Consider the following 72,089-nt stretch of genomic DNA (forward strand, 5'->3'; position numbering starts at 1 on the left):
GTCGAACCAGTGTAAATTGGGGATCCTCTGTATCTATCATGTATGAACCGAATTGTGATGTTGAAATGCTAACCCCAGTGTGGAGATATTGGAGACGAGGTCTTTGGGACATAATCAAGGTTAGAGAAGGTCATGAGAGTTGAACCTTCATGCTGGGATTAGTGGCTTTATAAGAAAAGGAAGAGAGAGAGGAAAAGGCTAAGTGGAGACAGCAAGAAGGTGGATATCAGGCAGCATGACGTCCAGGAGAACGCTCTCCCCAGAAATGCAATCAGCTCCGCCTTGATCTTGGACTTCCCAGCCTCCAGGACTGGAAGTAAAGCTCTGCTGTTGACGGAACCCAGTCTGTGCTATTTTGTTTTGGGATCTCGAGCAGACTAAGACGTACATACATACGGACAGATATTCATAAAATTATGTACATTGATGCTCATCTCTAAACACACTTAATAATCTGTATTACGATTCGATCATTTAAAGCAGGCAGAGAAAGTAACATTATCCATATTATTTTTTACAGCTGCAAAAACCAAAGATCTGAGAAAGCAGGTGACAAAACTTAGTCTAAGGCAGGCTCAAAATCCTAATTGAATTGAACCCTAATTGAGAAAAACCACATCTAATCAAATTCCCATGCTTTCTAAAATGCAACCATCTAATTACTAATGATATTGCATCTGAAAGCAGTGTGAACTATGTATTACAAATTATAAACTAGGCAGCATAATTAGGAGTAGAAGTGGTCATTTCAATAGAAAATTTATATCCATCCTAAGACTGAGTAAAACATGCAAAAATGCTCACCTACTGAATTTTTAATTAAAAGGAAAACCCTACTTTTTTTTTTCTAACCTTCTCTTAGCCCCGTATTAATTCAGTCACATCCCAGTTGTTGAACCGGATTGGGCAACGACTGAGGAGTCAGCCCCGTGCTCGTTAGGGCATCTCGAGTGACAGTTGTGTGGCCACAGATGCCTCCACACCTGCCACGTTGACCAGGAAGGATGCAGGGGGCAGGCATAAAAGCACCTCGTTTCTATCTCCCCCGGTCCCATCACGCTTCTGCAGTGGAGCCGGAAACTTTCCTGTCTCTTGGAAGAAATCGAGAGCAAGTTCCGACTTTTCCTGCCACTCTGTCCATCACAGTAATGCCCTACTCCCTGTAATAGTGAAAATCTCCAAACTCGTTTGAAGAAAAAGTCTCCTTCCGTAACTCTGCTCATTTTCGACCTGGCCGTCGGTGTGGACAGCGACGGTGCCACCTGCCCGCAGGCTCCCTGATGAGCTCCTCCTCCCCCTGGTCTGCACCAGCCCCTCCAGCTGCAGGAGCAGAGCGGGGCACGGGAGGTGGGCAGCGGGCCCCACCCAGGCGGTCTGGATGCCCTCTGAGACTAAGCGCTCAGAAGGGCTTTGCTGGCCCACAGTCTTTGACTTTGAACTTCCATGCTACCCCCATCACAAGGGTAAGTGCAAGTCCCGGGCTGCCATGTCAGACTCCTTTCACCCCTGGAATTTCAGGAGTCCACCTGCAACTCCTTTTGTCCGTCTAAGCAGAAGTCAGGGAGAAGGATATGAAGCAATATGCCCTGATTTGTTTTTCTTTCTTGGGAATGACTGAAACTTTGTCCTAGTGGTTTGGTTACACTTGCCGACCCTTTGGAAGCATAAAAACAGCAAGGTATCATTGCAAATACAGTAAGAAACCACTAATGAATTTGTGGGTATCTGAATACACCAGCTCAGGTTGTCAAATTCAGACAAGGTGTGCTAAGGCTTTTTTTCAGCTCAGTCGCTCAGTCATGTCCGACTCTTTGTGACCCCATGAATCGCAACACACCAGGCCTCCCTGTTCATCACTAACTCCCGGAGTCTACCCAAAGCCATGTCCATTGAGTCAGTGATGCCATCCAGCCATCTCATCCTCTGTCGTCCCCTTCTCCTCCTGCCTCCAATCCCTCCCAGCATGAGAGTCTGTACCAAAGAGTCAACTCTTCGCATGAGGTGGCCAAAGTATTGGAGTTTCAGCCTCAGCATCAGTCCTTCCAATGAACACCCAGGACCGATCTCCTTTAGTATGGACTGGTTGGATCTCCTTGCAGTCCAAGGGACTCTCAAGAGTCTTCTCCAACACCACGGTTCAAAAGCATCAATTCTTCGGCACTCAGCTTTCTTCACAGTCCAACTCTCACATCCGTACATGACCACTGGAAAAACCATAGCCTTGATCAGACGGACCTTTGTTGGCAAAGTAATGTCTCTTCTTTTTAATATGCTATCTAGGTTGGTCTTAACTTTCCTTCCAAAGAGTAAGCGTCTTTTAATTTCATGGCTGCAGTCACCATCTGCAGTGATTTTGGAGCCCCAAAAATCAAGTCTGTCACTGTTTCCACTGTCTCCCCATCTATTTCCCATGAGGTGATGGGACCAGATGCCATGATCTTAGTTTTCTGAATGTTGAGCTTTAAACCAACTTTTTCACTCTCCTCTTTCACTTTCATTAAGAGGTTTTTTAGTTCCTCTTCACTTTCTGCCATATATTCAGTACATTAGCTTGTTAACAGCAAAGCCTGTTCACCTTACACCTTCAAGGATTGGCACTGTACTCCTTTAGCCATTAAAATTTTACATGCAAAGTTTATTCTAAAAGGACTTATAAGGACAAAAACTGGAAAGGTCAAAGGGCATGCTGTATGGTTGACAAATTTCCTGCTCCTTGGGTTTAATTATCTCCTCGGCAAGAGAAGATGGTAAGAAATAACAAACTTACAGTTTTATTATAAAATAATCACTCCTAGATGAGAAAAAGTCTTAGTTAAAATAACTGGGAGAAAGCAAAAGTATACAAGCTTTGTATTGACCTTTCTGAACGCGTTTCTCCCAGACATTGAATTGGGTAAAATACAGTATTTAGAAGAGTCCTGCCTAAGAACTAAGCTTGAGAATGGGGAAGGGGTCAAGAGGAAGCAGAGTGACCCTCCCCCAGGGTGACCGCTGTAAGCGCCTTTCTTTGTGAATCTGGCCTGAAAAGTGAGTTCTGAAGCCTCCTCTGTTTGCCATTCGCCCCTATCACTTGAAACAGTTAGCATTAGGATAAAGCAAATGCACGGACGTTTACATTGACAGAAAGTCAAGAAAGCAGAGGCGAGAACAAGATGACACAGGGTAACGATGCAGGACAATTTGCATCACGAGCATCACTGACTCCCCGCGCTCCCTTCCCAACCCACAGCTCACAGGCGCAGTGAGGCCCCGTCGGGGACCTCAGGGGACAGCGGGCGCGTTTTAGCCCCGATGCGCCCCACTGCGTCCTTTCCGGGAGCCTTCGTCCGCAGGCGGGGAACCATCCAGCGCGTGGCCGCCACAGGCGTCTCAGTGATCCGTTAGGGGGACGGATGTTTTATAATGGCAAAAGGAGCTAGTTTTTATAATAAATGCATATAATTTGTCATTGAAGTGGCCTATAAGCCTTATAAAATCGTCAAATAATATTTTAAAAATGTTACCAAACATGAATGAAAGTATTTTTCAATTTTGTGAAGTGTCTATAATGTGTAACTTTTATGAAGACTAATATTCTAATACTATTTTATCTCAATTTAAGGTCAAATTTTCATGAATTTCTTTTGCAATATTCTTAAGAATGTTAAATATTTTAGAAATAAATTTCCTGCTACTCTAATGACCTATGTCATTTTAAGTACTTTATATTTAAATTTATGTGCTTCACTGAAATATATAGTTTCCAAAAATAATGACAACTTTTTGATTAAAGGTGGCAAGTCATCAAAAACAGACACAATAATCTAAATGAAAAAAATTATAGTCACTAAATAAGCAACATAATAAAGATAAGATGAAATTTGGATTTATGTGCCTGGTGAATATTCTCTTCCTCAGATGAAATATCTTATTTTTTCTTATTTGCATAGGAAAGTTATAAAAAAAAAAAAAAGTAATGGGGCCAAGAAAACTATAACCATATTACACAGAAAATTATGACAAGATTTTTTGAAAGTTCAAAATGCAAAATAAGAGACAAAGTTATTTTCAGAGCGTAGTTATTTATAACAACACTATTGGAACAAGCTCAAGAAGCGAAGTGCAAGGTCATTCTATCCATATCTGAAGTCAAAATGCCTCAGTTACAGAATTGCTTATTTTACAAGCCTGCTAAGAAACTGTCAACACTCTAATATGGGACTAATAAAAATGAAAGAAATAAGAGGCACCGCCTGGTTAACCACACAGTAAGTTCAGGTTACCCCATTTAAATTTTTAAAACTGTTTTAGTTGTATCTGCTACATAAATTCAATATTAAGTATATTCCCTAATGTTGGGAACTTTATTTCCCTTTATAAAAATTATTGTTTAAAGAAAATATAACAATTTGCCCATACATATGTTCCAAACCTACTACAATTTATCCCCCCTGTACTGTGGACGTATTGCTACTTTTCTATACGGTATGATATGGAAAGAAGCTCGTGAATCATTGGACAAGTGTTTACCAACAGTAGGAATGTAGCTTATTAATTAATCCATGCCAGAAACACCTATAACTCCTGAAACATAGTGGATAATCAATAAGTGTTAAATACATGCAATGAACGAACAAATGAATAAAGGAACACACCCTCTTATCTTCACATAAAAGGTTTTTTCAATGATAATCAGCTTTGGGTATGGTTCTTTAACTTCATTTTTAGTATTTATTGATTTTATTTATTTACTTGGCTGCCTCAGGTCTTAGCTGCAGCATGTGGGATCTAGTTCTCTCACCAAAGATTGAACCTGTGGCCCCTGCACTGGGGGTGTGGACCCTTAGCCATCCGGCCACCAGGGAAGCCCTGATTCTTTAACTTTTTGCTATGAAAATTTCCGTATATACAATAAAGTAGGAAAGTAAAATGGGCTTCCCAGACAGCTCAGTGGTAAAGAACCTGCCTGCAATGCAGGAGACACAGGAGATGTGAGTCCAGTCCCTGGGTGGGGAGGATCCCCTGGAGGAGGGCATGGCAGCCCACTCCAGGATTCTTGCCTGGAGAATCCCACGGACAGAGGAGCCTGGCGGCTACAGTCCGTGGGGTCACAGAGAGCTGGACACGGCTGAAGCGACTGAGCACGCATGCAGAAGAGTAAAATAAACACCCACGTGCTCACCACCCAGATTCAACATTTGAGAATAATTTGCCACGTTTTTCTTACGTGTATGTATATTCAATGAACTACTGACAGAAAATTGCATGAAACTCTGACACAGTTTTCCCTGCCCACCAAACACCAAATATGCCCCATAAGACAGACATACATGAAATGAACACAGGACTAAAGAAAGTTTTGTCCTCTTCGTTTCTACCATATGTCATCATTATCTCTCAGTCTGGTTATTTGAGCTTTTCTCGGGGCAAACATCTGTACATTTGTTTTATTCTGATTTTACACATTTCAAATGGCAGGAAAATATGGCTAACTTAGACTGAGCTTCAGAATCTCATGCATATATCTCCAGAAAATAAGAGCTTTCTCCTCTATTGTGACAAAATCATCTTCAAACTTGACAAATTAGCAGTTCCTGGAATTATTTAATATGCAATCCATGTTGAAATACACTAGTTATCCCCAGACTTTAATTTTACAGTTATTCACATCAGGATCCAATCAATGACCACAAATTATATTTGATTATGCTCCTTCATTTTTACCTCTAATTTCAGCTTTATTAGGTAGAATTGACAGAAAAATTATACAATATCATATTCATCTTTCCCTTTTTTTTGGTGAAAATATTTAAGGTCTATACTTTTAGCAAATTTCAGTTATACAGGACACAATTATCAACAATAGCCACCATGTTTTACATTAGATCTTTAGATCATGTTCATTTTATGGATGTAAGTTTGCACATTTTAACCAACCTCTCCCTAATTTCACACCCTTAGCCCTGGGCAATCACATTTTTAGTCTGTTTTGATAAGTATGACTTATAGATTCCACACATAAGCGATGTGTGTGTGTGCGTGTGTGCTAAGTCACTTCTGTCGTGTCCGCCTCTTTGTGACCCCGTGGACTGTAGCCCGCCAGACTCCTCTGTTCATGGGATTCTCCAGGCAAGAATATGGGAATGGGTTGCCATGCCCTCCTCCAGGGGATCTTCTCTACCCAGGGATCAAACCCGTGTCTCTTACCGTCTCCTGCACTGGCAGATGGGTTCTGTACCACTAGTGACACCCAGGAAGCCACCCCATAATTGATTTTTAAGTTATGTATTCACCACCATTACAATATAATTAAGCTTTACTGATGAGATTTATACTTTTATATTATTTCTTGCTACTAATTGGCATTCTTTGTTCAGCTTGAAGAAATCCCATTAACATTTCTTGTAAGACTAGCCTGTTGGTGATGAATCCTTTCAGCTTTTTCCTATGTAGAAAACTATTTATCTCACTTTCAATTCTGAAGAAAAACTTTTCCAGGTAGAGTATCTTTCATTGGCAGTTTTTTTTTCTTTCAACACTTTGGATATAGTAAGCTCTTTTTGCTTGCAAAGTATCTGCTGAAAACTCTTTTAGTCTCATACGGGTTATTTTGTAAGTAACAAGTTGTTTTTCTCTATCTACTCTTAAGCCCTTTAACTTTTGACAATTTAACTATATTGTATTTTGATGTGAGTCTCTTTCAGTTTATCTTCATCAGAACTCTACGGGCTTCCTGGATATGGCATCTGTTTCTTAGAACGCAGGTTAGACAAATATTTAGCCATAGTTTCTTTGCATAAACTTGTCGCCACTTTCTCTTTACTCCCTTTGAGGCCCCCACCACGTGTCCATTGGTCTATTGACGGTGTCCTAAGCGTCCCTCTGAGTGAGTGTGCTCCGCGGTTTCCGGCGTGTCCGACTCTTTGCGACCCCATGGACTGCAGCCCGCCAGGCTCCTCTGTCCATGGGATTCTCCAGGCAAGAATACTGGAGTGGGCTGCCAGGATCTTCCCGACCCAGGGATTGAACCCGCGTCTCCTGCATTGCTGGTGGATTCTCTACCATTGGGCCACTAGGGAAGCCCCATGAGTCCCTCCAGTCTCTTTTTCTTTTTGATGTTACTATTCTTGTTTTTCTTTTTGCTGCTCTGACTTGATGCATTCCATTTCCCTGTCTTTGTGTTAATTCATTCTTCTCCTTGGTCCACTCTTCTGTTGACTATATTACACTGTATATTTCGGTTCACTTCTTATACTTTTACGCTCTGTGATTTCCGTTTGGCACTTTCTTGTATCTTCCATTTCTTTGCTGAAATTCTCACTTGGTTCATGCATTGTTCTCCTGACTTCAGTGAGCATGTTCATGCCTGTTGATCTCCTTATCAGGCATCTCAATTACCTCTGTTTCATTAAGATCCATTCCGGGAGTCTTACCTTGTTCTTTTGAAACATATTCCTTTGCTTCTCTATTTTCCCGACTCTCTGTGTTGGCTTCCGGGCATTAGGTGAGACAGTTGCTTCTCCCACTCTTGACTGAGTGGGCTTGTGCAGCAGGTGAGAATCATCTTTCAGCCTGGCTTAGACGTTCGGCCCAAATCCTCTGCTTCTCCGGGAGAAGTTAGGGGTTCCTGTACGTCACTGTGCCGGGAGCGGGGTTTAAGGTAGAGTGCATCTCTAAGCCTTTCCTACCTGTTTTGACGTAAGTATTTTTTCATTTGCTCAGTGAGGACTCACTCAGATAGTTCCTGGATTTATTGCCAAGAGAATTGTTCCATGTGTAGCTGTAGATGTGGTGTAACCACTGGAGGAGGTATGCTCAGGAGCTCCTATGCTCCATCTTATACCAGATCTGAAGTCTTTAATGTGGTGAGATTTTAAGGGTATGTGCTCTGTATTAAAATAATAACATCTGAAGCATTGTTGTTGTTGTTTAGTTGGTAAGTTGTATCCAACTCTTTGCAACCCCAAGGACTGTAGCCCGCCAGAGTCCTCTGTCCACGGGGTTTCCCAGGCAAGAATACTGGAGTGGGTTGTCATTTCCTCCTCCAGGGGATCTTCCGCACCCAGAGATCAAACCTGCATCTCCTGCCTGGCAGGCAGATTCTTCACCACTGTGCCACCTGGGAAGCCCTATTTAAAACATAAAACATATTTAATTTAAAAATCCTATTAGTTTTCTTATGCTTGTCACTCTTAAAAATCATTAATAGTTATTACACTAAATCACTTTAAGGTTTTGTTTTCTATTTTCCAACCTAAAAAAGAAATAAACCTGAAAGCTTATCAATATTTTTGCAAGCATAATTCAAAGGACCTTGTAATATGCATGTTGCATGCAAGTGATTCTACTATGAACATACTCAGCCATACCATTTGAAATGTACTCGCCAACAACACACATGATGCTACATAAAAGCATTATATTTGGATAACACATAATATAACCAACATGATAAACTCAGATCCTTCAAATAAATGAATTAAATTCAATTCATAATAAGGGAAAGTGATATTATGAGATGCTAAATAAATAAATAACAATTGATGTGAAAGCAGCAAATACCCAAAATACAGTTTAAATATCTAGACCCAGGATATGGATTTATTTGGTGCTTTCAGCAGGATTTTTAAATGATTTGTTAATAAATGATATTCAACTATGTGCCTTATTCTCTGCAAAGAAGTTTGGAAGGTTAGTAAAACGCAGAATGGTGCCAATAACCATAAATGAAGTACCTGCCATGAAAAAGAGGAAAAACAGGTGCTAAGAGTTTAAGTCAAAAGAAAAGATTAGTGGCTTCCTAGGTAGGTCAATGGTACATAACCCACCTGCCAATGCAGGAGATACAGGTTCGATCCCTGGGTCCGGAAGATCCCCTGGAGGAGGAAAAATGACAACCCACTCCAGTACTCTTGCCTGGGAAATCCCATGGACAGAGGAGCCTGGTGGGCTGCAGTCCACAGGGTCACAAAGAGTCAGACATGACTGAGAGACAGGAGGCATGCATGAACTCCATGTTGCACTGAATTATTTATCAGGTGAGTTTACGCTGTGATCTTTGCAAGTCAGATTTGCAATGTGAGGGTAAGAATAAGTGGACAAGAAAGCAAATTTCCTTTGTCCTGTTTCTAACCCATTCAGGACAAAGTGTGGGGGAGTCGGTTGTGCTTCCTCTTCTTGTTAGTGCTACAGATACTTAAGTCAGGGAAGCTTTTTAAGAATTTTCTGAGTTAATTCCTGATCAATGACTTTTTAAAAATAAAATTTTGCATAGGGACCCAAAATGACAGCCATTTACCAGCTTTCAAAATAAAGCATTCTTAGTGATCTGGTAGAACTCCCCAAAGATGGGAAATTTAAACCTGCATGGAAAATAAGAAAAGGGTATTGTTGACTTGTATAATAGAGTGCACACATTGATATTCAAATGGTAGATTAAACAGATGTCGCTGAACCATGGGTTTTGCAAAATGTCCATCTATTTTGGTGGAAATGAGGTCAGAGTTTCAGAAAAGATTCAGAGTTTCATGAGTATAATCAAGCTCCAGGTTTCTGAGCTTGCATCTGGGATAAACCTTTAGGATAATTCTGCATTCTTATTACATGCTTCATCAATGTGATCTAGCTTAAATTAAGTACATAAATTAAAAGCCAAATGCCCTCTTAAAAAAGCAAAAACAAAGCCAAACAGCTTCACCTGATTCTGGGAAATGACGCTATTGACTGTAATGCAGCCTCACTAAACATGCCTGTTAGGAGCTTAAGATGAATTCAGTCTCTTGTATTTATTTTGAGAATGTGTCTGCTCACTGCTACCCCAGCACCTAGCATAGTTCCTAACACGAGGATGAACTCATGAAATGTGTCTGGAAAAAAGGAGTGAATAAATTAATTAATATTTATATATTTTTCCTAACTGGATCAAGCTCTTCGATGACCAGCCTTCTCTCCTTAACTGTGTACTAAAGTATAATCAAAGTTGATTTAATTGTTTTATCCATATTTTGAAAAGTTGAAAGGCTATCTTTTACTACTATTGTGAGCAAGATTTGCCAAGTATTCAAAATAGACATGCTATAAATTTATAGTCATATGACCAAGTAAAAACATGGAATTCCTAATGGAATTATTTACTTAGGACATACTCAATAACGCAAATTGGCTGTATATTATGAAAATGATATGGACACATAAAATTTTAAGCTTTGCTTTCAGTTTGGTGATATAAATAAATAACTAGTACCTACTTTATCATCTGCTATTATGAGAGAAAAACTCATAGAAAAGATCATATATAGGAAGCCAATGGAGATTATATAAAATAATTATAACCATAAATGTAATATTTATATTTTTCTATTCTGATTCATTATGTACCTTATTTTTCCTAATTCTGTATTTCTATAATAAAGTATTTATCATTTTCTTTAGAATATATCTATTTATATCTACATGTCTATATCTAAGTCTATGTATATATATATATGTAGAATGATAAAAACAAAAGATAAAAGCTCAAAACAACCAAAGTTTAGTAAAATAGGACATGAAAAAAATAAGTTTATAATCAAACTAAACTGCTTCTATATAGTTAGATCTATATGGATAGACAGCTATGGTTAGAAGTACATGGGCATATATTATATATACATGTATCTCACCATGTGCCAAGGTACAGCACACAAAACAACCAATTTCTAAGACCTCAGAGTGGGTCCTCTGGTACTGGGATGACAATACCTAAGTGGATAGAAAGGGATCATTCTTTTAAAATGTTCAGAAATTTAGTAATATTCAGCAGTTCCACAAACACAATAAAATTCTGATTAGTATATTGGCTTAAGTTGGGAATAAGTCTATATAACTTGCAATTAATAGATTGCATAAGGGTGTTAGGACATTCCAAATTTTTTAAAGATTCTAATTTATCCCACTGCAATAGTTGTACCTAAATCTTATAATGGGATTAGAATCTCAGTTCCCCCTTGGATTTTTTTTTTTTTGGTTGATAATCCAGCTGTAAGTAAAATCACAGATACGACCCCTGAGGGCTGAGATACATTTTTAATGGGGATACACATGAGCTAATTGACAAAGAAAGAACCAGATTTGTGGGAGTGGGTCAGAGCCAAAGAATTCTTAGCAGGAGTTATCTGCCTCAGCCACATCCACACAAACTCAGCAGAGACAGGTCTCCATCTAAACACAGAATTTATTCTCTCTGTGTGAGATTATTTTTCAAAAGAATACAGTTTTCAAAAGAATAAGTACAACCTAGAAAAATATGAATTGATTCATCTTTGCCACATTATAGCTATCCATAGAGAATAAAAAATACATATAAGTTAAAAAAAAGAAAGGGCAAAAGCTTAAAACAACCAAACCTCAGTAAAGTAAGACCCGAGAAGAATTGTATCGGAATTGAACTAATCGTCTAAACCTTTCCTGCAACGCCTTTGTCAACACCCCTCCCCAACTCCAGAATATACGGTATAAAATAGTGAAGCCAGAAAAAGAGATATCATAGATTAACACATGTATGTGAAGTCTAGAGAAACGACGCTGATGAACCCATTCCAGGGTAGGAAGGGGGACACAGAGGTAGAGAGCAGACCTGCGGACACCGTGGGGGGAGGAGAGGATGGGACGGATGCGGAGCGCAAGAGTGACATGCACACGCTACCGCGCGTGAGATGGAGCTAGCGGGCGGCCCTGCGGAGCGCCGGGAGCTCGGCTCCGCGCTCCGCGAGGACCTGCAGCGGGGCGGTGGGGTGGGAGGGGGCCCCGGAGGGAGGGGACATGTGCACACAGATAGCTGATGCACGCATTGTAAGCAGAAACGAACACAACACTGTGGAGCAATTATAGGCCGATCAGAAACAGAACAGAGCCAGGACAACGAGAAAAGCCAAGTGGCATTTACTGCATTGGGGGCACGCTGGCAAAACAGTCCCCAAAATCCTCTAAAAGATCTGTTTTTCAGTTTCTAGTGTATTTTCACGGGGGCGCACTTGCTCTATGGTGTGGGGTCGGTCTCTGCTGTGAAATGAACTGCATCAGCTGTGTGTCCGCACGTCCCCTCCCTCGGGAGCCCCCTCCCACGCCTGCACCCAGCCCTCGGGGCCAGCACAGCGCAGGGCTGAGCTTCCCGCTACCGGAGGTCCCCGCTCGCCGTCTCTTTCACACGTGCTGCTGCGCAGAATCCACTTTTTAAAGAGAATCAGACACACTCGAGTGTTTAGGGGATTTCTCATTACTCAAAGGGCTTCCCTGGTGGCTCAGATGGTAAAGAATCCGCCTGCAATGCAGGAGACCCCGGTTTGATTCCTGGGTCGAGAACACCCCCTGGAGAAGGCATAGGCTACCCACTCCAATATTCTTGGGCTTCCCTTGTGGTTTAGCTGGTAAAGAATCTGCCTGCAATGTGGGAGACCTGGGTTCAATCCCTGGGTTGGGACGATCCCCTGGAGAAGGGAAAGGCTACCCACTGCAGTATTCTGGCCTGGAGAATCCCATGGGGTTACAAAGGACTGAGCAGCTTTCATTTTCACTTTCATTACTCAAAATAAGGTCCCAGAGAATGTACAACCAAGATGTGTGCCACCAACGTGGGTTCTACCTCTACCAACTTATCACCTTGGACACATCATGTAACTTCTCCAGGTTCAGAGTCCTTTTCTGCTAAATGGGGGCACTGTTGACCCTTGTAAGGACTAAACGAGATCATTACCATGGTGTGCTCAGTATAGCACCCGGCATAAATATAACCAGCAAAAGGTGTTCTTTCCATTATTTGAAAGCAGAAGAAAAGGTATGGGTTTTGTTGAATGAATGTGTCATAGTCACTTCTCTAGCCAGCTGGGTACCCTGGGGCAAAACTATCATCTTCTTCCCCCTTAGTTTTCACAACTATCAAATAGAAAGATTTTATAGAAAACGAGTGGTTGAAACAATCACATGAGAGGGTGTATTGAAAACAAATTTGTCAAATTTCAAGTGAACTACAAATGCCAGTGACTATCTCACGTCCAGTGTCCTGAGACGGAGATGACCTCTGAGTAAACAAGAAACAGAAGCTGACGGAACAGAAAGTGGTTCTTTATAGGGGAACGTGAGCAAAGACTCCAGGTAAATGCTATTTCACTTCTCAAGAGTCTTTCTTTAATTACACTGAAATGACGCAGTTTGCTTGGAATTAAATTTGATCAGAATGCATAGCCATACCCCCGTTTATTCTGGATCATGCCTTTCTCGCGGTTGCAGAAAATATGTGGATGGCATCTAACAAATAGACTGGTGTTTTCTCTCTCAGATCAATTTATGCAGCTTTCCTGTTTTCTAAGATAATGAGGAACAGAGCATGCATTATTTCACATCTGCAGGTAACATTAAGTTGCTAAATTATTTTTCAATTTTCTTCCCATCAAGCCCCTTACCAGACTTGCGTACAGGTAAAAGATGAGCTTAAATTTAGGCTTGTTCCATTTCATTCTGTTTTTATGTGAGGGTGCAGTGTCAGAACCAAATCAGTGAGTAAAACACTAGTACTCAAATATTTCTGAAACTGAGCAATTAGTCTCCGAATAGTTTAAAATGTACCATCTTTATTTTTATGTATTGTTTTTTATTCTTAGCTTATAAAAGGTTGAAAAATTATAAAAGAGCTAGTCTCAGTACAAAGGGTAGGATATACTCAGATGATCCTTACTGTATTTTTTCAAGTGCTCCAATGTAAAAGCTACTGATGCTTGAAACAACCATATTTTCACATTATGGATATTTATATAGCTTGGTGCTGTGTTCTTTATGAGAAAAAGAATTAAAACTTCAAAAGAAGCTTGATCTGGGAGCTTGTAATTCAAGCTTCTTGGGACAAAAAGTTTGCACTGAGTGACCATTTTTACTTTAAACGAAAATACATATTTTCCCAACACGCCATTTCAGTTCCACAAAGAGGGGCAGTCAGGAGACTTTATGGTGAAATATTTAAAGAGAACCTTGAACATTAGCCAAAAATATGCCTGTAAGCTCTCTTAAAACAACTCAGATCCAGGATTTTATTTGCTCGTTAGGCTTGTAAGGGGCTCAGGCAGGCTTTCATAAAGAAAGAGAAATTCCTTTCTAGGTTATGACTCTAATGGCTTCATGAATTATTTAAAATAAAAACTAGAGTGAGAGGGGCTCGTGGTTTCGAAAAAGACCCTGGCAGGAGAGGTAGCGTACTTTAGAAGAGAGAATTCAGCAAGAGAATGCAAAGAGAACTTAAAACGTGACGTAAATAAAACACACTGGATAAAAGAAATATTTTTACAAACAGCGGTTTAAATGAAATCTCCCAGAATCTCTTTATATGACCAGAGCCACACAAGAGCTGCAAACAGGTCTGGAGGACCAGGGTTGGAACAGGGACAGATGAGTTCTTGTGGCTTCCTTAGTGACTCAGACAGAAAAGAATCTGCCTGCAATGCGGGAGATGCAGGTTCGATTCCTGGACCGGGAAGATCCCCTGGAAATGGGAATGGCAACACCTCAGTATTACTGCCTGGTGAATTCCATGTACGGAGGAACCTGGCAGGCTATAGTCCATGGGGCCGCAAAGAGTCGGAAATGACTGAGTGACTAACGCTTTCACTTTCACTTCAGTTCTCTGCCTTGGTGACCATTAGAGCTGACCGTTACTGTCAGCCTGCTGTTCCTGACCCTGAAAAGAGGGCTTCCTGGTGGCTCTCAGATGGGAGGAGGATCCCATTAACTGAGGATAGTAGATTCAGGGCCTCAGATCGACCCACTCAAATCCCTTCCACCCCAAGGCCAGCTCATATGCCACTTCTCCAAGTGAGTGAAAGTCAAAGTCGCTCAGTCGTGTCCGACTCTTTGCCACCCCATGGGCTATCCAGTCCATGGAATTCTCCAGACAAGAGTGCTGGAGTGAATGGCCTTTCCCTTCTCCACAGGGTCTTCCCAACCCAAGGATCAAACCCAGGTCTCCCTCATTGCAGGCGGACTCTTTACCAGCTGAGCCACAAGGGAAGGCCTCTCCCGTGAAAACGTCACTGTTTTCCTACAGAGCGTGAATCTCTGACCTGTAGATTCCTCTTCCCATTTACCTGCATCTCTACCCAGCGTTTCCATCTCTACCCCATGTTTCCCTGCATCTCTAAGCACTGTTGTGCTTTACTCAATGGTCAGGGCCTTTAGCATCTGAACCTGTGTCTACACATTATCATCATTTTCTCCCCACAGAGAACTCACTGCATTTATGTGCACAGAATAGGTGCTCAACAAGTTTGAGTTTAGTCCCATGAAATGAATTCAACTCAAATTTACATAGAATAGTATGTCCTGTAGTGAAGCATTTAAATATAAGCCCTAGGCCTTGGGTACAATTCTATATTCCCTGCTCTTAAAGATATGTCTGTCCTATGGGAGGGATTCTGTAAGGGTTTGTCAAATGAATGTCATTAAAGGTGTAAGTAAGAGTCACCCATGGAGAAGAGAATGGCAACCCACTCCAGTATTCTTGCCTGGAGGATCCCATGCATAGAGGAGCCTGGTGGGCTACAAAGAGTTGGACATGACTGAATGCCTAACACACACACACACAGAGGATTCACCTAACTTTTGCTGTGTGCAGTCAGACCTTGGTCCTGTAAGGAGATTCTGTAGGAATGAAATACAGTGCTTGTTCTTGAGAAATGCAATGTTTGCGTATGTGTGTGCATGTGTGTAAACTAAGTCACGTGCAACTCTTCGTGACCCCAGGGACTGTAGGCCACCAGACTCCTCTTTCCATAGAACTTTCTGGGCAAGAACACTGGAGTGGCTGCCATTTTTTACTGCAGGGGATCTTTGTACCCCAGGGATCGAACCTGCTTTTCTTGCATCCCCTGCATTGGCAGGCAGATTCTTTATCACTGCAGAATCTGAGAAGCCCAAGAAATGTAATATTTCCTGCCAAATTCATGAAAAAAAAAAAAAAAAAACCTGCTATCTAGCCAGCCTTCAGACTGCAGTCACTCCCCACGATGAGCCCTGAGACAACTCAGGATGTGAAAATACCACATGCTGGCCCCAGGAAGCTGAGGTGCACATCAAAGGAATGATTTCAGTGAGCCCAGACTCTTGCATCTTCCCATACACAGAAAAGTCCTATATTCCTTAACTTGAGATATCTGGTTTTCTTTAATTAATGATAACCTTTTGATGTTCCCTGACCACCCGCCCTTCGTTGTAAAACTCCTGTATTCCTTAGCTTCCCCTTGCCTCCTCGGAGCGGTTTCCCAGAGCTACCTGAAATGCTGTCTTCTGGGCTGCGATCCTCATTTAGCTCCAAGTAAAACTTAACTTGCAACTCTCATTCTGTACATTTTTTTCAACATTCTCAAGGAGTTTAAAAGTCTAAGAGTTGACACACATGAAAATAACAGAAGTAACGTGGTGATGGAAGGTAACAAAAGCTGGGAATTAAGTGCAAGGTAACTGCCGTGAAAAGGAAGAGAATTAGGCACAGATAATAATGCATGCTTTCAGAAAGGAGTCCCAACACTCCAACCCTATACTCCAGAGTTTAAAGAAAGAAAAGATAGAATTCAAGGAAAGAAAAAAGAATGAAATTCAAGAGAAAAGAATATATTCAAACCTGTAGAAGGAGAGGCTAGATTATTATCACACGTAGATGGTTTGAGTAGAGCAGGAAATAAAAGGACAAGTGTGTTTGGGTAATTCTTTGTTTACAATTTGATGGAAAGACAGAAGGATTAAAGTTTGCTGTTGGATAATTGAAAGGCTGGAGAGAAGCTGAAAGCAATATTTATGAATTACTATTTCAGTGATTTTATCTAGATTGACCCAAGAACAATCAAAATGGCCCCTCTGCAGAAGAAATTATAATGAATTCATGACCAGTGGTAATAGTGAATGGAAGAGGATGGCAAACCCACCCAAATGGGAGCATTAAGGGCTCAGATCCCTGAAAAAATAAAGGACTGGGTCATCTCTCCAGATAAAGAAAAGACAACTTGAGGGATTTTTTTTTGGAGGGAAAATGGATCAGGAAACAATCAGTGCAGGAAGAAAGCATAAATAACAGCTATAGACTTTTGACCAATTACAGATACGAAGACTGAAGTGCCTACTCGATATTCTTTCAGTGAATTTATCTCCATTAATAACAATGACAATAATAATAAGCTGAAATCAACTGAAAATATCAAATCAACATAGAAATAGATAAGTTTTTAGATGAAAATTGCTCTCCATGTGATAAGTAGCATTTCATCATGGAATTTTATAAATTAAATTTTAAAAAAAGACCCCCAAACTTTCCAGAGGAAGAGACAGAATTGAGAAAGGTCACCTTAAAAAGAACCCAGGTCACCCTGTCATCAGCCTTCTTATCGGCACCATGAACGCAAAAAACACCGTCACCACCACAATCAACAAAACGGTCTCCAAGGCGCTTAAGGTAAATGAACACAAGTGCAGAGCTCTATGCCTGGGCAATGTAGCAACTAATTGTGAGGGTCATATGAAGACATTTAAAAATAATCAAAGACTCTGTAGAAATCACCTCCTATACATTATTTCTTCGGAAATTACTCAAGAATGTATTCAGAAAACAGTGTTAAAATTTGGAAAAGAAAAATATTTGGAGTACAAGGATAGATGACTCCAGAGGATCTTCCTGAGCTAGGGATCAAACCCATGCGCCTTGGTCTCCTATATTGGCAGGCGGGATTCTTTACCCCGAGAGCCACCTGGGAAGGTCCCTAGAAAAAAGCAAGAGGCAAGAAGTCAGTGAGCTATAAGACGATCTTCAGGATGAATTGAGTGGGAAAATTTTGGAAGGAAGAATTGGATTTTAGAAAATCAAGAGAAAATATTCAAGGTTCTGGATAACTTTGGAGGAACAGTGAAGAAAATAGAATGTCTTATATCAACCCACAGGAAGAAAGCCATAAAAAATCCTGGAGGGAAAAAAAATGTAAAAGCCTATACAAGAAAGTAAAATACGGAATTAACTGGAAGAAGAAAAGAATTCCTGGGTGTTAAACATGAGGGAAAATCTTTGAGTTGGCAGAGGGGTGGTGAATTAGGCAGATAAGGTGGCTAGCACACACGTGACTTGCAGTGAGCAGTACCTACCTAGACCTAACACCACATCCAGACAATACACATCGGGCAGCAGTGTAAATGCTATTTTTATTTTCAGCAAATCAGCACAAACTTCGCAGGTGGAAAACAAGTGTGGATTTAGAACAGAACGAAAATCTTAATTTCCATAAAAGTGTGGGAAAATGTATAGGTGCCTAAAAACAGGAAGTGAAAAGTGGACGCAGACATGGAACCACTGACTGGGTCAAAACCAGGAAAGGAGTACAAGGCTGCATATCGTCACCCTGCTTATTTAACTTCTATGCAGAGTACATCATGCGAAATGCTGGACTACATGAATCAAAAGCTGGAATCAAGATTGTGAGGAGAAATAACAACCACCACAGATATGCAGGTGATACCACTCTAATGGTAGAAAGTGAAGAGGAGCTAAAGAGCCTCTTGATGAGGGTTAAAGAGGAGAGGGAAAAGCTGGCTGGAAACTCAACAGTCAAAAAACTAAGATCATGGCAGCCAGTCCCATCACTTAACAGCAAACAGGACGGGAAAAAGTTGAAACAGTGACAGACTTTATTTTCTTGGGCTCCAAAATCACTGCAGACAGTGACTGCAGCCATGAAATTAAAAGACACTTGCTCTTTGGAAGAAATGCTATACTAAACCAAGACAGTGTATTAAAAAGCAGAGACACTACTTTTCCAACAAAGATCCACATAAGTCAAAGCTATGGTTTTTCCAGTAGTCATGTATAGATGTGAGAGTGGGACCATAAAGAAGGCTGAGAGACAAAGAACTGATGCTTTCCAATTGTGGTGCTGGAAAAGACTCTTGAGAGTCCCTTGCACTACAAGGAGATCAAACCAGTCAATCCTAAATGAAATAAACCCTCAAGATTCATTAGAAGGACTGATGCTAAAACTGAAGCTCCAGTACTTTGGCCACCTAATGCAAAGAGATGACTCACTGGAAAAGACCTTGATCCTGGGAAAGACTGAAGGCAAAAGAAGAGGGTGGCAGAGGATGAGATGGTTAGATAGCATTACCAACTCTATGGACATGAATTTGAGCTAACCCCAAGATACAGTGGAGGATGAAGGAGCCTGAGGTGCTGCAGTCCATGGACTCAGAAAGAGTCAGATGTGACTTAATGACTGAACAACAACAAAAACAGGAGGTCGAATGCAAAGGGGTGCACTGGGCTGAATGTTGGCCTCTAAAATACGGCCATGTCCTAATTCCTGGAACCTCTGAATATCACCTTATCCTGCAGAAAAAAGAAGTGTGATTAAATAAAGGATGTAGGAGGAGAAGCTTATCCTGGATTACCTGGGTACCTAGCTGGACCCTAAATGCAGTCCTTATAAGATAGGCATAAGAATCCTTATAAGAAGGAGGAAAGGAAGTTGAGAGACAGCAGGAGAGGTAGTGTGATTGTGGGAGGCAGAAACTAGATGGATGCAGCCACAGGCAAGGAACATCTGGAGCCATCAGCAGCAGGAAGAGCCAAGGACCAGACTTTGAAGCCAGCACAGCTCTGTTGATACTTTGAGTTTAGACTTCTGGCCTCCAATACTGGAAGATAACTGTCATTAAGATCAGGAATAAGACAAGGGTGCCTACTCAGTCATTTTTAGTCAATGTAGTGTTTGAAGACCTAGAAAGAGCAACTGGGCAAGAAAAGAAAGAAACAGCATCCCAACTGGAAAAGAAGAAGTAACACTGTTGCTATTTGCAGATGACATGACATTGTATGTAGAAAACCCCAAAGTCCCCCTCAAGAAACTGTTACAACCAATAACAGTTTGATAAAGTTGCAGAATACAAAATCACTACAAAAAAACCTATCATATTTCTATAAAATAGTAATAAACTATCATAAAGAGAAATTAGGAAAACAATTCCATTGACAATTTCATCAAAATCGAACCAGGGTCTCCTGCATTGAAGCTGGATTCTTTACCAACTGAGCTATCAGGGAAGCCCATAAAATACCTACAAATAAACTTAAGAAAGTGAAATGCCTGTATACTGAAAACTATAAGACATTAATGAAAAGAATTGAAGCATACACAAATAAATGGAAAGACACATCATGCTTATGGATTAGAAGAACTAACATTGCTAAAATGTCTGTACTACCCAAGGCCATCTACAGAATCAATGCAATTCCCATCAAAATTCCAGTGGCATTTTTCACAGAAATAGAACAAGCAACCCTAAAATTTGTATAGAACTGTAAGAGACCACAAATAGCCAAAGCAAGCTTGAGGAATAAAGGCAAAGCTGGAAGCATCACACCCCCTGATATTAAATTATATTACAAAGCTACAGTAACTGAAACAATATGGCACTGGTATGAAAACAAATTCCTAGATCAAAGGAGGAGAATAAAGGACCCAGAAACAAACCCAGGCATGTATGGTATGGTCAGTTAATTTGCAACGTTGGCGTCAAAGACCTACAATGTGGAAAGGGCAGTCTCTTCAAAAAATGGTGTTGGGACAAGCTGAGCAGCCATACACAAAAGAATGAAAGTGGACCACTGTCTTACACCATGCAGAAAAATTAACTCAGAATGGGTTCAACACTGGAATATAAGACCTGAAAACATGAAATTCCTAGAATAAAACATAGGTGGTAAGCTCCTTGACACAAGGCTTGGTGATGACTTTTTGAGTCTGACACCAAAACCAAAAGCAACAAAAGCAAAAACAAACAAATGGGATGACATCAAACTAAAAAGCTCCCGCATAGCAAAGGCAACCACCAGAAAAAGAAACGGCAGCCTACTTAATGAAAGAACATAATTGCAAATCATCCATCTGGCAAGGGACTCACATCCAAAATATATAAGGAACTCATACAATCGATAGCAAAATGGCCCAGAGAGCAAAACATCTGAACACATGTTTTTCCATAAAAGATACACAGAGGGCCAATAGATACATGAAAAGGTGCTCAACATAAGTAGTTATCAGGGAAATGCAAATCAAAACCACAATGAGATATCACCTCAAATTTGTCAGAATAACTAGTACCAAAAAGACTTGAACTAACAAGCCTTCGTGAGGAGGCAGGGAAAGGGGAACACTTGTGCACTGTTGGCGGGAATATAAATTGGGGTAGCTACTATAGGAAGCAGTATGGAGGCTCTTCAAAAAAATCAAGAATGGAACTATCATATGATCCAGAAATGCCACGTCTGAGTATTCATGCAAAGAAAATAAAAACAATAACTCAAAAAGATATATACACCCCATATTGCTTGCAATCTCATTTACAACAGAAAAGATATGGAAACAACCTGAAGTGTTATCAATGGAGAAATGGATAAAGTAATTGTAGCATGTATACAAACACAATGGAATTTCATTCAGTGGTAAAAACAAATGAAATCTTGCCATTTCTGACAACATAGTTGGACCTTGAGGACATGAGGCTGAGTGTAACGAGTAAAAGACAAATACCAGATGATCTCTCTTATACATGGAACCTAAAAATAAATACATGTTTTTTAACAAGCAAAGCTCATACACACAGAGAACAGATTGGTGGCTGCCAGATGGACAAGAGGGAAAGGTGGATAAACTGTTTTTGTTTTTCTTTAGCTTAAATAAATCAAACTTTTTAAATGGCAAAAGTTAATATACTTAAGTAGGTAGATATATATGACCTAACATAGAGTGTTTAATACACTTAAGAAAGCAAATCCAATTAATACCATTTTATTTATTGTTAAGGGCTTCCCAGGTGATGCTAGTGGTAAAGAATCCTGCCTGCCAATGCAAGAGACATAAGGGATGCAGGTTCAATCCCTGGGTCAGGAAGATCCCTGGAGGAGGAAGATCCCAGGAAGATCCCATGGCAACCTACTCTAGTGTTCTTGCATGGGAAACTCATTGACAGAGGAGCCTGACAGGCTATAGTCCACAGGGCTGCAAAGAGTCACCTACGACTGAGGCAAAAAATTCTGCATTTATTGTTAAACATCAGATTAGAAAGTGTGTATATGTGTGTGGGCTCAGTCATGTCCAACTCTCTACTACCCCATGGACAGCAGCCTGCTAGGTTCCTCTGTCCGTGGAATTTTCCAGGCAAGAATTTTGGAGTGGGTTGAAATACAATAATATATGTGTATATACATACATATATATATGTTCATATATATGTCTTATATGGCCTCCTTGGTGGCTCAGCTGGTAAGGAATCTGCCTGCAATACAGGAGGCTCAGGTTCAATCCCTAGATCAGGAAGATCCCCTGGAGAAAGGAATAGCCAGCTACCCACTCCAGTATTCTTGCCTGAAGAATTCCATGGAGAGAGGAGCCTGGTGGGTTACAGTCCATGGGGTGGCAAAGAGTCAGACACGACTGAGCGACTAACACTTACATATATATATATATATACACACACACACACACATATGTATATGTATAATGTATATATGTGTGTACACAAACATGTATATACACATATAAATAAATAAATATATATATATACACACACACATATATGTTTACAATGTAAATGGAATAGGAAAAATTTCTGCAAACCATACATCCAACTGTCAAGTTTGTGGAGTGAAATTAAGCAGCATGTCAGAGGAGGGGTGAAATAATGTAAAATTTCCAAGATATGTTTCTATTTTAATACTCCTTATATGCTTTATGAAAATGCATTCCTTTGTTATTTGGTAATTAAAAATGAGAAGACCAAGCTAAAGATGGATTAAAAAATACAAGTTAAGGAAGGAGAGATACACTTTGTAGCAAGTCTGATTTGAGCCTCCTGCTGGGAAGCATCCCCTTGATAAGACCATCTCTGAGGTTGTCAGCTGCTGCTTCTCAAGCACTAATTCCAATCTAAGCAAAATAGGCATGGTATCAGTTATTCCCATTACAGAACATTACAGTAATGTAATATCCAGGCAAGAATACTGGAGTGGGTAGCTGGCTATTCCTTTCTCCAGGGGATCTTCCTGATCTAGGGATTGAACCTGAGCCTCCTGTATTGCAGGCAGATTCCTTACCAGCTGAGCCACCAAGGAGGCCATATAAGACATATATATGAACATATATATATGTATGTATATACACATATATTATTGTATTTCAACCCACTCCAAAATTCTTGCCTGGAAAATTCCACGGACAGAGGAACCTAGCAGGCTGCTGTCCATGGGGTAGTAGAGAGTTGGACATGACTGAGCCCACACACATATACACACTTTCTCAATTTATATACATGATTCTCAATTTATATACAAGAAGATGGAGTTTTAGAAAAATAAATTATCCAGAATCTCACTTCCACGGGCCAAGTGTTAAATCCAGATCGCTGGGTTTTAATGAGCGCTTTGCTGGCGCTGTGCTGTGTGGCTGCCCAGAGAAGTATTCACTTAGGGTGACGTGTATGGAAGGTTGACTTCACTTCAGAAAATCTCTTGTCACTACCTTCAAAAACATGGACAGGGACTCATATGTACCAATACCACTGAAACATGAGCCCTAAGAAAATGCAGCCTCAAGGAAAGAAATAAAAATAAGTTAAGAACTTATACTTTGCTAGAAAGCCTAAGTGTGTTCCAACGTTCAAGAAGTGAAACTCAAAACTGCTGCAATTTATATTTTACCATAGATCTATAATCCTGAGAGTATTTTTGTATAGTTCTATTAAAATAATACATAAAAATATATATTTCAAAAATGTTATTGACTATTCTTTTTTATTATTGTCACAGATAAAAAAGTAGCAAATACATTGAGAAATAGTTTCTTTTAAGAGCCTAGAAACATATAGTGATATTGTCAAAAATTCAGAAACAATAAGAAATAAAACCAGAACTGTAAAATAATATTTAGTAAGAGTTTATTGTGCATTTAAGGTCACAAACTGGGAGCTTTTAAACTCAAATACACAGGAAGCTCAAAGGCAAAAGTTACTGGATGGCTGATAATGTGAGAAAGAAAAAGCTGTTTAATCCTTACAATGGCTGGTTATTATAACTGGGTTTTTTTTTTTTTTTTTTTAATTTTATTTTATTAGTTGGAGGCCAATTACTTCACAACATTTCAGTGGGTTTTGTCATACATTGACACGAGGATGGGGAATACGTGTAACTCTATAACTGGGTTTTCAGATAGCAGGGAATGGGTTAAAAGTAATTATCATATCCCACTTTAGGAAAATGACATTTTAATGATTATTAGAGATATATTCTTAAAAAAAAACCTTTTCTTTTATTTATAAAATAAGGTAGATTTAGCTTTTTTTATATGGATTAAATGGTTTTGTCTGTTCAGGGAATTCTCAAACCTGATCTCCATTTTGCATTTAATTTAAAAAATACAATTAGGTACCAGAAATCTCAAAATTATTTTTTCTTTTACTTGATAACTATCCATAGTAAATTAGTCTATTCTTTACAAAACTCTTGGCAATTATCACAATTAATGGGTAATCTGTCTTTAAATTCTTTTTAAAATATAGGCCACATTTGGGAGTATCAATTTGGTTTTCTTTTATACCTATGTGAATCTCAATAATAAACAATTTCCTTCCTCATTCCATTTCTTCTATCTTAATTCCTAAACCCACAGGAGATAAATGAGTTATAAGCCTTAGGTAACTATCTTTTTTATATGATCCAATGGATGTTGGCAATTTGATCTCTGGTTCCTCTGACTTTTCTAAATCCAGCTAAAACACCTGGAAGTTCACAGTTAACATACTGTTGAAGCCTGGCTTGGAGAACTGTGAGCATTACTTTGCTAGCGTGTGAGATGAGTGCAACTGTGCGGTAGTTTGAACATTCTGGGGCATTGTCTTTCTTTGGGATTGGAATGAAACCTGACCTTTTCCAGTCCTGTGGCCACTGCTGAGTTTTCCAAATTTGCTGGCATATTGAGTGAAGCAGTTTCACAGCATCATCTTTTAGGATTAGAAATAGCTCAACTGGAATCCATCACATCTACTAGCTTTGTTCATAGTGATGTTTCCTAAGGCCCACTTGACTTCACATTCCAGGATATCTGGCTCTAGGTGAGTGATCACACCATCATGATTATATGGGTCATGAAGATGTTTTTTGTATAGTTCTTCTGTGTATTCTTGCCACCTCTTCTTAATATCTTCTGTTTCTGTTAGGTCCATACCATACCAAAGCTTTTGACTATGTGGGTCACAACAAACTGTGGAAAATTCTGAAAGATATGGAAATACTAGACCACCTGACGTGCCTCTTGAGAAATTGGTTTGTAGGTCAGGAAGCAACAGTTAGAACTGGACATGGAACAGACTGGTTCCAAATCAGGAAAGGAGTCCATCAAGGCTGTATATTGTCACCCTGCTTATTTTACTTACACCCAGAGTACATCATGCAAAATGCAAGGTTGGATGAAGCACAAGCTGGAATCAAGATTGCTAAGAGAAATATCAATAACTTCAAATATGCAGATGACACCACCCTTATGGCAGAAAGTGAAGAAGAACTAAAGAGCCTCTTGATGAAAGTGAAAGAGGAGACTGAAAAAGTTGGTTAAAACTCAACATTCAGAAAACTAAGACCATGGCATCCGGTCTCATCACTTCATGGCAAATAGATGGGGAAACAATGGAAACAGTGACAGACTTTATTTTCTTGGTCTCCAAAATCACTGCGGATGGTGACTGCAGTCATGAAATTAAAAGATGCTTGCTCCTTGGAAGAAAAGCTATGACCAACCTAGACAGCATATTAAAAACCTAGACAGCGTATTACTTTGCCAACAAAGGTTCATCTAATCAAAGCTATGGTTTTTTCAGTAGTCAAGTATGGATGTGAGAGTTGAACCATAAAGAAAGTTGAGCAATGAAGAACTGATGCTTTTGAACTGTGGTGTTGGAAAAGACTCTTGAGAATATCTTGGACTGAAAGGAGATCAAATCATTCCATCCTAAAGGAAATCAGTCTTGAATATTCACTGGAGAGACTGATGACAAAGCTGAAACTCCAATATTTTGACCACCAGATGCACAGGACTGACTCATTGGCAAAGACCCTGATGCTGGGAAAGATTGAAGGTGGGAGGAGAAGGGGACGACACAAGATGAGATGGTTGTATGGCATCACCAACTTAATGGACAAGAGTTTGAGTAGGCCCCGGGAGTTGGTGACGGACAGGGAAGCCTGGAGTGCTGCAGTCCATGGGGTCGCAAAGAATCGGACATGACTGAACGACTGAACTGAACTGAACTGAACTGAACTGAGGTCAGAATTTCCAATCATCTTGAGTTTTTAGGACATTGTTCTTGAATACCAGAATTCTGTATGATGAGAACATTAACAAAACAGGACAGAAAATTCGGGTAAAACTCCCTGATCATCTATCAAAGTGTAGACAACATAATACACATGCTTAATTTCTCCCAAATCCCTTCTATTACTCAGGGACTGTGCACACTAGGCCAATTATCTCTGTCTGATTTATTTGGCCCATGCTTTACTGAGTGGTAAGTGCAAGGCATTAGGGGACACTGAAGTTATTAAAAACGTAAAAAAATAGGACATCAATAATTACAAATTTCAAAAAGTAACTATAGAATGAGGTGTAACATAGTAGTGTTTAAAAGGTCACAATTGTAATTCCCCAGATGCACCTACATTTCATTTTATTACCAAAAATAGAATAAAGCAAAAAGGATTATATTTAAGGCTTGATTTATTACAGCAGTGGTGACTAAGTGTCTGCCAAAAGTTTAGAACGCACTGAAAATATGGCAGATTTAAATTTTCAGCATAATTAGATCCTTTTGGATCTCTCAGAAATAACTTATACAAGAAGCATTTAGTTTTTTTGGAAGGCCCAGGGACTAAGAACATGTATTAGTAATTAAGAATTATTGGCAGAAGAAAGAGATGGAGTGTGTAGATGAAGCATTTGTGGCTTTGTATTTTACACCAAACCAGGGAAGAAAACCCTCTCGTTTAACTTCACATACAAGTTTGCTTTTTAATTAACATAAATGATGTTACCTAAATTAGCTTCAAACATATTAACACACATAAACTCTGCAAAATTCCCAGGAAGCTGATGACCTTCTCCACTACTTGAAGTGCCTTTTTACCTCTTATCCAAAGAGCTGGGATCTTCCACAGTACACTAATAGCCTAAGCAGATTTCTCAGTAGAGAGCACATTTCCAGGAAATAGTCAAACTTGGGTACGTGTTCCTGGAGTGGATATATATATTTATATACTCAAAGAGTTTCAGAAACACCAGGTTTCAGGCAGCAAAAGATATCTAGTTTGTATTCAGAGAAAGGGAAGGATGTTTAAAATAAAATCGATTTAGGAACTAATGTGATGCAAAATGTTATCATGTGCAAACTTGTTATAATCCAGGTCCCCACTCTATGGTGTGGAAACCATGGTTTATGTACCTATAGACAGTGAGTCTATAAGACCGTGTAAGATCATTGTCTTACAGACTCAATGTCAGGACTTAATTAAAAAGGGTGAACGTCAAAGGTTGAGAAGTTTGAATTCCCTGAAAATAGAAACATTTTTTTACTCCTTGGAAGGAAAGTTATGACCAACCTAGACAGCACATTAAAAAGCAGAGACATTACTTTGTCAACAAAGGTCCGTCTAATCAAGGCTATGGTTTTTCCAGTGGTCATGTATGGATGTGAGAGTTGGACTATTAAGGAAGCTGAGCGCTGAAGAATGGATGCTTTTGAACTATGGTGTTGAAGAAGACTCCTGAGAGTCCCTTAGACTGCAAGGAGATCCAACCAGTCCATCCTAAAGGAGATCAGTCCTGAGTGTTTATTGGAAGGACTGATGCTGAAGCTGAAACTCCAATACTTTGGCCACCTGATGCAAAGAGCTGACTTATTGGAAAAGACCCTGATGCTGGGAGGGATTGAGGGCAGGAGGAGAAGGGGCCGACAGAAGATGAGATGGCTGGATGGCATCACCGACTCGATGGACATGGGTTTGGGTGGACTCCGGGAGTTGGTGATGGACAGGGAAGCCTGGCGTGTGGTGGTTCATGGGGTTGAAGAGTTGGACACGACTGAGTGACTGAACTGAACTGAACTGAACCCACGAATGATTTCACAGAAGAACATTGAACATTTTAAGAAAACGTACGCACTGCATGTGTGCCTGTGTGCTCAATCATGTCTCAGTGACTCCAGGGACTGCAGCCCACCAGGCTCCTCGGTCCACGGGATTTTCCAGGCAAGGATAGTGGAGTGGGTTGCCATTTCCTAGTCCAGGGGACTTTCCCAACCCAGGGATCGAACCTGTGTCTCCTACATTGGCCAGTGGATTCTTTCCCACGAGTGCCACCTGGGAAGCCCAACTTACGCATTACTTGTTTTCGAGAAAGCTTCCAGATTCTAAGTTAACACCATCCCATTCATTTTAAGAAGACTGTATATTAATGCATATGTGTGGAATCTGAAAAAAAAATTGCTATAGACAATCTTATTTGCAAAGCAGAAATTGAGAGACGGATGTAGAGAATGAACAATAAACACATGGACACCAAGGCGGGGCGGGTGGTGAGTGGGATGAACTGGGAGACTGGGGCTGACATATATATACATATATACACTATTGATATTATGAATCAAATAGACAACTGATGAGAGCCTGATGTACAGCCCAGGGATCTCTGCTCAGTGTTCCGTGGTGACCTAAATGGGAAGGAAATCCAAAAGAGAGGGGCACACGTGTATGCGTAGCTGCTTTACTTGGCTGTACGAGCAGAAACTAACACTTCATTGTAAAGCAACTATACTCTAATAAATTTTTTTAAAGAGTATTTAAAAAAATATTAGCCCAAGAGCCAGCATATGGTTAAATTTCAATTGTGGAACGTAGCAAGGAACCCGTTCAGTCTTAGCAAAGGGCTATGTCCCCCACCAGGTGCATCCTCTTCAAGAAGCTGTTCAAGGGAGCTAGAATCCTGGAGAGAAAACTGTTTGGCAAAGTAACAGGAAGCAAAATGTGCAGGAGACCACAGGGCAAATGTGTTTGCTCTCTGAGTCTTGCCAACATCCAGGAAAGTCTGTTCCCCGGGCACAGGCTGTGTCCAGACGCGCTGCCTGCATTAGAAAATGCAACTCCCTGGCACGCGGCGTTCAAGGTAGTTCAGAACCAGCTCCCACAGCTAACTGCGGAGGCTCAGTTCCCCCCTCCTCTCTGTAGAGACACCGACTACCAACCCGGTGGAGGTGTGGTGGGTACACACGTCAGTTCGCACACCTGTGAGGCTGGTCCCAAGCCCCGGCTCTTCCGGAAACATCCTCTGGTGTTCCTGACAACTGCTTGTCACCCTTCCAGGCCCGGATCAAACTTTACCACCTTGATGACACGTCCCCTGAAATTCAGGCAACGCCAGTCACTTAGTTCTTTGGGCATGACGTACAATTCACTCTATTTAGATCTCTTCCTGACCATCTCACCAGACAGTGTAGAGGGCAAGGAAACTATATTATTCATCTGTGAATTCTCCAAATTTAGCACAGTATTTATCAAAGTGCTCTTTAGGGTATCATTAGGTTATATATTAAAACAAACAAACAAAAAAACCCCTCAAAGTATGCTTGAAAAATACTCCATTAAGCAAAATTAAACAGGTTTATTTCCTACAGGACTTCTTACAATTCCCAACATGCTAGTTTACACTAATTTATATCTAGTATTGCTAGGTAGCACATGTGTGTGCTGTTTGTTCAGTCGTGTCTGACTCTTTGCAACCCCATGGACTGTAGCCTACTAGGCTCCTCTGTCCATGGGATTTCCCAGGCAAGAACAATTAACTGGGTTGCCATTTCCTCCTCCAGGCAATCTTCCTGACCCAGGGATCAAACCCCCATCTCCTGAATTGGCAGGCAGATTCTTTACCACTGCGCCTCCTGGGAAAGAGGAGGTTGTCACCACCTGTCTATGATTTCTATTAATAAAAATACATGTAAGTGGGAAGATATAATATTAATTATTACTCTTAGCATAATATCCTAGATTTTAGTCCTTGAGTTACAGAATCCTATTTAGAAGAAATCTTCCCTATAGAATATACTTTGCCAGTTGCTGCCTTCTTGGCATATGTTAGATACTTTGAAAATGTTTGTTAAATAAGTAAGGAAATGGTTATTTTTTACACTATAAACTATTTACTTTATCATAGAGTTTGGATTTCTCTGTGGAAATCCTGCTCAGTGGTTGACCTGCTCACTTGGAAAATGACTATTTCTGCGTTTCCTGGGCAATGGAGTTTACGGCAAATCATACAACTTGTCTGCGTCTCTATTTTCCTAGGTTTGGAGCAGGTAATAATCACCTCCACGGTGCCTGAGCATAGTTTTGAAGTGTTCTATCCTGTTGAAGTGTAACTTGCAGTGAAGACATACGATTATTGACCGAAGCCATTATATATATATATATGTTATATATATATATATAAAATAACTGCTTGCTCTGGTATGGATAAAAAGACCTGGGTCTGTGTCATTTTGCCTGAGATATAATCACTATTTTTGGCCATTGTGAATAAGCCTTTCATTTTGGTTTAGTGGGAGTTCTTATTATAAGCAAACCATTTCCTTGAAAAAAATAAATAAATAAGTAAGTCTCCTTACCCTAAACTGTCTACCATAGCTAATTCTTTCAAAGTCATTGGGAAAAAAAATAGACATATTTTCTGACTTTGGTGTCTGGCTCAAGATCTTTCTAAGTTCCCTGAACATATTTAATTAAAACCCTCATATAAAAATCACATGAAACAGATTTTTGAAGCCCTATAATCTAGGCTATTTGTAGGAGCCATCACCTTACTCTAGACAGACTTGGTGGAAAAATCCTCTTAACCAACTGCCAACGAAGGGTCGCTTGGAAGTGTGTTGGGTTCAGTGTTTGTCCAGGCTTGGGTTTTCATTGCTTCTTATTTCACTGTGGGTATTTCTTAGGCTTTGAAACCAGCCATTAACCCCATAATTAAAAGGTCTTTCAGATAAAGAAAAACAAACCATTTTATTGCACACTTTTGTATTTTTCCCTCTACTACAAATTAAATGCATATTTCTTTCTGTTGTTAGTAAAAAATAAATAAATAATAGTTTAGTTAGTTCTTCAGCGCATATTTCTAAATAGATTGATTAGACCAGGTAGGGCCATTTCACACTAAGGGAGCTTGATGGCAAGAATATCTGGTCCTGGGATATTTCAATTCCCCACCTGGAGGCTAAACTTCTAAACTGTTTATCTGCTGTCATGGTCTTTGCTCTTTGTATTTCCTGGCAAGTGGTATCCATGGAGAGTAATTACTTCAGTAAAACAAACAAATTCCATTGTATTTGGTCAACTTTAAGGGAGGGCTTGTGAAACCAACATAATTTCATTCATACTCGCTAAATGAAAATTATTAAATTTGGATTCCATGACTCATCTGGTAAGTATTAATATTTCCTGCAGACCTACTGTGTGCCAGGCAATGATCGAGGCACTAAAGACACAGCAATGAACTAAACTGACATAAGCTCTTCCCTGATCAAACTTGCTCTTGCTCTGAAGCTCAGCAAAATATGCTTTTTCTTCTGTTTTTCTTGCTCTGGAATGAGAAAAATGGTCATGTTAAGCTCCATAAAACTGAGCAGAGACTCCAGTTAAAATGTATGGGGGGGAAATGAAGTGATTTCACTCCAGTTACAGTGGCTTAAAGTTAATTTGTACATAAAGCAAGCTCATATACCTGGCCATGCTCACTGAGTTAAACAGACTTTACACCCAGTTTCCCAGCCACCCAGGTAGTTCTTCAGTAACAGATGACCCTTTGTGACATTTGTACTCGACACTATTTCTGATCCTTGCTCTGACTTCTCACATATGAATATACACAGTGTATATGTCCCAATCTTCCAGTTTACTGACTTATATATACTACTATGCATAAAATAGAAATTAATAAGAACCTACTGCACAGTACAGGGAACTCTACTCAATACTCTGCAATGGCTGCCCAGGAAAAGAACCTAAAACAGAATGGATATGTGTGTATATACGTGGATGTGGCTATGGATAAACATACAACCACTCTTTTATACATACGTCTATATACGTACATATACATCCATTCCTTTTTAGGTTCTTTTCCCATATAGCCATTGCAGACAACATAGATAGACAGAAAACCGATTTACTTTGCTGAACACCTGAAACTAACACAACATTGTAAATCGACTATACCCTCCAAAAAAACTTTTAAAAATACACAGGAGACTGGAGATTCATAGAGCGTAATTTTGCCTCAAATGATTCCTCTAGTATAAGTCTGGACCTTGCTCCCACATGATACACGCTGTATTAAGGGAGACCTTAAATCTCAAAGACCGACAGTGTGCATCAAACGGATAACTAACGAGAGCGTACTGGATGGCACGGGGAACTCTGCTTAGCGCTCTGTAATGACTTGAGACGGAAGGAAGCCCAGAGGGAGGGGATATGTGGACGTGCATGGCCGATTCATCGTGCCGTGCAGTAGAACCGACACAGCACTGTAAGACAGCTATGCGCCAGTAAAATGTAACTTTAAAAGCCTCTGTATTTAGACCCAGCATCTCAGAGCCGGAGGGGACAGCGGAGGTCTTCTCTCCTGTCTCAGCTCTTTGCCCACATGCCCAAGCTTCACCCTCTTTATTCCCACGAGTCCTTCATCAAGGGGGAGAACACTCAGCAGATACCCACAGCAGACCATCATTATGACAAACCACTAAATCACTTGTGTTTGTAAAACTAGTAGTTTAAATGTATTTTTTGTTTTTAAAAAAGTGAAAGCTTAATTCCACGGAAAGATAAAAAAGCTTCTTTTCCCCACCTTGGCTTCAATCCACTAAATAAGCTATTCAGTTATTTAGAAATACATCTTCAGATGGATCTGAAGCCTCCGCCTTTTCCTTCTCCTTTAGTAACCTCTCTCTGTTCCTCCATGCTCTTCGCCTGCTCAACTGGAAGGTCTAATTTGCCTTCTTTCAAAGTCTATTTCCCTATACTCTTCTCCTGCCCCAGAGAGTTGTCTAAGCAATTACGCCACTTCTCAGCTACTTGACAGTTATAAATAAATGCTTTAATCTATCTGCCTTTGTGTTTGCTAGGAAATGGATCACACTTCCTTCAGAAAGTATAATTAAAGTCTTGTTCTAGTCAAAATAAAATATTCCATAACAGTCCGGGAAAGGAATGTACTGAGCTTCCACAAGTGGTGGCCAGTAACAGAAGAGTGTGTGTGTGTGTGTGTGTGTGTGTGTGTGTGTGTGACTTTTAACACCCTGAGAGTCACCTGAACATTCTATTAGGATTGGCTGGAAAGGCAAATGGGTTTTGGAAATCTTTAAATGGGCCACTTACTTCTACTGATGACACTGCAAGTTATCTAAAGCTCATTACTAAGTAAACAAAAGTAGCTGTGACAGAAGTTCCTAAACGTTGTGTTTTTAAACTTTTCATTAAATTAAAACATAGTTGATTCACAATGCTGTGTTTGTTTCAGCTGTATATATGTATGTATGTGCTCAGTCACTCAGTCGTGTCCAACTCTTTGTGACCCCATGGACTGCAGCCCACCAGGCTCCTCTGTCCATGGGATTCTCCAGGCAAGAATACTGGACTGGGTTGCCATGACCTCCTCCAGGGGATCTTCCCAAACCAGGGATCGAACCCAGGTCTCCCGCATTGCAGCAGGCAGATTGTTTCCTGACTGAGCCAGCAGGGAAGCCCATTGGAAAGTGATTTAGACACATATGCATGTGTGTATGTGTGTATACACATATATATATATATTCTTTTTTTAGATTCTCCTCCATTGTGGATTATGACAAGATGCTGAGTATAGCTCTCTCCGCTATACCTTAGGTCCTTGTTGGCTATCTATTTTATATAGAGTAGTGTGTGTATGTTAATCCCAAACCCCTAATTTGTCCCTTCCCTTCTTTCCTCTTTAGGAACCATAAGTTCGTTTTCTAAGTATGTGACTTCATTTCTGTTTTGTAAATAGGTTCATTTGTATCATTTTTTTTTTTTTTAGATTCCATGTATAGGTGATATCATGTGATACTGTCTTCAACTCACTTCACTTAGAATGAGAATTTCTAGGTCCATCCATGGTGCTGCAAATGGCATTATTTCATTCCTTTTATGGCTGAGTAGTAACCTTAACTTGTGTTTCACGATTATGCTTCGGAATCCTCACTCACATCTTGCGGATGAGTGAATCTGATATTTGTTTGTCTCCACCAGCAAATCACCCAAAAAGGGGTCGTTAGGAGTTTGGGTTGTTGCATGCCCTGAGTACTCAGCTCATAGGCACATGGCTTTCCTTGTCATATAAAGGATCAAATATTTTTATCTATTTTTAGGCTTTCTATTTTATATTGGGGTATTACCTGGTGGCTCAGCAGGCTAAGAATTCGTCTGCAATGTGGGAGACCACGGTTCAATCCCTGGGTTGGGAAGATCCCCTGGAGAAAGGAAAGGCTACCCACTCCAACATTCTGGCCTGGAGAATTCCATGGGCTGTAGAGTCTGTGGCCTTGCAAAGAGTCAGAGCGACTGAGCGACTTTCACTCTAGTGGATTAACAATGTTGTGATAGCTGCAGGTGGACTGCAGAGCAACCGACCACACACCGACCTGTATCCATCCTCCCTCAGACGCCCCTCCATCCAGGCCGCCACACACCGACATGTATCCATCCTCCCTCAGGCGCCCCTCCGTCTAGGCCGCCACACACCGACATGTATCCATCCTCCCTCAGACGCCCCTCCATCAAGGCCGCCACACGCCGACATGTATCCATCCTCCCTCAGGCGCCCCTCCGTCTAGGCCGCCACACACCGACCTGTATCCATCCTCCCTCAGGCGCCCCTCCGTCTAGGCCGCCACACACCGACATGTATCCATCCTCCCTCAGACGCCCCTCCGTCCAGGACGCCACACACCGACATGTATCCATCCTCCCTCAGGCGCCCCTCCATCCAGGCCGCCACACACCGACATGTATCCATCCTCCCTCAGGCGCCCCTCCGTCTAGGCCGTCACACACCGACATGTATCCATCCTCCCTCAGGCGCCCCTCCGTCCAGGACGCCACACACCGACATGTATCCATCCTCCCTCAGGCGCCCCTCCGTCCAGGCCGCCACACACCGACATGTATCCATCCTCCCTCAGGCGCCCCTCCGTCCAGGCCGCCACACACCGACATGTATCCATCCTCCCTCAGGCGCCCCTCCGTCCAGGACGCCACACACCGACATGTATCCATCCTCCCTCAGGCGCCCCTCCGTCCAGGCCGCCACACACCGACATGTATCCATCCTCCCTCAGGCGCCCCTCCATCCAGGCCGCCACACACCGACATGTATCCATCCTCCCTCAGGCGCCCCTCCGTCCAGGCCGCCACACACCACATGTATCCATCCTCCCTCAGGCGCCCCTCCGTCCAGGCCGCCACACACCGACCTGTATCCACCCTCCCTCAGGCGCCCCTCCGTCCAGGCCGCCACACACCGACATGTATCCACCCTCCCTCAGGCGCCCCTCCGTCCAGGCCGCCACACACCGACATGTATCCGTCCTCCCTCAGGCGCCCCTCCGTCCAGGCCGCCACACACCGACCTGTATCCACCCTCCCTCAGGCGCCCCTCCGTCCAGGCCGCCACACACCGACATGTATCCGTCCTCCCTCAGACGCCCCTCCGTCCAGGCCGCCACACACCGACATGTATCCGTCCTCCCTCAGACGCCCCTCCGTCCAGGCCGCCACACACCGACATGTATCCGTCCTCCCTCAGACGCCCCTCCGTCCAGGCCGCCACACACCGACATGTATCCGTCCTCCCTCAGACTCCCCTCCGTCCAGGCCGCCACACACCGACATGTATCCGTCCTCCCTCAGACGCCCCTCCGTCCAGGCCGCCACACACCGACATGTATCCACCCTCCCTCAGGCGCCCCTCCGTCCAGGCCGCCACACACCGACCTGTATCCATCCTCCCTCAGGCGCCCCTCCGTCCAGGCCGCCACACACCGACATGTATCCATCCTCCCTCAGGCGCCCCTCCGTCCAGGCCGCCACACACCGACATGTATCCATCCTCCCTCAGGCTCCCCTCCGTCCAGGCCGCCACACACCGACATGTATCCACCCTCCCTCAGGCGCCCCTCCGTCCAGGCCGCCACACACCGACCTGTATCCACCCTCCCTCAGGCGCCCCTCCGTCCAGGCCGCCACACACCGACCTGTATCCACCCTCCCTCAGGCTCCCCTCCGTCCAGGCCGCCACACACCTACATGTATCCATTCTCCCTCAGACTCCCCTCCATCCAGGCTGTCACATAACTCAAGCACAGTCCCCTGTGCCATACACTAGCTCTTTGTTGGTGATCCATTTTAAATATAGTAGTGTGTACATGTCCATCCCAAACCCCCCAACTATCCCTTCACCCGACCTTTCCTCCTGGCAACCATGAGTTCATTCTCTAAGTGTGTGATCAAATATATTCTAAATAACAATAAATCAACTTGGGAACATAGGGCTTGTAAGGCTAGTGTCCCTCCATGATCTTTATTTTAAATAAAAAGCCTTGCATTAACTTATCTGTTTATTAGAATCAAATATATCCTGATTCCAGCTTCATACCTGTACAGTGGATTAACTTCTATTGATTGTGTTTTCAGGAACTCAAAGATTAAAATCTCATTTGTACCAATAATGAGACAAGGATGTAAACAGGTGAAAATTTCACTAAATAAACAGCAATAAAAATAGCAATAAAGGACCTAGAACATTCACTGTGTCCAGATATGGGTTAGATCAACATAGAGGTGGACAGAGAGAGAGTAAGATGGAGGGAGAGAGTAAGAAAGAGATAAATCATTGGAATAAACTGATCAGAACACTTTAAGGATTTAAAGGTGCAGATAAAATTTTCATAGGTAAAGAGGGACAGCTAAAAAGGTGGACTGAGGTCAAAATTTGGAGGCTCTTCAATATGAGGTTAAGAACTTTGGATTTTATTCGGTAACTAGGAGACACTAAATTTGTCTAAGTAGGACTGCAATTATCAAAGTGATATAGTAGGAATGTTAATTTGGTGACCATATGGAGGATTACTGAAAATGAGAGAAACAAGGAATTTAAGGTGGAGTGGAAGTGCCAGCCCAAGAGTAACAAGTGGTGGGTGGGCAGCTCCCTAAGGTGAAAACGGCGAAAGATACAGGCTTGCGAGTCTCACAGGTACACCAGCTTCTCTAAACGTTAATCTTGTAAAATTTGAATTGCCGTTGCCTTAGATAAGCAAGGACAACTGGCAACATCCGGAGAGTCTGGGGCTATAGTTTCATCCGGGGCCAGTACAGGCACCTAGTGGGCAGAAACCAGGGATGCTGCTAAACTCCCTACAATGCACAGTACAGCATCTCCCAACCCCCAACAGAGAACGCTTTGTCCAAAATGTCAATAATGCAGAAGTGAAGACACTGCCTTAGAGTGAGACGGTCTACATTGCTATTCTTTTGCGCTTTCTATATTTACTATGTACATTTGTTTTGTTTTGTTTTTTCTCAAGATGCTCATATTTCAATAGAAGCATAAATCATCTTGCTAAATTGGTGGGTAAATATTTCATAATAAATTCTGAAAGAAGGAGAGTGCCTTTAAAAACCTACTTAGAATTACTGGAGAGATGTAAGAAAATGATTTTTCTAGTCCTCATTCTTGGAATGGTCACTATATCAAAATATCTCAATGACACTTCTGCTAAGTAGCTCCAGTCGTGTCCGACTCTGTGCGACCCCATAGACGGCTGCCCACCAGGCTCCACCGCCCCTGGGATTCTCCAGGCAAGAACACTGGAGTGGCTTGCCATGGCCTTCTTCACTCAATGACACTACATGAGAAAAATGTATAAAAAGAATAAATCTTGACTATGTCTGCTCTATAGGAACTGATCCATCTTTTTTTTTTTTTTTTTTTTAAATAGCAAATCAGATGTCCTTCACAGCTCCACCCTCGAGATAACCCAAAAGTCATGATAGACAAGGAGAGGATAAGTGAGTGGCATCGCAGATTCTCTGGTCCTCCTGAGGCAAAATAATATCCTGACTAAAGATTTGTTTCTTTTTTCCAGGTCAACCCACATCATGGATGTCTCTTTTATCTGCCCCTCCCATCCTCCTATAAAGATTACCCTGATAAAGTATGGAAAAGAAATTGAGGAAGATCTGGGGTAGTAAAGGTGATGTTTCTCATATTTCAAGAAGATCCCAGGCCATTTCCATCTTCTGAAATCTCAGTTTCACTAATAAAACAAAAAAAATAAAACAGACACTATTACCAAAAGAAACTGTGTTTTAATGTAACAATTCAGAACATTACCACTTTTGTCCAAATAATACAAATACTATTGTTCAAAGAGATATTAGATTTATAAAACTATCAATTTATAGTCTATCTCAGAGAGTATGCTTTCTTTTTTTTTTTTTTTTTTTTTCCGTTTTTTTTTTTTTTTTTTAAATATTATTTTATTAGTTGGAGGCCAATCACTTCACAACATTTCAGTGGGTTTTGTCATACATTGACGTGAATCAGCCATATAGTTACACGTATTCCCCATCCCGATCCCCCCTCCCACCTCCCTCTCCACCCGACTCCTCAGGGTCCTCCCAGTGCACCAGGCCCGAGCACTTGACTCATGCATCCCACCTGGGCTGGTGGTCTGTTTCACCATAGATAATATACATGCTGTTCTTTCAAAACATCCCACCCTCACGTTCTCCCCCAGAGTTCAAAAGTCTGTTCTGTATTTCTGTGTCTCTTTTTCTGTTTTGCATATAGGGTTATCGCTACCATCTATCTAAATTCCGTATATATGTGTTAGTATACTGTAATGTTCTTTATCTTTCTGGCTTACTTCACTCTGTATAATGGGCTCCAGTTTCATCCATCTCATTAGAACTGATTCAAATGAATTCTTTTTAATGGCTGAGTAATATTCCATGGTGTATATGTACCACAGCTTCCTTATCCATTCATCTGCTGATGGGCATCTAGGTTGCTTCCATGTCCTGGCTATTATAAACAGTGCTGCAATGAACATTGGGGTGCACGTGTCTCTTTCAGATAAGTCTACAAGCAATAAATGCTGGAGAGGGTGTGGAGAAAAGGGAACCCTCTTACACCGTTGGTGGGAATGCAAACTAGTACAGCCACTATGGAAAACAGTGTGGAGATTTCTTAAAAAACTGGAAATAGAACTGCCATATGACCCAGCAATACCACTTCTGGGCATACACACTGAGGAATCCAGATCTGAAAGAGAGTATGCTTTCAAACTGTGATGTTGGAGAAACTCTGATGCTAAAACTGAAGCTCCAATACTTTGGCCACCAGATGCAAAGAGCCAACTCACTGGGAAAGACCCTGATGCTGGGAAAGATTGAGCACAAAAGGAGAAGGGGGAGACAGAATGAGATGGTTGGATGGCATCACTGACTCAGTGGACATGAGTTTGAGCAAGCTTTGGGAGACGGTGAAGGACAGGGAAGCCTGGCGTGCTGTCATTCATGGGGTCACAAAGAATTGGACACAACTGAAGAACTGAACACCAACAACAGAGTATGATCTGATAATGAGATGATGGGATCAGGTTTAAAGTTGTGTGATAAAAAAAAAAAAAAAAAAAAAAAAGTCTTCTTTCAAACCTGAGAGTTCATCTCCGGAATGCATCTTGAGCATCTCAAGATAGTATCAAAATGTCTGCATTTGTTAACTGAGTTAGTTATTAGTGAAAATGGAGACATTCCCTCCCACCTGAACCATCCTGGGTTCTGAAGGAAGCAGGAAAGATGGAGAAGAGCACTTAGAAATGGCAGGTGGGCAAAGAGAGACCCCATGGTCCTCTGCTAGACTCACAGTGTGCAGTGAACACACAAGGTCATGTTGAAAACGGTGGCTGTCAATCACCACTGAAATCAATGTGGATGGTTTGTGTAAGGGAGGAGCACCTTAAACTGGAACAGAATCCATTTGAAAATTAATATAATGCTTTTATTAACTTAAGCAGTTTAATTTTCTAAATTATTGTTTTAATTTTCTTGATTACTATGAACAGTGACTTTAGTACTATTAGAGGTGTGTGAGCTTTCACAATTTCATTGTATTTGTCTAGTTCTGGGAAGACCAACTCCCCACCCTAGGCCTCAAGACACGAGGTCTTTGATTCTGGGACACCCAAGGCTGATGGAGGCTTCTCTTCAGAACACTCTCTCTTAGAAGCCTGGCTTCCCAGTCCTTCAGGTGTAATCAGTGCTGATGTAAAAGCTCTAGGTCCACCAAGAAGAGCTCCTAACAAAAACCACAGGGCCTCTGCTATTGCTCTCACCCAAGTTTTCAATAATCAATTGATTGATCAATTGATTCATTCACTCACTCACTCCTGAAGCAAGCATTCATCAAGTGCCAAATGTATGTGTCAAGCAATAAACTAATACAACGCACAAAGATAAATAAGTTACAAAAATAACGTATCAAAATATTATCATTTTTGAGTGCTGGCCTGAATTATCATTAGTAATTATCAGGGTCCCAAGTCACCATCGGAGAAGGCAATGGCACCCCACTCCAGTACTCTTGCCTGGAAAATCCCATGGATGGAGGAGCCTAGTAGGCTGCAGTCCATGGGGTCGCTAAGAGTCGGACACGACTGAGCGACTTCACTTTCACTTTTCACTTTCATGCATTGGAGAAGGAAATGGCAACCCACTCCAGTGTTCTTGCCTGTAGAATCCCAGGGATGGGGGAGCCTGGTGGGCTGCCGTCTGTGGGGTCGCACAGAGTCAGACACGACTGAAGTGACTTAGCAGCAGCAGTAGCAAGTCACCATCTTTGATCTAAGTAATTTATAAACTTCCAATGGACACAGTGCAAAGTAGTGAGGTTTTCATAAGGGTTTAAACTTTAAATTTAAAAGATGACTCTTTGTTCTGAGAATATGTCCACTATTTCTCTTTGGGGATATTAAATTTATTTCTTCTTTTAGTAAATAACGGTAACCAGAGAGGGTACTATTTTTTCTTTGATTTCTTTTCTTTTAACAATTGCTTATGGCTGATTCATGTTGAGGTTTGACAGAAAACAACAAAATTCTGTAAAGCAATTATTCCTCAAGAAAAAAAAGAAAAAGAAAAAAAATTTGTTGTTGACAAAATAAAAATTGGCACTTTCTGTTGCACAGTTCTTCTTGCTTTTTAATTGTGTGAATCATGGAATCTCAAAGTAGGAGAATCACTGATTTATACCTGAGGTCAGGCTTTAAGCTCCTGTAAATTCTGGGAAGTTGCCCCTTCGGTCCTGTTCGCACAGACATTTAATATCCCCGGGCACTGCACACCACATCCAGTCAGCAGGCGTGATCAATCCTTTTGATTCTCCTAAGTTTTCAGAATGTAAGCACATATTTTTGTCTTTCCAATTTACATCTTATGGGTTTATGTCCAATTCTTGCAGCCAGGGACTATGGTTAGACTATATTTAGCAAACATCTTAATTAGGAAAATGGCTCATGAGATTTATTATGAGGGAAAGTGTAATACAGGTTTCCCGGATGGCTCACCAGTAAAAGAATGCCTGCCAATGCAGGAGACACAAGAGACACAGGTTTGATCCCTGGGTCAGGAAGATCCCCTGGAGGAGGCAACGGAACCCCACTCCAGGATTCTTGCCTAGAGAATCCCATGGACAGAGGAGCCTGGTGGGCTACAGTCCGTGGGGTCGCAAAGAGTCAGACATGACTGAGCAACTAACACACATAAAGGAATGACCAGCTTCCGTGGGTGGACTGTGTCCATTTAGAAAAGAACAGGAAGCTCCCCTTCAGCCTCTGAAATCCAGCATGTGGCCGGTTGTACAGCTGCGTGACTGGGGCCAGCAGCTCGAGAATTCCATCACTCAGCTGGAGAACCCGCCCACCACACGGGGATCTGGGGTTGCTTCAGTCTGACATCTCGGTACCTGAGCAGGGAGCCTCAAGCATCACAATTTCAATTGCTGGGGGTTCCGAGCTCAGCTTATCTGATTTTTCACTTAACAACTAAAGCCAACAGGATCCAGAGGGGTGAAGGGACCTCCCATTACCCCTCTGTGTGAAGGTCACACAGCTAAGAGGAGCAGACAAGAGAGATCTGGAAGACCAACAAGGTTGACACACGGGGATTTTCTCTGTGAGCATATTTAATAGGACACCTCGCTGAAACAGAAAATAAATGACCACCAGCTTGTCTTGCATTACACAGAACACAAACATCTTTTAAAGTTTTGATTATGATTTTAATATTTAAAAATTTAAAGCAGTAAAAATGTCGATGAAGATCAAAGACTGTAACACTAAAAAAGATTCATTAAATACATTTGGAAAACTTGAGAGTGTCACCTGAACAGGAAGCACAGGATGAGTACAGGACAAGAAGAGGAAGTCTCTGCCTGGTGACAACTGTCTCTCCTCCATCCTCCACGGTGCCAGCATCAGTGAGGACCCTGGTTGATGGCCGAGACCTCACGTGGCCTCTGAGCCCTTCTTAACATTGCCCTTCAGGGCTCCACTAAGAAGTGATGTGACTTGGCATGCAAGATGCAATCTATCTTTATCCTTGAAGTACCATCAAGAGAAAAGACATCCACGTGGGAATACATGGACCGTTCAAGGAGCGTAAGTTGACTAGGGTTCCTGCATCCAGCTCCCAGACAGCAGAGTGTGAATGAGCTCGAGGAAGGCACTGACCCAAAGCTTAGATGAACCCAAAGCTTAGATGAACCTCATTCTTTGTTGCCTTCCAAGTCATGGCTCCAAGAATCTCATAAGACAGTTATGAGAAACATTTGAATTCCTAGACCATTACCCACTTGCCCCTAGGTGAAGACATGGTTTCCTCTTTCCCTCCCATGCTTTGAATGGGGCAGCTTGAAGGATTTGAACATGTGCTGAATGATCAAGGCAGCTCCTGGAATCACTTACAAATTGAGGCGCTCAGATAATCTACATCAATCTATTCTTGTGTCCGCACATGCCCAGATGTCTGAACAAGTAAAGGGTGCTTTTTGTTTTTTTAAGAGCATTTTCACCATCTTCAAATGCCTATACATTATATATTCCTGAAACCCTGATAACTTACAAATTGAAGCACTCTGGAAAATTTGAAGAGCTTGAATAATTTTAAATTGCTCTGTACATGGCTCAGAGCTTATACACTTCACCAGTTGGAGAACCCTCTCGATTTCGAAGCATTTCAATAATTCTGAATCAAAGGATGTGCCCGTAGGCATAATTTCGTATCTGAATTTTGACTTGTCGTCACCTGACACTGGCCAACTGAGGAACAGAGGCAGCCTTCATTCTGAGGCATTTTTCATCATTCACTTTCATCTTCAAGGGTGTTTTTAGTTAGGTTTCGCTCTTCTGTTTGTGATTAAATCGACATGGCCAGATTATCTCAGGCTGAAGAGGTATGTTTGCTCCACAAACAACTTAACCTTGACTGTGTCTGCTACACTTGAACTTGAACATGTCAGTACAGCAACGTGCTTTGCTCAGAAAATTAAAGCCTTGTTCCACTAAGGCTGACATTTGGCTGTTGCACTAAATATCACAACTGTTGAGATTTGACAGCTGCAATAAAACTTTGCCCTGTTCTTAAGCTGAACTAGTGATGATCACGACAGACGGGGAAGAGGGGAATAGAGGCACCAAAGAGTTTTTATTTTAAAAGGTACATGATTGAATTTAGGGTTGAAAGAAGCCCCCGAGGTTGTGTATCAAGTCTACAGAGTTATACCACAAGCCTAAATGAGAGAATAAAAGCTCTGTACATTATAATTTGGGATGCACTGAATAAGCTAAACTCCCCCTCCTCCAATTCCCCTAAAAAGGAAAGATGTGTAAAGCAGAAGAGTCTGCCATCAAGTCTCACAGAGTAACCCCACGGGGATTCTCCCCATGAGCAATCACAGGATATGACCAGGACGATACATCACCCTACACAGTCATAAATTAAATTTACTGTAACAACCATACAAACAGAGAAAAAGGAACCGTGGAGTCACACAATCAAAGCAAGGTTAAAATTAAGGGTATTGATCATTTCCTCCAAAGCAAGAGCACAAAGCCATAAAGTGATTAATAGTAATATTATTAGCTGAGTTCACCCAGCCTCCTATGTGCCCAACAAAAAAATTGACATTGCTTTCAAGGTTCCACCAACTGTAATTTTTTAATAGGCTTTCCAAACATTTTGTCTCATCAGAAATCAATTTTAATTCAATCTAAGGATTTAAAAGTTTAAGTTTCATGTTCAGTGGTGAGAAAGCCCACACTTGATCTAATCCTGGATTTTTTGGGGGAGGGTTGCTTTCTTCTTATATGGAATTCGTAGACAACATAGTGGAGTTTTGTTTTTGTTTTTTCCTAAGTAAACATGAGTAAATCAAACCCAGACTCCATTCCCCAAAGTGAGAAGACTGGAAAATGTCCTTTCCCACCCCAAGTTCTCAGACGAATAGCCATGGGTATGCCTTAGCAGCTGGGACAAGGGGAAAAAAAGATACATGGAAAGTATACCCCTGTTTCTAAATAAAAGTAAAGACTTGATTTTAAGTAGAGGTGAGGGTCAGGCCAGGTCAGACATTTGATTCCGGGGTCAGGCCTCTTCAGCCTGTGACCCACCAGGACAGGCATCATGTTCTCACTCTTCTCGGACTAAAGCAGCAAAGACAAAGCTTTTTAATACAATCTGGACTAATTAGGCTTCCAAGTTAGAATAAAGGGATGCTTGGGGGAGAAAAAAAGGCACAGAGCCTTTCTCATTTTATGGCAGTTAAAAAGTACATTGTGATCAAAGTATGGCCTATGCAAAAAGTGGCATGAAGCAAATTATCCTGTTTTCCAAATTTCAGGAAAATCATTTTCCCAAACTAATAGGATTACCCATCACAAAGAATGCTTGAAACTCTGCTGTTTTATATGCCAACAAATCCAACCAAGGAATAAAGGAAACAGAATGAACAGTCTCAAGAAGACACATAATGGAAGAGGCTCATGGGGGGTTGTATTTGGCCCATTATTTACAAGTGAAAAATTCCTTTGTTAGCTGTGTGTCTTGAGCAGACTTTATGGCAAAACCTGACTGACCGGTCTCTGACCAAACAAAACCCCTGGTATTTGCAGGAATTTGACTGCTGTACACTTGAGAGGTCTTGGTCTCAGGTCCCATTATTCACAGGAAAAGAGTTCTTGTGTATATTATGAATAAAAATTATGCATAATTGATCCCATAATGAACATTCCAGCATTAAATGCATGCCACCTCCTTGTGAAATCTGAGACTTCTCTGCCACAGGATTTCTGTTGTGCCTTTGAGGCATATTTAATACTTTTGAGGTTCAAAAAATGTTTTGTCTCTTTACTCTGAAATTCCTATTATGCTAACTTTAATTTTCTGTAAATGAAGTTAGTCATATTAATCATCCAGTAAAATAATATTGAAGAATAAGCACTTTAGAAAATACTTAAAATAAAAATGCTGAAGGAATAACTTACATCCTATTACCATAGGCAACTTTGTAGATAATGACGTTGTAGATATTTTCGAGAATAGACAGAAAAATTTTTAAGTTTCTTTTTCTGATTTCATTATTTCTTTTCATGTCCAAGCTCTGGGTACATAATTAAAATAAACTGTCTATTTTATTTCTCCATTTGCCTGAGCTGAACAATAATTTTAGTCAAACCTCCCCGAATGATAAAACCTAACTATGTGATTATCTCCAACAAACTAGCTGGGGGCTGAGGGGCATGGGTAGCCATCATGTTCCCTCATCACACGGCTCAGTTAACAATACAGAAAGAATTCACAACTCAATGAGCTAACACAGACTCTAATTTTTTCACGCATTTCAGAGTTGTTTGTAAATACATTTGACACAACATAGAATGTAGCCAGTGGTAGTAATGATTCCCCTTTCTGTAAAACGCACACTGGTTCTTATATTTATGTGCTAGGCACAGATAAGGACAGTGTAAGTGACTGTAAGGAGGGAAAACTAAGGCTAGAGGAATATTTGGAAGGCAAAAAAATAGGTCTTGGTGATGGAGTGAACACCCACAAGAAATAAATGGAGAAATCAACATTTAATCGAAAAACTTCAGGAAAAGAATATATACATAACTGAATCATTTTGCTACATGGCAGACATTAACACAACATTGTAAATCAACTGGATGGAAGGTTGATATTAAAACAAGGAATGAACTACAAGTGTAGCCTGAGGAATAAGCAGTATATGTGAAATGCTCAGGATGTGTGTGCACTTCTATTTCACTTATTTTTCAGGTGGAGAGTCTGAGATACATTTGAAAACCAAGACACAAATCAGTGTACAGACAGAAGGGGCTCTGTAAGACCAACCAGAAAACCAGAGAGCGTTTCTTGGATGTTCACAAATCACAGTGATTACACCACAAGCCCAGAGAAAGAGTTTTTGGACAGGCAGCATGCAGATCTCTACTTCCCTTTTAGTTGCTGAGCCAAAGAGTTTCCAAGAACAGGTGGGATAATGAGCACCTTTTTGGAGATTCTGAGAGAAACTCCTTGGATTGTCCACGGGACCTAAAATTTGTGAGACACAAATTACTCGACTTATGTATTCCTGCTTTGGGAAGTCACATATACATTAGACTCTGGCCTAGGTAAAAAGCAGACATTCTATTAACATGGTACAGATATACTTAGCAGGTCAGATGGGAGACTCATGCTCTATTGCAGAGATGACTATAAGTAATAAAAATTCATGAGTCTCTTCTTGTTGTACTAAGAGAAAAACCACTTCCAATTTAGATAGCTTTGGTTGAGTGGTTTAGTGGAAGTTCACAAGTTATCCTAATTACTTTTGACAATCAGATTACCATTCAGTTCAGTTCAGTTGCTCAGTCATGACCGACTCTTTGCAACCCCATGGGCTGCATCATGCCAGGCTTCCCTGTCCGTCACCAACTCCCAGAGCTTGCTCAAACTCATGTCCATCGAGTTGGTGATGCCATCCAACCATCTCATCTTCTGTCATCCCCTTCTCCTCCCACCTTCAATCTTTCCCAACATCAGGGTCTTTGTCAATGAGTCAGTTCTTCGCTTCAGGTGGTCAAAGTATTGGAGTTTCACCTTCAGCATCAGTCTTTCCAATGAATATTCAGGACTGATTTCCTTTAGGATGGACTGGTTGGATCTCTTTGCAGTCCAAGGGACTCTCAAGAGTCTTCTCCAATACCACAGTCCAAAAGCATCAATTCTTCAGTGCTCAGCTTTCTTTATGGTCCAACTCTCACATCCATACATGACCACTGGAAAAACCATACCTTTAACTATATGGACCTTTGTCAGCAAAGTAATGTCTCTGCTTTTAATATGCTGTCTAAGGTTGGTCATAGCTTTTCTTCCAAGGATCAAGCGTCTGACTACCATGCTCACTTCATTGTGTCTTACGTGTCTGTGGATCAGGAACTTGGAAAGAATTTGAAAGTGTGGTTTTGGCTCAGGGCATCTCATGGGGTTAGTCACCCAGCAGCTGGAACTACAGCTGGGTGGAAGCTGGGGCTGGAGGAGCATTTCTCTCTGCATGTGGTCTCAGAGACTCTCCAAGTGACCCCTCAGGTTCAACTAGTTGAACTTCATAGCCTGGCTACCTTAGGGCAGTCAGATTGCTTATATGTACATGAAGGTCTAAAGGGTCAGCCCTCTAGTAAATAAAATGGAAGTATGAGAACATGCTACAAGACAGCTCTAGAAAGCACAGGCATTGCTTCATCAACAGATGAACGGAAAGGGAAGCTGTGGTACTCACATACAATGGGTATTACTCAGCCATAGAGGTGCAAAACGGTGTCATTGGCAGAGACGTGGATAGGCCTAGAGACTGCGATACAGAGTGAAGTAAGTCAGAAAGAGAAAAACAAATGCCATATATTCAGGCATACATGTGAAACCTAGAAAAATGGCATAGATGGTCTAATTTACAAAGCAGAAGGAGACACCCAGATGTAAGGCATGAACCGCTGGGTCATTCAGGCGGAGAGAGGGTGGGATGAACTGGGACGTCGGAATGGACACATATATACTATGGATGTTATGCATAACACAGGTGACTAATAAGAACCTACTGTAGGCCCAGGGAGCTGGACTCTGCTCTGTGCTCTGTGCTGACCCAGCGGAAAGGAAATCCAGAGAGAGGGGAGACGTGTGCAAACGTGACGCTCACTTTGCTGTGTGGCAGAAACTGGGACAACGCTGTAAAGAAATCATCCTCCAGTTTTGTCTTGTTTTTTAAAAAACATATTTCATAAAATAAGTCACAGAAGTCTCCTCGTTGGAAGGAGAGTCAAAGTCAGGTTGGAGGAGAAGTGCATGAGATAGGAGATGCCATCGCCGCCATCTTGGGCAAACACAGTTGGCCCCAGCTGAGGCCCAGCTCTGGACAGCATCTCCAGCTGGCATCATCCATGCACAGCCATCCTGACAGTCAGCATAACTATGCCTGTGTGTGCCAGCAGATGCAGGTGATTTGCAGCTCACTAAATCTCTAGGAAGGGATACTCACCAAAACCATGCAAGATAGAATAATACCTGTACAATCAGCAAACAAAAGTTCACATTTTTTTGAGAATTCCCCATACATCAAACACTGCTAAATGGTTTCAATACATTAGCTCATTTAATCCCACGTAATAATCTGTAATAAAAATACACATAAGGAATTTGAGATGTGAGAAAAGCATTTTGCTCACATTTCTACAGAGCATGACTAAATTTCTCATGGTCTTTCACAGCTGAAGAGAGAGACCTGGGAACTCTAAATTCATAGTCCTAATGCATCTAATCTCAGGAATAGGGACAAATCATAAATTGACTATTGTCTGAAGCCTTTGTGATCATAACAATGTCTTTTCTCAAATAAAAAGTTACAAGACATGAGATGATTCATAAACAGAGAATACCCAAAGTGAGCACAGAGGAAAAGAGGAGGAAGAGACTGGTGTTAACTATTTGAGGAGACAATGGCTCCAAGTTTTCCTAAAGTAATGAAACTTAATGATCCACAGATTAGAGTCGCTCAGAAAACCCCATAATGAAAACTGGAAAACAAAATACTTAGGCCCCTCAAAACTCAAATGCTGAAAACCAGAACCAAAGACAAAACCTTAAAAGCAGATGGAGATAAACGACACATTACTTTTTTTAAATGTGACTTTTTATCTGATGACTAACTTTTGAGGATAAACAATAAACATAGAAGAAGGGCAATAAAACTACATCTGCTAAGCGCCTAAAGGGTGAAAATTTGCAACTTCATAATTCTAATCCCTCAATACAGATTCTTCAAAAACTGAGGCAATACAAACTCACGTTCAGATACCCCACCCCCCAAAAAAGAGCTAAAAATTATGTGCCAGTTGACTTGCACCATAAGAATTACTCGTGGAGTTCCTTTAGACTGAAATTATATCATAATAGATAGGAAAAGAAAGTTCCAGAAGAAAGGGGGAGCACTAGAAAAGGTAAACTCATGGAGAAATACAAGTAACTGTGACTTCTAAAGCAAGATTGGTAATTCTGCCTTGTGAGCTTATAACATAAGAGGAAACAAAATGTTTGTCAATAATATCAGAAAGTGTCAAGGGGTAAGGGGAGTACCAGTGAAGTGAAGTTGCTCAGTCATGTCTGACTCTCTGTGACCCCATGGACTATAGCCTACCAGGCTCCTCCATCCATGGAATTTTCTAGGCAAGAGAACTGGAATAGGTTGCCATTTCCTTCTCCAGGGGATCTTCCCGACCCAGGGATCGAACCCAGATCTTCCGCATTGCAGGCAGATGGTTTACTGTCTGAGCTACCAGGGAAGCCCCAAGGGGAGTAGAGTAAATCAAATACTTTTAATTTTTTTAAATCACTCAAAAGGTGGTAAATATTCTAATTTAAGGGAGATTATAAGAAGTCAAGGATACACATTTTAAACCACGAAAATAAAATTGTAATTTAAACAACAAAAGAGATAAAACTAGTAAAAGGTCACTAAGAACATAGACTATTTAAACAACCTTATTACACAAGTGGACTTAATTGATATTTATAGAACCTTACAAGAGTTGAAGAGTAGATATTGTTTTATGGTACATCAAGGAACATTCAAAATAAAAGTTCATATTAGCACTAGAACATAAATATGAACACATTTAAAAATACTATATAGATACAGAATAAATAGATACACTGCACTCACTCATCATCAAACTAAAGCAAATAAAGTATGTTATAATAACAGAAGTTAAGTTAGAAATCAACAAAGTCTTTTAAAAAGACATAAAAATTGAATGAAACTATAAGTAGAAAATTCCCACATGACAATATTAAGCAGCACATTTCTAAATAACAATGAGTAATGAAAATATCAAAATAAAAATTAGAAAATGAATGATCAAGAAAACACGCAGATCAGTTTGTGGGATGCAGTTTAAACAGTGCTTAGAAGGGGATTTATAGACACATATGCATATATAGAAAAGGAAGACTGAAATCAATCACCAAGAGTGCATTTCAAAAAACTGGAAAACATACATCAAAGAAAGCTAAAGGAAGGAAATAGCAATGATAAGATTGAAAATTAGTAAAATTTAAAACTATATACACAAGTATACAGCATATACACAAGTATATAGTATATGCACAAGTTTATGTGGCTTCCTAGGTGGTGCTAGTGGTAAAGAATCCACCTGCAAATACAGAATACATACGAGACACAGGTTTGATCCCCGGGTTGGGAAGATTCCCAGAGGAGGAAATGGCAACCCACTCCAGTATTCTTGCCTGGAGAATTCCATGGACAGAGGAGACTGGTGGGCTACAGTCCATGAGGTCTCAAAGAATCAGCCATGACTGAAGTGATTTAGCATGCATGTATATACTTCTTGACTAAATACCAAAAAATATTGCTGAGACAAATGTAAGAATAACTAAATATACAGATACACTATGCTTGTCCATAGTCAAACTTAATCCTGTTGAAATGTCAAGTTTTTCTAAATTGAATACAAATAATATGATTTGGTTAAAGCCCTGTACTCCTTTCTACAGGTGCAGTATCAAAGGTCTGCTGAGTGGGTGACTGGAGACACAAGAGTTGTATATTTCACACACATCTGGGGCTGGAAGCCTGAAACACAGCTGTCATTGTGGTGAGCCTCCCTCCAGAGGCTCGGAGGACACCCTGCTTCTCTTCTCCTCCCGCTCCTGTGACTCCAGCATCTCCTGGCATTCTTTGGCTTGTGGCTGCCTCGCTCCCACCTCTGACTACGTCTTCACACGGCCTTCTCCCCGTGTGTGTCTCCAATCACCCCTGCCCACCTCTCAGAAGGATATTTTTTTAAGCTTTCTCTTTATTTATTTGGCTGCACCGCAGAAGTGCGATCTTAACTCCCCCACCAGGGATCAAATCCTCGCCCCCTTTATTGGAAGATGGAGTCTTAACCAGTGGACCTCCAGAGAAGCCCCCTAGAAGGATATTTACAATTGGATTTGGGCCCACTGCCATAATCCAGGACAATCTTCTCATCTAAGATCCTTAATCACATGTGCAAAGATCCTTTCTCTAAACAACATGTGCGGGTTGCAAGATTTGAAGGTGAACATGTTTTTTTCAGGCCACCACTCATCCCACTACAAACCTCAGTAGGACTTTTTTATTGGAAATTAATAAGCTGATTCTAAAATTATACAGACTTGCCTGGAATAGCCAAGACAATTTTGAAGAAGACGGATGAACCCAGAGTCCTTCCACTATTTGATAGGAAGACTTACTATAAAGCAACCATCATTAAGACAGAATATGTATTAAAAATAGATAAACTCATGAAACACAACAGAGAACTTCAAAATGGTTTATGGTTTATAACAAAAGTTCCACAACAATTAAGTGGGAAAAAATAATATTTCAATTAAATGATGTGGCAGCAAGTAGATACCGATGTGAAAACAAAGAAAGGAAAAAGAAATGGCTTCTTGTCTTAGATCAGGCTGCAATGACAGAATACCACTGACTAGATGGCTTACTAACAACAGAAATGTCTCACTCACGGTTCTGAAGGCTGATGTTCACCGTCAGAGTGGCAGTGGGTCAGGGTCTGCTGAGGGATCACTTCCTGGTCGCAGACAGCCCAACATGCCCTTGTATAATTCAGGTGCTAGGAAGACAGTAAGAGAGGTCACTGAGGTCCTGTTCACAAGTGCACAGATCTAGTTTTTGAGGGGTTTTAAAGCTCTTTTTGTGCAAAAGAGAGCAACACTATGACAAAATGATTATTTTGCATTGGATAGGATAGGAAAAACTGCAGAATCTACCCAATTTTCAGCTTTCCGGGATTACTGCATGCATCATGTTTTTCAAACTGAAAAACTTAGCATTTTTGCTTCATAGGCAAAGCTGGAAATCAGCTGTCTGCTGTAAAGCCTAAAACAGTTGATTTAATCCAAGTTCTCCTAGGGATCCTGCTTTATTCACTGACCTTATGTTGGGCTTCCCTGGTACTGCAGCTGGTAAAGAACCAATCTGCAATGCAGGAGACCCTGGTTTGATTCTTGGATCAAGAAGAGTGCCTGGAGAAGGAATGGGGTAGCCACTCCAGTGTTCTTGAACTTGCCTGGTAGCTCAGATGGTGAAGAATCCACCCGCAATATGGAAGACCCAAGTTCGAGCCCAGGGTTAGGAAGATTCCCTGGAGGAGGGAATGGTAACCTCTCTGGTTTTCTTACGTGGAGAATCCCCATGGACACAGGAGCCTGGGAGGCTACAGTCCATGTGGTCGCAAAGAGTTGAAGATGACTTAGCAACTAAGCAAGCTTATGCTGGCTCTGAATGCAAGGTGACAAATTCACAGGTTATTTTCAATGGCTTAAAGTATACTAAAAATAATCTTCAAAGCAAATGCATGAGAAAACTTGCATTACTTAAGTCAGCACTCAAAACAGACAAGGAAAAAAATGGAGGGACATTTAAACTACACATACCATGCCAGGCACTGTTAACAGGTATGAATTGTATTTACTGTGTTTCATAATGTCATGGATAAACATGGTGACCTGTGAAAAAGGTCAAGACTTAGACGTTAGACTTTCCTCTCCACTAAGCTGTGTTACTCCAAGCTACTCACCGAAATTGCTGTGTAACTTAGTTATTTCTTAGAAAAGGCCACAATGTTACAACTGCATTTCCAAATTGTCCCTGATGTGGGCAACCAACATGCAAACACTCCCTGTGTTGATAGGGATCTACAAGCGGGACTGAGGCAGGGTCAGCCCCCACCCCAGGAACCACACAGAAGGAGACGATTGTATTTATTCTCTGCCATTGAAGGACAGGTTTGTGGGGGAAGGGCTGTAGAGATGAAGAGTCAGGTGGATGTTCTCATGGGACAATGGTGAATTAGGCCTAATAAGTGGCGCTAGTGGTAAAGAACCCACAGGAGACCTGAGACACAGATTCAACCCATGGGTTTGGAAGAGTCCCTAGAGGAGGACATGGCAGCCCACGTCAGTACTCTTGCCTTGAGAATTAATGGATACAGGATCCTGATGGGCTATAGTCTCAGAGCGCTGCACAGAGTCAAACACAACTGAAACAACTTCGCATGCACATGCAAGGCAGCAAGAGTCCAGAGCCCTGCTGATTTCTCGGCTGCCTTGCCTCAGTTATTTCTGATGTGATTTTCTATAATGTGTTCTCTTGCCTTTCCACTGGTGCTGTGAGTGACTCTAAATCTGGTCAATGTTTTCATCTTTACCACTTCCCATAAGAGGCACTGGCTTCTGCCATTTGCAGCCAAAAACCTTGGCCTGGAATACGAAACATTTGTCACATTCAACTCAGAAAAGTGAAAGTGAAGTTGCTCAGTTGAGTCTGACTCTTTGTGACCCCATGAACTGGAACCCACCACACTCCTCCATCTATGAGATTCTCCAGGCAAGAATACCGGAGTGGGTTGCCATTTCCTTCTCCAGGGGATCTTCCCCACCCAGAGATCGAACTCAGGTCTCTTGCATTGCAGGAAGATTCTTTACCATCTGAGCCAGCAGAGAATCAACTCAGAAAAGAAGTTCATTAAGCCATTTAAATAAAAAGTTACAATCTATAAAGAGTTGAATAACTAACAAGTTGAGATAACTTGTAATCATTTGCATTTAATAGCAATATATTATTAAGTGACTATTTTATGAAATATTTCCACATAATCAGTATAAACTTGTGAGCTATGAAGGAAATCTTAGTACTTATGTGAGCTTACTAACTTTTAAAGAAAATTTAAAAACAATAAAACTGTCTATTCAAATACAATGTTCTCATTTCTCAAATAAAAATTCTACCATTTAGAATATTGTGATCTTGGAAAAATGACCTACCATCTCTAAACTTAATTTTCCTCTTCTTCAGAGGGGAAGTACTACAATTTAATATTGGCCATGCTAGTACCTGTTATAAACAGCAAATATATTATGAATTTGAAAATCAAGCAAAGTCTAGAATATAGAAAGTCACTAAAAACAGTGACGAGCTTGCAACGTAGTTGTGACTTAGTCCTCTTTTTATTATACGAACAATGAACTCACAGAACCTGACTTTGAAATTAATAGCTGAGTGAAGAGGGTCAGAAAGAGAAAAACAAATATCATGTATTAACGCATTTATATGGGATCTAGAAATATGGTACTGATGAACCTACTTTCAGGACAGCAGTGGAGACACAGGCATAGAGAAGAGACTGTGGACACAGTGGGGGAAGGAGATGGAGGGACAACGGAGAGAGTAGCATGGAAAGTCATACAGTACCATACGGAAAACAGCCAGCCAGCGGGGATTTGCTCTGTGACTCAGGGAGCTCAATCCTCACTCTCCGTGACAACCTAGAGTGGCGGGGCGGGGTGGGAGGTGGGAGGGAGGTTCAAGAGGGTGGGGACATATATGCACTTATGGCTGATTCATGTAGGCGTATGGCAGAAACACAATATTCTTCCAATCAAAAATAAAAGTCAGGAAAAGAAATAAATTAATACTAAGCATGGCCTCTTTTTAGTTTATCATGACAAAGCTCCCTGACAGATATCCTCTCTGCACCAACCTGCATTTTTCCCCAGAAAATAAAACCAAGTGTTTGCTTGCAACACCCTTAAAAATCAGTCCCGCCTTCCTTTATGGAGAAGCAGACATGAGTTCAATCCCTGAGTCAAGAAGATCCCCTGGAAAAGGAAATGGCAACCCACTCCAGTACTCTTGCCTGTGAAATTCCACGGGCAGAGGAGCCTGGTGGGCCACAGTCCATGTGGTCGAAGAGAGTCAGAGGTGACTGAGTGATTCAGACACAGGTCCTCCCCCAGACCTTCAGTTCAGTTCAGTTCAGTCACTTAGTCATGTCCGAACCTTTGCAACCCCATGAATCACAGCACGCCAGGCCTCCCTGCCCATCACCAACTCCAAGACTTTACTCAAACTCATGTCCATTGAGTCAGTGATGCCATCCAACCATCTCATCCTCTGTCATCCCCTTCTCCTCCTGCATTTAATCTTTCCCAGCATCAGGGTCTTTTCAAATGAGTCAGTTCTTCACATCAGGTGGCCAGAGTATTGGAGCTTCAGCTTTAGCATTAGTCTTTCTAATGAATATTCAAGACTGATCTCCTTTAGGATTGACTGGTTGGATCTCCTTGCAGTCCAAGGGACTCTCAAGAGTCTTCTCCAGCACCACAGTCCAAAAGCATCAATTCTTCAGTGCTCAGCTTTCTTTATAGTCCAACTCTCACATCCATACATAACCACTGGAAAAACCATAGCTTTGACTAGATGGACCTTTGTTGGCAAAGTAATGTCTCTGCTTTTTAATAAGCTGTATAGGTTGGTCATAACTTTTCTTCCAAGGAGCAAGCCTCTTTTAATTCCATGGCTGCAATCACCATCTGCAGTGATTTTGGAGCCAAAGAAAATAAAGTTTGTTACAATTTCCATTGTTTCCCCATCTATTTGCCATGAAGTGATGGGACTGGATGCCATGATCTTCGTTTTCTGAATGTTGAGTTTTAAGCCAACTTGTTCACTCTTCTCTTGCACTTTCATCAAGAGGCTCTTTAGTTCTTCTTCATTTTCTGTCATAAGGGTGGTGTCATCTGCATATCTGAGGTTGTTGATATTTCTCCCAGCAATCTTGATTCCAGCTTGTGCTTCATCCAGTCCAGCATTTCTCATGATGTACTCTGCATATAAGTTAAATAAACAGGGTGACAATATAGACTCTATGTACTCCTTTCTCGATTTGGAACCAGTGTGTTTTTCTGTGTCCAGTTCTAACTGTTGCTTCCTGACCTGCATACAGATTTCTCAGGAGGCAGGTCAGGTGGTCTGTTATTCCCATATCTTTAAGAATTTTCCACAGCTTGTTGTGATTCACACAATGAAAGGCTTTGGCGTAGTCAATAAAGCAGAAGAGATGTTTTTCTGGAACTCTCTTGCTTTTTCAATGATCCAAAGGATGTTTGCAATTTGAACTCTGGTTCCTCTGCCTTTTCTTAATCCAGCTTCAGCATCTGGAAGTTCTTGGTTCACGTACTATTGAAGCCTGGCTTGGAGAATTTTGAGCATTATTTTGCTAGCATGTGAGATATGTGCAATTGTGTGGTAGTTTGAACATTCTTTGGCATTGCCTTTCTTTGGGATTGGAATGAAAACTTACCTTTTCTAATCCTGTGGCCACTGCTGAGTTTTCTAAATTTGCTGGCAAATTGAGTACAGCACTTTCACAGCATCACCTTTTAGGATTTGAAATAGCTCAACTGGCATTCCATCACCTCCACTAGCTTTGTTCGTCATGATGCTTCCTAAGGTCCACTTGACTTCACATTCCAGGATGTCTGGCTCTAGGCGGGTGAACACACCATGGAGATTATCTGGGTTGTGAAGATATTTTTTGTATAGTTCTTCTGTGTATTCTTGCCACCTCTTCTTAATATCTTCTGCTTCTGTTAGGTCCATACCATTTCTGTCCTTTATTGTGCCCATCTTTGCATGAAATTTCTTTTTTCTCCCAGAGTGGGAAGGAACAGCTAGCTCCCAAAGTGGCCACCCTCCACGCTGCCCCTTCCCTACCTGCCCGGTAAGCCTGGCCACCTTTTAGCTCTTTGCCCCAAAGGTAATTCCCCAAGGCCACTTGGCTTACTGCTTTGGCTATAATCTATGAGTCCCAATCTGAGACACACCATTCCTTACACAGAGCAGCAGCCAGCACACCCCTTCTAATTTGCAATATTTTTGCCAGCTTCCTATCCCTCCTTCCCTGCTCTATCCCATGGGTCTCTCTAACCCTCATCAAGAACAACTGGCAAGAAAGCACTGACTGGATATTCAGAAGACCAGGTTTCCCAGCTCTGCCCTGTTCTGTGAATCCCCTGGTGGCCTCCATGCCTCAGCTGTTATGTAAGGGGTGCTGACTAGGATCATGTGTGGATGTGAGAGTTGGACTGTGAAGAAAGCTGAGTGCCAGAGAATTGATGCTTTTGAACTGTGGTGTTGGAGAAGACTCTTGAGAGTCCCTTGGACTGCAAGGAGATCCAACCAGTCCATCCTAAGGAGATCAGTCCTGGGTGTTCATTGGAAGGACGGATGCTGAAGCTGAAACTCCAGTACTTTGGCCACCTCACGCAAAGAGCTGACTCAATGGAAAAGACCCTGATGCTAGGAGGGATTGAGGGCAGGAGGAGAAGGGGATGACAGAGGATGAGATGACTGGATGGCATCACTGACTCGATGGACATGGGTTTGGGTGGACTCCGGGAGTTGGTGATGGACAGGGAGGCCTGGCGTGTGGTGGTTCATGGGGTCGCAAAGAGTCGGATACGACTGAGTGACTAAACTGAACTGAACTGACTAGGATCAAACATCCCATGATTCTGGGTTCTGAAAAAGGCGGAGGGACCAAATTCAGAAATGGGCAGGAGAAGAAAGTAGGATAAAACCAGAGAGAGAAGAGAGGATGGAAGTGAAGCGAAGAGGAGGGTAGAAGAGAGGGGGAAAGTGGCCAGAGGGGAGATGTGATCTGGATGAAGTAAAAGCAAAGTGGTGATGGAGTGACCACTAGCAACTCGCGAGGCAGACCTGGAGACCAGATTCGCCTGCAAGCCCAAGCCTCACTCATCTAGCCCTGGCTTGTCCTCTGCTCCAGGCCTCCTATGCCTGATGAGCACGTCCCAGACTCGCTGGAGCTCCAGCCCCAAGACTCAGGCCTCTCCCTCCGCTCCTGGTCTCTCGACTCCAGTCCCTGGCTCTCGCCCTCTGCTGCTTCCTCCACTATGAACTTCTGAGCCCCTGACTCATTCTGGTCGTTCCTTTTCCTTGTGGTCCCCTCGAGCTGGAGGCAGAATTGGGGGGGTGGGGGCCAGAAAAGAGGGCTGGGGTGGAGGAGGAGGTGCTGCCCGCTGGGGATGGGGGCACTTACCCCGCATCTCATACTGCCCTGCTCTCGCTGTCTCTGCAGCTGAGCGTCCCCAGAGCAGGGTACGAGGTTGACCCAACGTAGGAGGCTGAGAGGGTTTGCAGGGCAAGTCGGGGAGATGGAGCGAGGAGTGGCACCAAGGAAGAAGTCTTGCTCTGCTCCAGCAACTTCTTAAGGAAGGCCCTGGCTTCCAGGTCCCCTGGGGCCCCTGGGATGCGCAGCCCAGTACCAGGCAGGACTCCGTGGGGGCGGGGCTCCGTGGGGGCGGGGCTCCGTGGGGCGGGGCTCTGTGGGGGCGGGGCTCCGTGGGAGTAGGGATCCAGTTGGTGCGGTTCCATGGGGGCGGGGCTTCCAGGACAGGTTTGTGATTGGCTAGGCTCCTGAGGGGCGGGGCTCCACAGGAGACCCGGTCAGGACCCTCTTGGCTGGTCTGAGGAGGTGCCGGCCCGCGCACACGCTCCTCTGCTGCAGCGTCCAGGAAGAACACCGGGCCAGGTGGTCAGGGTTTCCCTCACCCACTCCAGGCCCCTCAGGACCTCTTAGGGGCCCAGGGTGCTTCCCCAGTATGAGAGCGGCACAGCCCGCTCCATGGCCCCCTGCAGCCCGAGGGTCCCCGGAGAAGCCAGAGGCACAGGTGGTCCTGGAGCGACGGGCCGCACACCGGGAGGAGGCCCTGCACCTCAAGCCAGGTAAGCGCCGTCCGGGAGGGCGGCAGGGGCGTGAAGCGCAGGCACAGAGAGTGGAGGCGGGGTCGCGTGGGCTGGGGTCCAGGCTGCAGGGCCTTGGCCTGTGTGCCCAAAATCCTGACCTGAGGGTAGAGGGTCAACTGCGCCTGGCATCCCTGAATTCTGCCTCCTCACTACAGCCCGCCAGTTCTCTGCAAAGAGCCGGCTGGCTGTGTCCAGCTCCATGTCAAGTATTCCAACAAATACTTTGTCCCTGCTTCTGCTCCTGGTACCACTCTTTTCCCCGGACGTTATACACAAAAGCGACCTAGTTTTCCCCTCCGCCCTCCACCTCTCCTTCGTATAATCGGGTGTCAAGTTGTGTAGATTGTCCTTCACAATCCATCCCAAATTCATTTTGTTCACAAATTATTTTGAATACCACTAAGCAGAGACATTATTTGCCAACAAAGGTCCGTCTAGTCAAAGCTATGGTTTTTCCAGTGGTCATGTATGGATGTGAGAGTTGGACTATAAAGAAAGCTGAGCACCGAAGAATTGATACTTTTGAACCATGGTGTTGGAGAAAAGTCTTGAGAGTCCCTTGGACAATGAGATGCAACCAGTCCATCCTAAAGGAAATCAGTCCTGAATATTCATTGGAAGGACTGATGCTGAAGCTGAAACTCCAAAACTTTGGCCACCTGATGCAAAGAACTGACTCATTTGAAAAGACCCTAGTGCTGGGAATGTTTGAAGGTGGGAGGAGAAGGGGACGACAGAGGATGAGATGGTTGGATGGCATCACGGACTCAATGGACATGAGTTTGAGTAAGCTCTGGGAGTTGGTGATGGACAGGAAGGCCTGATGTGCTGCAGTCCGCGGGGTCACGGCTAAACTGAACCATAATGTAAGGGCTTCCCTTGTAGCTCAGGTGGTAAAGAACCTGCCCGCAATGCAGGAGACTTGGGTTCAATCGCTGTGTCAGGAAGATCTCCTAGAGACGGGAATGGCTACTCACTCCAATATTCTTGCCTGGAAAACTCCAGAGGAGCCTGGCAGGCTATGTAAGTCCATGGGATTGCAAAGACTCGGACATGACTGAGCAAGTGACATGTTCACTTTTCACCATAATCTAAAATTAATACTTTAGAACTTATTTGGACCACAGGCCAGCATATATGAATATGACCTAAAATAGACCTAAAATATCAACATAGAACCTAGAGTTCCATAGTGTTATCTCTCCACACACAGGAACTAGAGGGAAATGTGGTCACCCCCAGCATAGCAGAGTACCAGGGGACGGGCAAGAAGAGGAGTTATTGAGTCCAGGAGACAGGTCTTGTCATAGATTGGCATTGCCACTTTCCCAGTCAACTTCCAATCTGTCACCTGGTCAGTCTTTGCAAAAATATTGCTTTAATTTTGCAGATTAAGCAAAAGGGACAGATTACTGTTTCCTAGATGCCAAGTTAGGCATTTTAATTTTTATTGGGAAAAATGAAGAATCATTGTGAGAAATAGAACAGGAGCTAGTAATGTTGAGTGAGAGTGTTGGCCTAGAAATCAAAAGGTTTGTTTCCATAACTTGGATAACTGAAGTTTTCTGGAAAGAATGAAGAAAAAATTACATATAAATATATATTCATTCTCTCTAGGAAACTGTAAATATATATATAACATAAAAAATATATAAATATATACATTTTTAATGATTTTTAGATGACTAAATGACAAATGGTTTCAATAATGTCTAGTAATCTAGATTTTCTAATATGAGGCCAATTTTGGACAAAACAGTGAATTAATGCAGTTTATTGTCAGTGCCTTGAATTTCATTATTTGTTGCCACTTATGGTGTTCCTTTCTCAACTCAACCACCCCAGAACTTCGTATCCTTCTATAACCTCCTTTCAAATCTTGTTCTTAAGTACTTTGGGTCATACTAAGGCATCAATTACTGATATCAACTCAAATTGAACATCTTCCCTCGAAAATTTATAGGTGAATACATATAAAATCCTCTACTGGTACTATATTTGTATTTTTAGCAAAGATCTTGGCTTTCATTGACTGGGCAAACAAACATTAATACAGGAATAAATGAAAAATAAATGATTGGATGGAAGCATAGAGGAAAAAGAAACAACAAAGATGACTAGAAAGGCAAACTAGAGTGGAAAATGAAGGGAAAAACGAGTGTTAACTTTCTGGTATTAACCATTGGATAAGGAGAGTATGGGGGTAGATACTGGTGTCTTCCAATATTTAGTAAAATGATACCATATACAATTATGCTGATGGTTAAGTCACGCATATGAATAATAACTGCTTTCTAATGAAAAGATGCTTACTCCTTGGAAGGAAAGTTATGACCAACCTAGACAGCATATTAAAAAAGCAGAGACATTACTTTGCCAACAAAGGTCCATCTAGTCAAGGCTATGGTTTTTCCAGTGGTCATGTATGGATGTGAGAGTTGGACTATAAAGAAAGCTGAGCGCTAAAGAATTGATGTTTTTGAACTGTGGTGTTAGGGAAGACTCTTGAGAGTCCCTTGGACTGCAAGATCCAACCAGTCCATCCTAAAGATCAGTCCTGGGTGTTCACTGGAAGGACTGATGTTGGAGCTGAAACTCCAATACTTTGGCCACCTGATGCAAAGAGCTGACTCATTGAAAAAACCCTGATACTGGGAAAGATTGAGGGCAGGAGAAGAAGGGGGTGACAGAGGATGAGATGGTTGGATGGCATCACCAACTCGATGGACATGGGTTTGGGTGGACTCCGGGAGTTGGTGATGGACAGGGAGGCCTGGCGTGCTGTGGTACATGGGATTGCAAAGAGTCGGACATGACTGAGCTACTGAACTGAACTGAACTGAACTAAATGAAGGATGCGATGAGTAGTCCCATGTTTTCTTGTTCTTTAATATTTTTGTGTCAGGCAGCTATCTGTGAGGTATTATAAAACAAGTTTTCATCTAAAACTACATGTACTTATTACTAATGCTGTTACATATATGTGCATACACCAGTTATGTCTATTACATATATACAAATTGAAGCATGTGACTTAATTTAATTTAAAAAAACTAGACATTTTGCAGCAGTTAAAAGTCCTCATTTTAAGTCAATAGAATTTTAGGGGAGAAAATTTCCTTTACTTAATTCCATTATTAGGGGAAAAATTCTGAATGTGGAAGCATCTTCTGAAACTGAATGTATGCTATCATTGATAATCATATTGGAATAAAAGAGTATCTTTTATCCACCTTATAGTGCGTGTGACTAAGTAACAAAGCTAACTATACAGTATGGAAAATTTTCTTCTGCTTTCTGACATAAATTCATCTAATGATTTGCCTGGCCTGGAAAGCTATTTTTTTTTCTAAGCTTTCCTCCTCATGTCTTATTCAGCATACATTTTGAGGACAGCTGGAGAAGTCTATAATGAGTTACATTAATAACTGAAGATGGAGAATGATGGGCATTCTTGAAGGGAGGGGGATATAAAAACTGAGAATATGCAGATGTTTGGGCACAGCGAGGAGTGAATTAGTAATGAGTGTGGCATAACTAAGATCAGAGATGAAGACACAGTCAAAAGGCTGCCAGGCGATGTGACTTAGCACCATAGCAACATCTGACATCCTGGAATGCCACTGCCTTGAAGCCACACAGCACATCAATTCAATTACCCCACCTGGAGAAGAATGGGAGGAAAAATTCACTCAAACTGACTCTTGTGATTTACCTCTAGGAGAATTTTGGTGGATGGGAAGCTGTTTTTATTTAAAAAGTCAGGCAATCTAGAAGAAGCCAGCATTTCATTATATAAGAGGGTAGAGCAGAAGGTAAAAGAATTTGAAAGGAAAATTAATTTTCCACAGAAATCGGGATGGGGGCGGTGCATAGTGTAAGAATTTCACTTAGGTTCTCTGTCACAGTTAATATTTAATGAGCAAATGATGATCTCTTATTAAATCATATAAAAAATTAAGCAAAAGTTAGACTTTCATAAAATTATTTTTTAAAAGATCTTCAAGCAGTAAACTTTGATGCTCAGCTGTGTCCAACTCTTTGCAACCCCAGGGACTATACAGTCTGTGGAATTTTCCAGGCTAGAATACTGGAGTGGTAGCCTTTCCCTTCTCCAGGGGATCTTCCCAACCCAGGTATCGAACCCAGGTCTCCCACATTGCAGGCAGATTCTTCACCAGCTGAGCCATAAGGAAAGCCCAGGAATACTGGAGTGGGTAGCCTATCCCTTCTCCGGTGACTCTTCCTGACCCAGGAGCCTAACTGGGGTCTCCTGCATTGCAGGTGGATTCTTTACCAACTGAGCTATCAGGGAAGCTCAAATTTTGATCAGGCATGATATTTTCTATGCATTTTTATATATGTGTTTAATATTTCTGTTTTCTGTAATGTATCTGTACCCCCAACTCCAGTATTATCTGTCTTAATCTTATCTATTCCACCTAAAATTATATTCCTTGTCAATGCTCTGGGTTTTGTTTTTTGTTTTTTTTTATCACTGATATTTCTTAATTCCATAAGATACCACCTATGATAAGGCAAAGATCTCTTCATGCTCATTTAAATCTCATAAAACTACTGAGCCAGAGGTGAGAGAGTTGGAAGCAGATAAATATTGATTTAAGTGTAATTCTTTGTCTGTAGAAACAGATGACCATGTAGATTTTACCAAAATCGATTTTCAGTTGTACTTTTAGGCCTTTTGCAGAGGGAATGGGGAGGAGGGAGTGTTGTGTGAAGCACAGGTGGATGTGTGTCCAGAAAGAGCCCTTATTGAGTGTGTAGTGGAGGGCAGAGGGATGTGCCAGGTTTGTGCCTCTACCTGGATCCATCACTAACTGTATCCACTGCAGATGCAGGCGAGTGCATTTGTAATGGAAAAGCTCAGGCTGACACTCCTCTGTTCTGGTTCATTAAGGAGGATAAGTAATGCTCTGAGGCCAAATGAAAAAACAACCCAAAAGGAAACTCAGAAAGAAAAATGTTTTCTTTTTTTTCAGTCCCTTCAGAGGGACTGAAGAACACGTGAAAGAACATGACTCAGCACAGAAAGTGGATATAAAATAGATCGGAAACTCTCCTATGAATGAGGATTTGGGGCTTTCTGAAGTTGCATCATCTTGCCTTCAAGGCAGTCAGTTCTTTATCTGTTCCAGCACAACACGTCCAGTTACTCTCAAGTGCATCTTCTAAAGTGTCCCTGATCTTGAGCAAACACAGCATGTGATGGACACTTTTCACCTGTTGTTGTTGTTTAATTGCTAAATCTGTCCGACTCTTTGCAACCCTGTGGACTGCAACAAGCCAGGCTTCCCTGTCCTTCAACATCTCCCGGAGTTTGCTCAAACTCATGTCCATTGAATCAGTGATGCCATCCACCATCTCATCTTCTGCAATCCTCTTCTCCTCCTGCCTTCAATCTTTCCCAACATCAGGATCTTTTCTAATGAGTTGGCTCTTCAAATCAGGTGGCCAAAGTATTGGAGCTTCAGCTTCAGCATCAGGCCTTCCAATGAATATTCAGGACTGATTTCCTTTGGGATGGACTGGTTTGATCTCCTTGCAGTCTAAGGGACTCTTAGGAGTCTTCTCCAACACCAGTTTGAAAGCATTAATTCTTTGGTGCTCAGCCTTCTTTATGGTCCAACTCTCACATCCATATATGACTACTGGGAAAACCATAGCTTTGACTCTACAGATCTTTGTAGGCAAAGTAATGTCTATGGTTTTTAATATGCTATCTAGGTTTGGCATAGCTTTTTTTCCAAGGAGTAGGCATCTTTTAATTTAATGGCTGTAGTCACCATTTGCAGTGGTTTTGGAGCCCAAGAAAATAAAGTTTGTCACTGCTTCCATTGTTTCCCCATCTATTTCCCATGAAGTGATGGAACCAGATGCCATGATCTTCATTTTTTGTATATTGAGTTTTAAGCCAGCTTTTTCACTCTCCTCTTTCACTTTCATCAAGAGGCTCATTAGTTCCTCTTTGCTTTCTGCCATAAGGGTGGTGTCATCTGGTATCTGAGGTTATTGATATTTCTCCTGGCAATCTTGATTCCAGCTTGTGCTTCCTCCAGCCCAGTGTTTCTCATGATGTACTCTGCATATAAGTTAAATAAGCAGGGTGACAGTATACAGCCTTGACCTACTCCTTTTCCTATTTGGAACCAATCTGTTCTATGTTCGATTCTGACTGTTGCTTCTTGACCTGCATGCAGGTTTCTCTGGAGGCAGGTAAGGTGGTTTGGTATTTCCATCTCTTTACGAATTTTCCATAGTTTGTTGTGATCCACAGAGTCCAAGGATTTGGCATGGTCAGTGAAGCAGAAGTAGTTGTTTTTTGGAATTCTCTTGCTTTTTCTGTGATCCAGCAGGTGTTGGCAATTTGATCTCTAGGTACTCTGCCTTTTTTTAATCCAGCTTATACACCGGGAGGGGCTTCCCTGATGGCTCAGATGGTAAAGAATCTGCCTGCAGTGCAGGAGACCTGCATTAGATTCCTGGGTTGGGAAGGTCCTCTGGAGAAGGGAATGGCAACCCACTCCAGAATTCTTGCCTGGAGAATCCCATGGACAGAGGATTGTGGTGGGCTACAGTCCATGGGGTTGCAAAGAGTCAAACATGACTGACTAACAGCTGCAGCTGTACATCTGGAAGTTCTTGATTCATATACTGCTAAAGCCTAGTTTAGAGAATTTTGAGCATGACCTTGCTAGCATGTAAAATGAGTGCAATTGTGCAGTAGTTTGAACATTCTTTGGCATTGCCCTTCTTTGGGATTGGAATGAAAACTGACCTTTTCCAGTCCTGTGGCCACTGCTGAGTTTTCCATATTTGCTGGCATATTGAGTGCAGCAGCATCATCTTTTAGGATTTGAAATAGCTTAACTGGAATTGCATCACCTCCACTAGTTTTGTTTGTAGTCATGCTTCCTAAGGTCCACTTGACCTCACATTCCAGGATGTCTGGCTGTAGGTGAGCGATCATATCATCATGGTTATCTGAGTCATGAAGATCTTTTTTGTATAGTTTTTCTGTGTATTCTTGCCACCTCTTCTTAATATCTTCTGCTTCTGCTATGTCCCTACCATTTCTGTCCTTTATTGTGCCCATCTTGGCATGAAACGTTATTTTGGTATCTCTAGTTTTCTCAAAGAGATCTCTAGTCTTTCCCATTCTATTGTTTTCATTTATTTCTTTGCATAATATAGCCTAATCTCAGGAGTGAGAAAAGCTTTGCCATATTCTATGAGAAGAAAGTCAAAGATAGGGGCTCTACAGTAGGTGAGCATGGAGACCACCGTAGGAGTAGCCTGTCATAGGTCTGTGACCCCATCATAACACTCTTGTAGGCTAAATACATCCACCACTCAAGATCCAAGAGTCTCTTCTCTTGTGCCTAAAATCCAAAATCACATCTTCTAAATCAGGCTCAGGTGGAAGGTAAGCCCTGGTTTTAACCCATTAGCTTAGCTCTTAGGCACAATGCCTCTTCATCTCTGGGCATGTAAAACTAAGGAGACCTCTGCCCCAACACACCCAACATAAACTAGGAGGATGAGCACAGGGTGACATCTGATACCCCAGTCCCAAAAGGGAGAAATGGGAGGGAGGCAGTTCTGAAACGCAGCTGGCTCCGGTCCAGCTGGGGCACCTCCATCGAGGCTGGGACGGTCCTCCGTTGCTCTCAACTCTGCTCGGATCCTTCATTCCAGCTTTTGGTCATCCTTCCGTTTTCTCACATCTTCATTGAGTACTCATCAGCCTGCCTCCAGGGCTGCCCTGCTGGCTCAGATGGTAAAGAATCTGCCTGCAATGCAGGAGAGCTGGGTTTGATCCCTGAGTTGGGAAGATCCTCTGGAGAAGAGAATGGCAACCCACTCCAGTATTCTTAGCTGGAGAATTCCATGGACACAGGAGCCTGGTGGGCTACAGTTCATGGGGTCACAAAGAGTCAGAGATGACTGAACGACTAATGCACTGACTCTGGGCAGTAAAAAGTGGTAAGCTCCTGGCCTCTTTTACTTTCTTCCTCTCTGTCTTCTTCAGTCCAAGCTTAGCACTGCTTCTGTTGAAACAATTTTCTAAACAACTTTATACCCTGCAAGTCATTAGGCAAGAGTCACATCCACAGTTCTCTTTAAGATAAACCTTTCTATAGGGTGGCCTCCTGTAAATGGCTGAGGAGCAATTCCCTTCAACTTTCTTGAGGCTCTCTGTGAAGCACACCGTTTGTCCCTTGGGACTGAGGACTCTGACCTTTTGATCTTCTGAGGTTTTACCAAAAGTTTGTATCATCACATTCTTGGCCTTTTCTCTAATGCATGCTTTCCTGCCAGGAAAAAAAAAACAAAAAACCTTTAGCATCTTTTGCCATCTGGAAAGGCTAGGAACTTTTAAATCATCAAGCACTGGTTCCTTTTTGCTTGACAGTGCTCGACTTAATTTACTTAACTCCCTTCACATCTTACCATCAGCAGTGAGAAGAATCCAAGTAACATTCCCATCGCTTTGCTTGGATATCTCCTTAGCTGTGTATCCAGCTTTACCACTCACAATTTCCGCCTCCTATGCAGCTGCAAGAGGCCATTCCGTCAGACTGTCTGCCGCTACATAACAAGGGTCCCCATCCCTCTGTTTTCACGTAATGTGTTCCTCCCTTCCCCAAGCGCTCTTAAAATCCAGATTTCTATAAACAGTTTATTCAAGGAAAATCAGACTCTCTAGCATGCTCTCCAGAATTCTCCCAGCCTCTGCTCACTGTCCAGTCCCAAAGCCGACCTTATGTTTTAGGTGTTTGCTACAACAGCAGCCAGCTTGCAGAAGCCCAAACCTGTATTTACTTTTTTCTTGCTCTGTAACTAATTACAACAAATTTAACTGCTTCAGACTCACACATATTTATTATCTCACCATGTCCATGGGTCAGTCATCTGGGCAAGACTTAATGGGTGCCCTGCTCAGAGTCTCCGGTGGCCACGAAGGTGTCCCTGGGCCTCATTCTCATCAGGAGACTCCCCTGGAAAATAATCTACTTCCCAGCTCACTTGGGTTGTGGGCAGAATCCAGTTCTCAGCCGACCTCTGATAGAGATGGGCCTTCAGCAGACTGTCAGCTGCAGACCACTGTTAGGTCCTAGAGGCCATCCTCTTGTCCTGGGTCTGCCTGCAGTTCCTTGCAGAGTGAGCTCTATCAACCTGGCTGCTTCCTCCATCAACTGAGCAAGAAGACTCTCCCACTGCCGTTGGCTGAGACAGAATCTCCTATAACATAATGTCATCGCAGGAATACTAGCTCGTCACCACCTTCTGCTTCTGTTGATTTGAAGCAAGTTCCCAGGTCCCTTCCACACACAAGGGGAGGGGTCACCCAGAGCATGGACACAGGACCCCTTCCAGGGCCTGTCGGCCACACACGGCCTCTTCCGCGCTCCTTTGTTGTCATCATTTGTACTATATTATTAGAAAACAAGTACTTTGACGTGGAAGGTGTCAGCGTCCACTTGATCCGCTCTAACTACTTACCGTAGACAGGGTGGATCCTAAAAAAAATCAGTTTATCTCCCACCGTTCTTGGGAGGGTAGGGCACCAGTGTGGTTGGGTTCTGGTGAGAGCTGGTCCTTGCTGTGTGCTCACCTGGTGGAAGAGGCAAGGTCACCCTCTGGGGTCTCTTTCCTAAGGTCACTCATCCCATTCATAAGGGCTCCACCCTCCAGATGGAATCACCTCCCAGTGGCCGCACCTTGGGACTGAAAATTTCAACCTATGAACTATAGGGAAACATAGACATTCAGTCCATTGGAGAAGGTGTAAGAAGAGGGACTGAAATTTGGCTCTCCTTTTTCTTCCTTGCAACCTCTACAGAGAAAGTTGAAACTATGGGAAATGTCTGTTTATTTTCACAAGCTCAGCTATCTGTGTTGTTCCTGGGCCCCATGACCACAGGCAACGAAGGAGACCACCTTCAGTCTTAAATTTATTCAGTTACGTCACAGGCAGCACATGCTGTGAGTTACACCCTTCAGGGAATCATTAGGACACTGACTGTCCTCTGTAAGGAGGAGAAAGCTTTATTGGCTGAGAATTTCAGTTTTGAATATTCATCATAAGCATTATCTGGATAGAAGCAGCTAGACTGTTAAGCACAGCTATTGGTTATAGAAAATTAAATAATTTGGGCGTCAAATTGTGTTCCTAAAGTGTACTACCCAAAATTAACTGTCCTGTAGAGGAAGGTTGGGATTAACATATACGCACACTGTGTATGTGGAGCGGCTGAGCCCATGCGCCAGACCTGCTGAGCCCACGTGTGGCAGTAGCTGAAGTCCGTGTGCCTAGAGCCTGTGCCGCCCAGCGAGAGAGTCACTGCAGGAGCAGCCCCCACTCCCCACGCCCAGAGAACGCCCTCACAAAGCAATGGAGACCCAGCAGAGCCGAAAAGTTCAGAACTAAAAATAGTTTTCAAAGTACATAGCCAGTATGGACCCACTGCATAGGACAGTACACTACCGTATAACTCAGTATTCTGCGTGGCCTGTCTGGGAAAGAATCTCAGCAGGAGTCGATACATGTACAACTGGTCCACTTTGATGTCCAGCAGAAAGGAGCACAACTTGGTAAATCAATGATATTCCAAGACGAATTAAACAAGGACAAACAAACAAAAGATGCTCTTTAGGGACCAAGAGATTGGATTTCAGTCCTTCAGTCACCAATGATGATTTTAAAAGTTATCTTAATCTTTAGTATATTTTTTTAAAAGCCCAAGGCCAGGCCTGTTCTAGCACTGTTCTTTGCTTTTTGAAGATAAAGTGTAAAAGATCAAGAAGAGAACTGAGGAGCCTTGCAGGACAGGCTCTGGGCTGACTTTACACAGTTTAACTTCCTGCCTGGATCCTGCTAACGTGCAGGTGCTGGGGGCCCGGAGCCTGCTAGCACACCCCTCCCCGCCTCCTTCTCCTTTTCTTCATTCATCTAACCTGTATCGGGCAGCTTTGGTTCCTGGTGACACCTGGTAAAAAGTTTAACACATAGGGGTGGTACCCTCAGGTGTCTCTCTGGGAAATTTGTATGGTAGTTTCTGTGCTGTTTTTTTAGCAGAAAAGTTTCAAATCGCAAAAAAAACGTATCTTTAGCATTTTATTGTTTTGAGATCTGGTTACCAAGTGGCTCTTGGAAGAAAGAAATACCCGCCATCCCAGCTCTCAAGTGGGACTTTTGAAATCAAGGTTAAAAGTTCTCAGATATCATTGCTGATTGCTTAACCATATTCACATATCTGGCTTAAGTTCAGAAGATTTTGTTTGCCAGGAATTTTTTTTTTAATTAGTACTATTTACGTCAGTAGCAGGATTGTGACATGAACAGTGCTATTTCTTGCTCCATAGTTTTGTTTCTCTAGCAGGACCGTCAGCTGCCTGTGTAGGTTCAGGTTATGTCTTATGAGAGCCATGTTGGGCACACAGTAGGCCCTTAATAACAAACACATCCTCAGGCAGAGTGAATCTCCAATATTCTAATACCACTTACTTTTCCCACTCTTAATTGTACAACTAAATCCAGGCTGACATTGGAAACTCTGAATTTTATGACGTATTTTTCCTTTGACAAGGTGATCACTTCAATGATTCAAACTAGAATAATAAAGTACAGTACAAATCTCCTAATCCAACTTAGAAACTACAGCGTTTCACACTGTATTAACACTCTATCACTAGAACATCATCAGGCCATAATGACTAATAAGGAAGGCATTTCCTGGCAGCTAATGACCAGCACAGGGGAGCTGACTCTTGACACAAGGCCAGCAGCCCACGGCCCAGCTGGCTGCTCCCACAACCGGATATGCCGGGCCTCCCTCAAAGGTTACAGTGTGTTTATTTATAAACTGTTAGTATAGGAACAAGGGGAGGAAAATGAAGTCATGGTTAGGTGCTGTTCAGTGGGAAGTACCCACAGGTGTGTTATGGCGCTTAGCCATTGTAATTGGACGCCCCAGATTTCTCTTCCTCTGTCTGGGTGACAGCTAGTCAACACTGAAAACTTTGAAGATGACGTGAAGTCTGCTTCTGGAAGTGCACAGGCTGCATAAAGGTAAGACCAGCAAAGGCAATGCAGCTGGCACTTAGCATTGACAGGGTGCCAAGGCCCACGCACTAGTGGGAAGGAACCCTCCTTGCCAATGCAGGAGCTGGAAGAGACGCAGGTTCCATCTCTGGATCAGGAAGATGCCCTGGAATAGGAAATGGCAACCCACTCCGGTATTCTTGCCTGGAGAATCCCATGCAGGGGAGCCTGGCCGGCTGTAGTCCGTGGAGTCGCAAAGAGTCGGACACCACTGAGCATGTGCGAGCTGGATGTCAATGAAGAACTCTTTGAATTGGTGGATGGATTCGGCAGAGTGGCCCTAAACCACAGGAAGGAGCACGCACAAGTGGGCGAAAGCAGCTTGCCCCGGATTCATAAGTAGTCCGCCACGGAGCTTGGATTTAAGGCAGTGAAGTCCACCTCCAAATGCCTTTAAGGCGAACCACTATTCTGCATTATCTTATCTTCAAAACAGAACAGAAACTATTAACAAAGGATGAAAACCCAAAAATTTCGCATGTCCCACACCATATTATGTACATATAAGATCATCTCAGATTTTTCAATAAAAAATATTTGGAAGTTATAAAAAT

At 42.1% G+C, this 72,089-nt stretch overlaps 1 protein-coding gene across 1 annotated transcript; it reads left to right on the forward strand.

Annotated features, from left to right (window-relative positions):
- The first annotated feature begins 17,383 nt into the window (after window positions 1-17,383).
- Window positions 17,384-57,367, forward strand: LOC136169426 (uncharacterized). The gene is made up of 5 exons (XM_065937183.1): window positions 17,384-17,443; window positions 29,148-29,319; window positions 30,407-30,476; window positions 34,856-36,380; window positions 57,299-57,367. The coding sequence occupies exons 1-5, from the start codon at window positions 17,384-17,386 to the stop codon at window positions 57,365-57,367; spliced, it is 1,896 nt and encodes a 631-aa protein (XP_065793255.1).
- The last annotated feature ends 14,722 nt before the right edge of the window (window positions 57,368-72,089 follow it).

Source organism: Muntiacus reevesi, chromosome 5 (assembly GCF_963930625.1).
Source record: "Muntiacus reevesi chromosome 5, mMunRee1.1, whole genome shotgun sequence".
NCBI classification, from domain to species: Eukaryota; Metazoa; Chordata; class Mammalia; order Artiodactyla; family Cervidae; genus Muntiacus; species Muntiacus reevesi.

What these genes read in the sequence shown, in the direction of transcription:
- LOC136169426 (XM_065937183.1), top strand. Translation starts at nt 17,384, where the DNA reads ATGAACGCAAAAAACACCGTCACCACCACAATCAACAAAACGGTCTCC. An exon ending in CGGTCTCCAAGGCGCTTAAG is followed by an intron (nt 17,444 to 29,147) that starts GTAAATGAACAC and finishes GCCAACATCCAG; the next exon opens with GAAAGTCTGTTCCCCGGGCA. An exon ending in GTGTTCTATCCTGTTGAAGT is followed by an intron (nt 30,477 to 34,855) that starts GTAACTTGCAGT and finishes CCCTCCGTCTAG; the next exon opens with GCCGCCACACACCGACATGT.